Here is a 72,089-nt window from a genome sequence, read left to right on the forward strand (position 1 = left end):
ATCTCAGTTCTATACCTGTTTTTCTTACCTGTATGCAGGAGCAGCATGCACTAATTTTATTACAAGGCAGCATCAGTGGCTTAAATAAGAAAAGACTTTTACTGTACAAAGGAACAAGAGTTTAAATCCCAACCTATAATGCATAACTGTCACGAATATGCTACCATGCTGACTTTTTAAAAAATAAAAAATCATAGGAGTTTCAAATGACAAGAGGAGTTGGGGGTGATTTCTGAAAACCCACTCATAAACATGCACCTGAAAGGTCATAGATACAAATAATATCAAGGAAATTTGTATTTAAAGTCCACTGAGCTTATATAATCTCAGAGGCCCTTGAAATCTGGGCTAGGCCTATATTAAAAAAAATAGAGTAGGATTTACTTGAAAAAAAGCTAGGAAAAATTTTACACTTACACTTAAAAATAAAGGTGCTTTATGATGCCATAGAAGAACCTTTTTGTCTAAATGGTTCCATAAAGAACCTTTAACATCTGAAGAACCTTTCTGTTTCACAAAAGGTTCTTTGCGGTGAAAGAAGGTTCTTCAGGTTATAAAGAGGTAAGAAAGAGATGGTTCTTTAAAGAACCTTTGACTGAATGGTTCTTTGTGGAGTGGCATCGCTGTGAAGAAGCTTTTAAGCATGTTTATTTTTAAGAGTGTAGAAACTTCTAGTAAGTTTCACTGATATTTACAAAGAAATTATTTTTTCGTACAGTATTTATGTCCTAAATTGCACAAAACCAGAATAGTCTAAGATCATGGGTCATGGAAAAGGGTCTGATAAATCCTTCTGAAACATCTTCTAGTGAACACAGAGATGTTAAAGAGCTGACGTTTGCACAGTTAAACACCGATGTGCAACAAGCAGGACAGCTGCAACTGTCCCATTATTAAATGGGATCAAAATGATTTCTGTTCCCAACATGATCTTGCTGACACTGTTGTTTGCGCAGTCATGACTGGACACTTCAGTCAGACAGCTGAATCAGAAAAACATATTTCTTCATTCCTACTAACCGCTGATTGGAATAGCTTCAGGTGGAGTTTCTGTACGTTTTCCTCCATCCCTGATTCTGCCTGGAGTGTGCGCTGATCTGGAATTCCTCACACTTGGGAAATGGGGAATTCCACACAGTAATACTTCAAGTCTTGCCCCCCACACACCCTGTCTGCTGAGCTCACTTCCTGCTGTAGACTCTGACAACAGGAAGTAGGTAAGTATCAGCAGGCATAATGAAGGGGCGTCATCCAGGTGAGAAGCTGATTAATTGTCCCTTACAGTATAGAGGGAAGGAACGTTTCATAAATCAAAATACACTGTCATCATAAGCCATTATCGCCACCATGTGGCGAATGCATGAAGAATAATTTCCAAACTGAACTAGCAAAGCAACTTCAGGATAGTATTTAGAAGGAAGGTTCAAACAAAACCGCCAAAAAAGACATTAAGAATCATACAAGTAAAAAACAAATCTAGTAGAAGAAGCGCAAAGCAAATGAAGAAAATGCAACACCATGTTTCAGCTGACACTTTTATTCTTTCTGTTTTCAGACAATGACAGAACAGAAAACTCTTGTTACTTGAAAGAAGCCAATCAGGTGAACACCTCAGGTGGACAAACAGGTAGGAGACTTTCAGAACCAGGATAAATGATAGCTGAGGTCAAACAAAACAGTAAATTTGTGCTCTGTATGGTCTTTGCTGGCAAACGTTACAATAATTTAGAGCATCATTTAACATTTACTTCATCAGAGCTACTTTTGATTCAACATTCAGAGGTTATATAGGTGTAATAATCAATTAATTAAGAAATGATTATAGCTGGACACAAAAATGAAGATACCGCATGGCGCAACTGTGTGATGCAACATACATATGGATGAGGCATTGCACTGAACATTTTCAGATTAGAAAGGTGCACAATATACCTTTTGCGTAAGACTGGCCACATATCATATTTATTACACACATTAATTAAGCCTTCGATGTTAGCAGTCACAACAACACCTTATCAGTGCACTTGGTTACCTTCACCTAAAGGTGGAGTATAGGCAACTTCACAATGTTATGATTCACATTTATTTCACAGATTAACTAAAGCTGGTTTACTTCCATTTCCATCCAAGAAAGGAAACCAATTTAACACTGCAAGCGAGCAGAATGATGCAACAAAATTAAATTTCTCCTAATTAAATTGACATCAACAAACAAGCAGCACTGTGCGATTGCATTATAAACCATTTTGTTGATCATAATGGAACAATATACTTTTGTTGAAATGCACTGCTACTTTGCAGCATATACTTTGTGGGGGGAAAGAAATCACAAATTTCACAGAACAAAACTAATTAAAACAGCTCAAGGACTGATTCTTCTGCTTTCAAAAAACACCTACATATATTTAAGGGTTTTATCTATTAGCGCTAACAAATTAAAATGGCTTAGTGAAAATAAACTAAAAACAACTAATATGACAAAAACATAAAATTGCGAAAGCATGATTTTAAAGTTTCAAATCAACTAAACTTTTGTTTTTTAAATCATATTTAATGACCTAAACCATGGACTAACATTCATCTTTTTAACAAGGTATAATATTCTGGCCATGCTTCTCAAGAGGATTTTTATGGGAGAGCCTATAGCACTTAAGATAATTGAAAGTTTAAACGTTGAAGGTCTTTGGAATTGCTGCAAGGCAGAAACCTAAAGGCTGCACAGAATACTGTGAACTAGACGGACTCTTCAATCAGACGGAACTCTCAGAATGTGACTAAATCTTTAACATTATTACACTTCAGCTGCCATCTTCATATGAAGAAATTAAGGGGGCGCTTTACAGTGAATATGGTTTCAAATATACACAAGCAAATTGGTCTTGGGCTGGTAGTGAAAAACCATTTCACTCAAGATAACTTTCAAGTATTGTTGTTTCTTTTCTTTTTTTTAATGGCCTCACAAAAAAAGAAAATAAAATTATAATAAACCAGCACCGTTGGTTTTCTATTTAAGAGTGATGCTCACAAAAACACCCAGGATCAAATTTTACCCAAAAAGCAAAAGAAAACAAAGGAAATTATATTTTGCATTAAAAAACAAAGCCTATTTTGATGACAATTAACATTATTGCATTAATATCACTTTTTTCCCCACATTATTTTTAATGATGATTAATATAATTAAACTTATTTCATACTGTATATTTTTTATTACCATGATTACCATATGTTTTAATCACCATAAATTATAATCTCTAACACAAATCAATCCATTATGTATAAATACTTTACACCCCCCCTCCCCCCTTTTTTTTGCATTATGATAATTGGGGGAAATTGGTTCAAGTCAAATGAAAAACATTTGTTTAGTCCAAAACAGGCTTCATTTATTTCATGCAAAATATACTTTCTTTAGAATTTTGAGATGAAATATGACCTGCACAAGTCCTTGATAAGATTTAGAGAGATTCACCCTTAGTTTGCTTTTAAAATTATAACCTTAGCACAACATCTCATTAAATGTTCTTCTAAGAAACCACTGTGGACTTCACAAAAAAATCCATAATTAAAAAAAAAACATATATAAGACATGAAGCATGTTATCTCTGCCATTGCTGAGGTTCCTTCTGCTCTATCCATCTTTAAAGTGAGAGAAGAGCAGGCGGATCGTGTTAAGACAGGAAGAGGCCAGATTGCGCAGCTGAAGTGCCGTTACTGGCTCAGCCCAGACTTCTGCTGCACCGGGACGGGAAGGGAAGGGGAGCGCAGAGCAGCCATTACTTTTTTAGTGATTGTAAAAAGTTCCAAAGGTCTTTGATCACCTGCAAGAAAACAAATGGGGGGGGGGGGAGAGGAGGGGGAAAAGGATGAGTTGGTGAAGCTGGAACGGAGTTTCTCTGATGTAGCGACTCATTTGGATGCTTAATAATTAGAGCCGTGTGAGTCAGTTTGGATGAAAAGCTCCACATTAGCGGTGTGTCTGGGGTATAACTACAGCACCGAGTCCAGAGGAAGGGGGTGCAGTCGTTGTACATACCAGAGGGTATGACTAGTGCCTCTCTCTGACAAAGACATGTCTCACACCTCTTTGCCTGCTGTGCTCCCAAAGCCGTTTTGCTTGAAAACACACTCTCTCACACACACACACACACATGCTCCACCCGTTGTACATCTGAGAGGACACCTGCGCTGCTAAGTCTGACACGCTCCAGCCTTGTTTCTAGAACAGACTCACAGGGCGCAATGCATCAAATAGCTCATAACTCATTACCGACCAAACCACAAAAACATCTAAACTCTGTTCCAAATACATACTTTCGAAGGCAGCATCCAACTGAAATGGGACCTCAGAAGTGATCTGGAACCGTCTTCATAGGCAGCGTCACATATAAATAATGTTCCTCGAGTGAAGCGTACAGGAGACTCGACTCAATATGATGAGTATAAAAAATAAAATTGGATATAAAAAGTTTTAGGTATTCAATGAAATGTAAGTATATTTATAATCAACACGTTCAACATCGTTTGGAAAAGCTGTTTCTTCTGTCTTCCCATGTTTATGAATATTGGTTGATATATCGACTAGGTTTAATATTAGAGAGCAAACAAATGAAAATGGGAGAAAATGGGAGCTTCTGTGCTCCTGACACTCATCAGCCAAGCAGAAAAGCAAATGCTGATCATTTATAATAAGGGGAAACATTGGGCAATAAGGTTTTGTGCTTATAGGACAATAATAAGTGTTGGACAAGGGACTTCTACTTTGACAGTGCTGAGAACCATGTGCCTGAGTGCAGTCCTGTCTAATAATTCAAAGACAAATGCTAAAATTCTTATATACTGCAATATACTGCATTCAACAGACACATACTTTAATACTGAACACCGTTGATCTATCTAATAAACATTTAATGCCACAAACCCCGCAACAGAATCCAGCTGTTAGGTCTCCTTTATTCATGTTTTTCATCAGCTTCTTGATTTGTGGAAAATACTACAGTATAATAGGATTACAGAATCAAGAAGTTGCTATGTAAAGCACAAATCTGTCTATTTTACAGATGCATTCTTTATTACATTTTCAAACATATTTCTAATTACATTTGCTTCCCAATTAAAATAAATAAAGAAACTGTTATGCATATTTAAATTCAATAGTGTGATTTGCTATAGACCTATATCCGCTATGAAACTGATATTGGCTATCAAAAGAAATCCATATCAGTTGACAACTATCTACAATACTTTTTAAAATGCTGTCTAGATATGCAGCGCACTAAGTTTTGGAACAGCAGATACTGGGACCATAAAGCAGGAGAATGTAAATGCAAAAGAAAACCAATTTCCACTGCTTTAATGCCATAAAACAAATAATGACATGATGTAGTACTTGTATAACATATAAACTGATTGGTATGGCTAATGAAAAAAGTGTCATGTGTTTTAATGTGTGTTCCTGCAGCTCAAAAAGCAGACACAGACAAGTCGCTTTGGATAAAAGTGTCTGCCAAATGAATTAATTTTAATTTAAATTATGCTTAAATGCATAAAAATAAGATCACAAAGAAAAAATATTAGGGTACAATGAGACCTGGATGTGTTTTTGTAAGATCCACCCCGTTGGTACCACTAACACACACAGACATTTGGATTCTCTCGTGTGTAATTCATCCTGACAAAAGAGGAGCTTCAGCCGACATGATAGTGCACTTTAGTTAAGAGAGATTTTTCTCTTTTGAGCCAAACGTGGCCATTTGTGAGGGCTGCTTTAGACTACTGCAATATTTCAGGTCAACACCCAGCCTGACACATACGAATGCAAAAAAAAAAAAGCTCTAGACTAAAAGAGACAGCGAGAGAGGAATGAGTGAAGGAGGGAATTAAATCACAGCTAAAGATGTCAGGCATGACAGCTCCCTCCTGAGAGCGGCAGGAAGATCTCAGTATGCCACCCCCATCCGATCCACGAAAACAGAAGATGCTTAGGCCTAAAATATACACCTATATTGGCACAAATATTTCAAGGTAACCATATCATCCTCTTATAGTAGGGTTATTATAAGTAACTGATGGTATATTTACCTAACAATGATGTGTGAATTTTGTTTGCCTTTTTGAAAGGTTTCACATACAACACCCGTTCACACAGATCCACGGAACTGACTAAAAATGATGTATTATACATGCCAGGCCAGTAGTTGGCGATGTATAGGTATGCTTGCGCAGAAACACATAATATGCATGTACATAACCTCACCATTTTCACAAATTTGCAGTTTTGTAATTTACACAGAAACAATTACAGTATTGTTTTTAAAAACATGCACTTTGAAACCCATTTTGAAGAGTTCGCATTTTCAGGTCTACAGACCGCTGTTGTTGTCTAAATAAGCAGTCAAAACGATGAAAAAACAAAAGGTTCCCTTTTTAGTTTGTGTAAGTGGGCACTAAACCTAAACCATAAAAACTAAATTTTCATTACTTGAAATAATAAAGTAAAAAATTTAAAACTAAAATAATAATAAAATAAAACTTACTTGTATGGTTTATTTAGTTTGATGTACAAAAATTAATAAAACTGAAATAAAAATTAACAAAATATACTGACAATTTAAATTAATAAAAATGATAGAGACAACTAAATTACTAAAACTTTAACTAAAACTAAAATGAAAACAAAAAGCATAAAATATTAACTAATTCCTGAAATAAAATAAAAAATATATAAATATATATTTTTTATTTTAGCTAGTTGCCAAGTTAACATTTGCTATTTATCTTGAAGTATTCAAATAATTAACACTAAGAAAAAAAAAAAAAAAAAAAATATATATATATATATAAAATAAAAACTAGATTAGTATCTCAGTGATACTGAAACAACACTGCCTTGGGGTTTGTTACTTTCCAGCAATGCAAGAACACGTATAACTATGTTGAACTGGACATAGTAAAGTTTCCCTTTGCATAATAGAGTACATTTCAAGCCTGATGCTTTTGTATCTCTTCACCGGCTGAGGAATGTCTCATCTTCTGAGCTGAAGGGTCTTAATCTTTTAAGTGGACATTTCTTACATAAAAGACCTCTTAGAAGTGTTGATAAATTTTGTCAGGGCCATACAAGCTTTTTACGCAACCTGCGGACACTAGAAATACTCCAGCCTGAGGGTGACAGTGCTTTATGAAAGCAGCGATACTCACTTGTTTATCAGAGATCTTGAAAGAGCTTCTAGCGTAGTTCTCAAACTTCTGTTCCGTCTTTGGAAGTGGCTTCCCCTGTTTCAGAGAAACATATTTTTGCAGAAATGAAATGGCCTTTTTTCATCACTTGTGTCTCTCTCCTAAGTGTTGAGATCATCCTGACTTGAAGCCAGAGCACTGCTGCCGTGATGAACAGGGTGAGTCGTTGGGTGTTGGACGCACTTCAGTGAACTCACATTTTTTGTGGCCTTTACAGTAATTCTAGTTCCCCTTATCTACAGCAGACCGAATGAAATCACATGGACACAAATCATCATATCTGCTCAACACAATCTATCTGTCGTATCCTTCCAGTTTTAAACTAGGTATTACGGCAGAACATACTATTCATCTCGCTCTTCTGTTTCTGGCGTTTTTAAGAAGTGTACAACTAGCGTAGAGATGTCTATAAGGAATGTTTTATCAACCTGCTGTTGATTGTCACAGACAATAGTTGACTAGTCCCCAAGTATGTGCACTACAGTTCAAAAGCTGAAGGTCAGTAAGATTTTTTTTTTAAACAAATTAATACTTCCATTCAGCAAGGATACATTTAATTGACCAAAAGTGACAGTAAAGACATTTATAACCTTACCAAGATATCTTCACTAACAAAATTTTGGAATCAGATTCTAATGATTTTCAATGGAGTCTCTTGTGCTCATCACGGCTGTGTTTATTTGATCAAAAAACAAACAAACAAACAAACTTTTTATTTTGTGAAACATTTTTTGCAATTTCTAATATTGGTTTCCTCTTTTAATATACTTTAAAATATAATTTATTTCTGTGACACAGAGCTGAATTTCCAGTATCGTTACTCCAGTCTTCAGTGTCACATGATCCTTCAGAAATCATTCTAATATGCTAATTTATTATCAGTGTTGAGACTGTTGTGCTGCTTAATATTTTCTTTGAACCTGTGATAATTTTTCTTTGATTCTTTAATAAATAAAAAGTTAAAAAGAACAGCATTTATTCAAAATAATGATAATCAAAATAAAAAAAAGAAACAGCATTTATTCAAAAAACGATCACTTTACTATCACTTTTTATCCTTGCTGAATATAAGTATTAATTTCTTTACACACATACAAAAAAAGGAAGAAAACATTTACTTATTAACCTTTTATTTATCAAAGAAAAGCATCACAGGTCCCCAAAAAATTAAGCAGCACAACTTTCCAACATTGATAATAAATCAGCATATAAGAATAATTTCTGAAGGATCATGTGACACTGAAGACTGGAGTAATGATACTGAAAATTCAGCTTTGCTTCACAGAAATAACTTCTATTTTAAAGTATATATGTATATGTATATATATATATATATATATGCATATTTATGTGTGTGTATATATATATATATATATATATATATATATATATAAAACTTATTTAAATATATTTTTCCCCTACATTTTTGATCAAACAGATACAACCTTGATGAGTATTAGAAACTTCTTTAAAAAAATATATATATCTTACTGATCCCAAACGTTTAAACGTTAGTGTATTTCAAAAAAATGCTCTTCTTTCGATCTTCCTATTCATCAAAAATTCTGAAAAAAATTTAAAATAAAAATTTTAATTTTTCGTAATCAATAATAAGTCACAAAAAGATTAAGCAGCAAAACTGTTTTCAACATTGATAATAATAAAAAATGTTTCTGAGCAGAAATCAGCATATTAAAATGATTTCTGAAGGATCATGTGACACTGAAGACTGGAGTAATGATGCTGAAAATTCAGCTTTGCATCACAGGAATAAACTACATTTTAATATATATTCAAATATAAATACATTTTTTACATTTGAATAATTTCACAATATTACTTTTTACGGTATTTTGATCAAATAAATGCATCTTTGGTGAGCATCCTTGGTCTTTAAACACAAAATTTCTTTCAAAAACAAAAAATATTTGTACCAACCCCAAACTTTTGAACAATAATGTAGGTGCTGATGAGACAAGAGAGTTTTGCATATATTTATTATAGACTCATAGTTTATACAATGTGTAGTTTGTTTTGACAAACTGAACAGTGAATGACAGCATATCACACATGCAGGAAAATCACATTATGAAAAAAGCATCTCACTGCGTGCAGTGTTTGCATGCAGTCATTTAACATTTAAAGGATCAGTACTGGTTTCAAAAAATAGCAATGTAATGAGAGACTCACAAAGATCAGGAGGCTATTATGGATCTGAGGATGTGAGGATGAAGAGGGTTAGTGGTAAGGGGTGCATTTAGGAACTGATTGAGGAAGTGAGCAGGTGGACTCAGAAAGACTGGATAATCCTGCATATGATGATGTAATATGTCCCCCTCCGGCCTTTAACTCAGACACCTCATTAACATTTGACCACCTCATCATCTGCTAAGTCGGCGTACTTATTGCTGTTAACACACAGCATGTGTGTGTGTGTTTGTTTGTATGTATGTATGTATGTCAGGGCTAAAGCATGTGTGTGATTACAGAAAAGAAATGCATTCACATGTAGCAGAGAGACAAACATCAATGTGAAAGGGAATATGTACCTCTTTAGCTGCTGATGAAAGTTTGCTTTTGACCTCGCTCAGGTTGGGAGTGCTGGGAGACTTCCCAGAAGGCCCTGCTGCAGACTTGTCTTTTACTTTCTGTGGTGTCTGAAACAAGAAAAATGCAAATTCTTTGAATCTAGAAAAGTCCAAGTTAACCTTTATTTATATAGCGCTTTATACGATACAAGTAGTTTGACAGGAGTTCACATTAGTTAAGAGGAAACTTCATCAAATATGAGACAAATCCTAATTCTGCTGTTCAATTTTGATTCAGTTAAGTTCAATAACATTGCTGATGTATGAAAAATTAAATTCAGTACAAAGCACCTCAGCTCAAGTTCTGTTTTCATCTAATAGCATCAGATTTCACACATCATGCTAGATACTGACAACAAAAGGCCATGTACAGTCAAAAATGTTTATTCTCATTCATACACACCATCAGGCTCCTTGACCCATTTAGCCTTAATAACCAGCGACCTAGTCTGGCCCACAGACCTCTGCATTAATGACAACACCCTTTGACAAATTTGGAAGTGGTACAAATGATCCTTTTATTGCTTCCATGCAGGAGAAGACAAGCCCAAAGCTCTTATATGTGGCAGGGGGACGGGACGCTCAGCCAAGAGAAGGAATAAATGACTTGTTTTTCAGTGACAAGACTATCATTTCCAGAAACATTCATGTTAAACAGAGATCAATAACTTAATGTATCAGCACCATTAAAATGATTACACACTGTGGCCACAAAAACACTTTTAAACTATATTAATGACCATTAATATAACCAAGGAGGATAACCAATGAAGGACCCTGCAGGTTTTCAGACATAACTTCACTTTTCAGAGTCATGTTTGCATTTAACTAACTTTTTTGTAAGAAACTGGTTTCAGAACCCCACAACATCAAATTTAATGAATGACTACAAATCCAAGTGAGCTTTAGAGATAAGTGAATATTAACTGGCTACAGTGCTTATTTCTCAGTAAAAATTGAATCATAAAAGGAAAAAGAAAGGAAATGTGTCCAATGCCATTTTTATCTTTTCCATCACAGAAATCAGAATATTGGATGCATTCCTCCACCTTACAATGCACTCAAAAATGTTTAAGAAAATATGTATGAGTTGCATTTAAATTTTCATCCATTTGGATTACAGTTTTAAACTTTGTGATGCTTATTTGTAATCATACATAAATTAAACTGTTGAGAATCAGGTCAGATTTTTTTTTTTTTAATACATACACAATAACATGGTTTATACAATTAACCCCAATAAAAAAAAAAAAATAAAAAAAAAACTTTTTAATCTCATACATTTTAACTAAATCTCGCTTTTTCCATAAATACATTTTAGCCATATTTTAAGGATGCTAACTGTAAATGTAATTGCTTTTACAATTAAAGGGTTAGTTCACCCCAAAATGAAAATACATCCAATAACAACTCAAAATAATATAGTTCAGAACGGAGAAGGGAGGTCTTACAGGTTTGGAACAACATGAGGGTGAGTAATTAATGACAGAATTTTCATTTTGGGGTGAACTAACCCTTTAACAGATTAATGCTGATTCTGAGTTTAAATATGCTTATTTAAAGGTGCTGAATTTAAGTTTTTGACTCTACTAAAGCATAAAAATACCATAATATGTTTGCAGATATTTAAGAAACATGCTAAGTTAACATACTTGTTTATGTGAAAACAATGCTACAGTCAGTAATTCATCTTAAAAATGTGTGTTCCGGGCCAGAATGTCACCATCTCTCAGGACCTGAAGTGGGACAATCACATTGACTCCATTGTTAAAAAGGCCCAACAAAGGTTGTACTTCCTTCGCCAGCTGAGGAAGTTTAACCTGCCACAGGAGCTGCTGAAACAGTTCTACTCAGCCGTCATTGAGTCTGTCCTGTGTACTTCAATAACTGTGTGGTTTGGTTCAGCTACAAAATCAGACATCAGAAGACTACACAGAATGGTTCGGACTGCTGAAAGGATTATTGGTACTCCCCTGCCCACCCTTCAAGAACTGTATACATCCAGAGTGAGGAAAAGGGCTCAGAAAATCACTCTGGATCCCTCACACCCAAGTTACCCCATCTTTGAACTTTTGCCATCTGGCCGGCGCTTCAGAGCCGCAAATACCAGGACAGTCAGGCACAAGAACAGTTTCTTCCCCCAGGCAATCTACCTCATGAAACAGTTAAATGTTCCCCACTTATACAATAAAAATGTGCAATATCCTTATATTTATTTGTTACCCCTTCATCCTAGTACATCCCTGCATCTTACTCAATCCAATTCCATTATCATTTATAGCACAATTGTTTATACAGTTATTTATATCTGCAAAGGTTTTTTATTTGTTATTTTTTGACTGTGTGTTGTTGTCTTTTGTGTACTGGAAGCTTATGTCACTAAAAAAAAAACCTTATACTCTCAACAATACTTGCCAATTTAATTAAAAAACATAACAATTGTTTTGGTTTGTGAAACCTGCCCACTGCCAGATTACCCAATTGTATTCTGTCACCACGGGTTGCCAGTTGGCGGAAAACACAGCGTATTTCATTCATTCATCGTCAAGTGCGCTTGTTCCTGTTTGTGTCGTCAATCTGGCAACCTGCGTGTGCATCAAGTCTGAGGAGGAGAGCCCGGGTGAAAAAAACCCTCTCCAATATTTTGAATTTGGACTGCAATACCTAGTTCAACCACTCGGTGTTAATCCTACATACAGCACATTTAAATAAAATATATGCAAATTATTAATATAATGGAATAATTAATATAATAAACTATGCCATGAATTTTGCCTGTTTCTTACCCGTTTCATTTATGACTGATTGGCTAATATGCATCATATTAAGGTTATTTGTTTGTTCATGTCAATGCATTCCAAATGGATGGAAATTTTATGTGCAATTTATATATATATAACTAGATATTTAGTATCTTCTTTTAATAACTTTTTAAAAAAAGAATAGATATAGGCTGGTTATGAGTGAACCTAAAATTACCCTGTCAATGATTGTACACGTTTAGGATTTAAAACATAAATCTAAATTTAGGCTGGTTATGAGTGTCCCTGTGAATGCTTTTTCAGGTTTTGGACACAGTTCGTGTTTGAAGTCAGTTTACCTCAAGTACACACAGGTGCTGTAGCAGATGCTAGAAGCGTCTCCTGTGACCGCTTGTGATCATGTTTAGGAGGGCGGATCTCTGATTTCGTGACTACATCGGATGGTAATTTTCTTTCAAGGCCAGGAAAGTTTACCAGGTGTAAACAGTGTCTGCGTTGGTGCTTTGAAAGTAAAATGTTTACGTGCTCTCTGATACTCTGTCATAGTAAAGAAGGTCTGAGAGATTGTGAGGGCAAATGTCTGTATTATTACAGCTTCACTAAAGAATCTGGTGTCCACCCTCTAAAAGAGCGGGTCTGTTTCTGTGTGTGCTTATTGGGCACAGGTGTGTGTCCAGCTTTCAGCAGAGAGACACAATCCCTCTGCAGACTGATATAAGCTCTCTCTCTCTCTCTCAGACACAGACACACACACACTGGCCTGTCCATGCATGCACCCCAGCCAGGAATCCACACTGATTGTAGGGTTATACTGATGGACAGAGACTTGTTTTACACAGTAAGTGAAAAAAATGGAACTAGAAGGAAGAAATGGAGATGTAAAGCATGAAGACGTCTGGCATATGTGAATATATGACTGCTTCAAATGACCTCAGTGCCCTTTAAAGTGAACCCAACTGAGACCATCTTGAGACGTGGTGTGATTATTACGTTTATTATCTATTCTTTTTTTAAAAAGTTATTAAAAGAAGATACTAAATATCTAGTTATATATATATAAATATATATATATATATATATATATATATATATATATATATATATATATATATATATATATATATATATATATATATAAATACTTTTTATGGCCTCAGGAAGTGTAACAAATGGGAGCTGAATTAGCTGCATTCATTATCATAGACTAAAACAAACAAACAATAATATATATATATTATTATATAATAAAACTGAAATAAACCTAAAATATAAACATTAGATAAACAACTTGAATTTATAAATTAGAGTGAAAATTAGTTTATTGCCTTGGAAACTAATATTAATAAAACTGAAATAAACAAGAGCTATATATATATATATATATATATATATATATATATATATATAAATGAAAAGAAAAAATATAAAAATGAAAGCTAATTCTACAATTATATATGAACAAATATATGAACGAACACTACAATAGTATATAAATCATTCTAAAATAACACTATACACACCCACATACAAACATTTTAAACATTTAAAAAGTGCAGTGTGAAGACAAAAAGAACACAGAATTATATTTAAAAACCATTTCAAAAAAAAACAAAAACAAAAAAAAACAAAGCATCTCTAGATGTATCTTTGTGTACCAGTTCAGCTTCAAGGCGAACAGGTAAACATCCCTCAAGAATCCTCCAGAACATTTGGTCCTGCTAGATGAAAGAAGAACGTGGACATAACACAAGAGGAACATAAAGTAACGGACAATGTCTTCTAGTCTTTCTTTGTAAGAACAAAATAAATAATCCCCTTTTCCTCTGTAGTGATTGACGAGCATGCGATAGATCAAAAGGTATCAGATTAAAGGACAAATGCACTCACAACACACACATAAACACACACACACACACACACACACTGGCAGAAGGCCAGAGAGGCCCGGTGTGGTGCAGTCATTATATAGCAGGGCGTTTTTGTGTGTTGGGAGAGGACAGCTGTAGAGTCAAGACAGCTGACAGACAGAGAGTGCAGCGAGCTTTTTAATCTACGCCAGACACTGATTACAGATGCCAGGGGACGGCACTTAATCATTAGCACGCTAGCATTTGATGTAATCAGCTGTCCTCAATACACACAAACACAAACGCGACTCCACTGAGCCATAATCGAGCGTGTAACTTCAAAACTTTACTGACCTTTAACAACCAGGGACATTACGAATGATCGTTTCGCAGCTCTATTGCACTAATGCAGTTTTTATGTATGTTAGGACAGGTAACTGTCTCAGCTGCCTATTAGGAATTGATTTTACAAGTGTCCAGACAGCTGTCTTCTCAGGCTCTTCTCGGCATCTACTCTCAAATACTTGCATGCTCTGGCAGATTTTTGACTAAGTGCATAACTCAGTTAACAACCACTTCATTTTCTCATTCTGATTGAAATATAATGATTATATTTTATGGCATAGGGAATGAATTAACTGATAAAATGTATACCTTCAACTGGTGCTCAAAAGTCTGGAATTATTCATTTTTTTATATCTTTTTCAAAGAACTGTCTTTTTCTCACCAAGGCTGCATTTATTTGATTAAAAAATAAAAAAAAAATTATTAATATTATAAAAAACTATAACCATCATAAACAACATCCCACTATTCTAATACACATTAAAAAGTAATTTATTCCTGTGATGCAAAGCTAGAATTTTCAGCATCATTATTCCAGTCTTCTGTGTCACATGATCCTTCAGAAAAAAACAAAATATTCCTATTTGCTGCCTTTTTTTTTTTTTTGTTATCAATGTTAAAAACAGTTTCATATTTTTATGGAAACCATGATACAATTTTTAAGGATTTTTGGATTGATAAATTCTTACGAATAATTTATGTGAAACAGAGATCTTTTGTAACATTATAAACATTTTTACTGTCACTTTTAATCAATTTAATGCATCCTTGCTGAATAAAAGTTTTTTTGTTTTTTTTTTAACTACTAACTCCAAAATGTAGAACTCATTTTAAATGTCACAAATTTAATCAACATCTGTTCATAGACCACAATTCACTTTTTAACACAGGTGAATCTGAAATTAGACAAAGTGAATAATACAAATGTGCATAAAACGGCCAGAAATTAGCCATAAGAAAGATTCAGAGATTCTATTTGGAGGATGCCTTTATCACAAGATGCTCAGTGCGCAGTCTGTTTGCGTTGCAGCTGAGGCTGACTTACATAAAACTAACTGGACTTTAGGCATGAATTTTCTTGTATAGTTTATGACAGCGCACATGCCATTCACAGATGAAGGCATCTTACAGTTCCATACTATTGTACTTAACTTGTTTCTACACGCAAATACAGTCTTACAGAGCATTCCACAACTGCTAGTGCATGTCAGTGTGAAATGCAAGCAATTTTTCTTTATGCATTCATACAGATATACAGTTCTCTGTTGGGAGAATGCTAATTGTTAAGCAATGCAGCGTCTGCCATGCTCTAATGACAGAGCACTCTGTTTCCGCTCGCCTCATGGCCTGCAGGGACACCTAACACCAAGCCCTAATGATTTCTAATGGCAGAGGAGTGGCCACCGGAAACAAGGGTGCAGAGAAGGACAAGTAGGAGTGTCCCAACCGGAAGCAGAAGTGTAAAAAGTGCCAGAGTTTGTGAAAGATGGGAGGATGTCTACTTGACTGTCTAATCTCGTCAGATGTTTTAACAACCATGTCTTCCACCACAACATGGCCATTATGGAATTAGCCAAATGTGGGTGCACACACACACACACACACACAGCCCCAGGGGTGTTTCTATAAAAGTAGGTAATTAGTGCTCCTCACGTCAGGCATCTAAGATGCTAATAACATGCTTACTGAGTCTTACATTGTTAGGTCAAGTGAACTGCCAACGGGAACGATGGGAAACTCATTTTGACATTGTTAAAGGATGTTTCACACATTGTGTGGGTGCTTACGTGTTAAAGGTGGTCCGGGTTTGAATGCCAAGATCAAAGGTCACCCTGTAAAGGTTTAAACCTGTCCTACATGGGTGTGTTCCAGGGGTCAGAGGTCGGACAAATTTAAATTTAAAGTGGTGAAAGTTCAGTCTCGACTTTGTTTGTCACCTGCAAAAAAACTTGCCCACTTAGGTAATTGGTCATCTGGTTTGTGAAATTGCTTTGGGATGTGTGAAAGGCAATGCATGATGGACATTTTTGAGCATATTTAAATCCGGTAATTCCTCAAGCACTCAATAGAGCGCAACAGTGACTGCCCATTTTTTAATTGTCATTGGTTTGATTTTTTCCTACATTAATTCACTCCATAAAGACAACTGTTTTTAGAGCTCTGTGATGAATTACAACACAGAAACATTTCATTTGATGTAAAAAAGTATTTGACAAAGCTGTGTCCTTTTATAATGTCGTGGACTTCCCTCATGGAACACTGCGAACAATGTAATCAAATCAGAAATTGCAGTAAAAGTCACTTAAAAAAAAAAACTAAAATATCACATTGCATAAGTATTCAGACTTTAAACTTGGTCCTTACTGATATTTTAGTATCTCTGACATACTATATTTTTTTGATAATAATTTGAATAAAATTTTTATATTTTGTATTTTCACTTTTAAGTTAAAATTTTCATTTTTGTTAGTTACTTTTTAAATGTCTATTTACTATATATGCATTGTGTTAGTACTAAAACTAAAATTAAAAACTAATAAATAAAAATTATTTAAAACCATATAGATTTTTATTTATTAGTTTTAGTTATTTAAGTACTTAAAATTTATGCCTTGGAAACTAGAAAAAGTAAGTTTACTTTTTTTGTACTTTTATTTCAGTTAAATGGGTCATATGATGCAATTTAAATTTTTCCTTTCTCTTTGGAGTGTTACAAGCTCTTGGTGCATAAAGAAGATCTGTAAAGTTGCAAAGACTAAAGTCTCAAATCCAAAGAGATATTCTTTATGAAAGTTAAGACAATGTGGGAAGCTTTGCATAACGCCGCCCAAATGTTCACGCAAAGAAAGAAGGTGTAACTTTATTCTTGTTGTGGAGATGCTGTGTTTCATTGTGAAAGCGAAGCTACTTTGTTTTGCCTTTCAAAAGAGGACACAACTAGAAATCAATGGTTAAGTTGTATTTACAACACTGTTGTATTCAACCCAAATATTCAGGTGTGTGCAGTGCATTTTACAGAGGACGAGGACTGTTTCCTGGAAGAGTAGCCTACAATGCCAATGTCTGTTTCTATAAAGTGGGGCAGTTACAACTTTTCAAGGACAGCCTGGCACTTCTGACTCACAGTCTGTAAGTACGTTTTCATATTTAAATGAAACGGGACAAAATTAATCTTGACAAACTATATATCATTCTAAAGATCTAAGCCTCAACCATCGACGACAGATCACTGTTTTTCAATGGAAAGCTTATAAAGAATGTATTTGCTAAATTTGTGTAAGCAGTACACATCAAAACATGAAGAATAAAGAAGCAGTACATACCAGATTCATCGTAATAGCAAGTCATAAACGCATTCACAGGTTAGCGATTGGCTTTTTGCACAAATAATACTTTCTTTTTCAACATTTTTCATATATGTTTGTGTGTTTTGTGGGGAATGTGGCTGTATCTGCATGATTACCATCTGTTTGAGCGCACATCAGCATGTTATTACTGTGTAATCACAGCTATCAATGTGAACGCCTTGAATATGAATAGAGTGTGATTATTGACTTTATAGCGCATCTGTATGATTACCATCGCTATAACTGGCCATCAGCACGACTATATGAGCATCTATCAGTGTAAATGCTGTATTTCTAGCAATCTCAGGATGTACTGTAATTGGCATACATAGTTGATTATTTTTTATTTTTATTACTCAAATTATTCTTATTGTATTTTCCTAGTGCTCAAATAAATCACTTATATGATGTCTAAGATTCTGTCTACTGTTTTATAATTGAAAAACTATGCAGTGGTATGTTTAATGACTAAAATAGTTTGTAGAAGTAGTTCAGTACATGTGGTAAATATTTTTGTTCAAGCGGATACCATTTTTCATGGTATCTTCTTCAGATTTGAAATAGAAACTTACGATACATGTGGTTTCCAACCTATTACTTTTCTAGTTTGCTCCAGGACTGATTTCATTTATTTTTATACTTTTTCAAGGCACTTCAGTGTCTATAATTTTTTATCTTTTTGAGCATTATCAACTCTGTAAAGCCCAAAGTGGGGTGCTGGCTAACATGTTAAAGAATTTGCCACTGATGATTCAAACGAGAGTTTTTAGCAGTGCAGCGTTTGTTGTTTGTCGTTTCTCTGATCACAAATGCAGACATGGTTTTATGTTTACGCAGCGTGATACGCAATGCAACGTGTAAAAACACAGTATAAGTCATTATAATCAGTAATTATGTCCCCACTGGATGCAACAATGCCTTGTTTATAATGGGTTATATTGTTTTTGTCTTGTCAAGGCATCACAGTATGGTAAGTCAGCGTTTCCCAATCCTAGTCCTCTTATCATGTACAACGTTTGCTCTGTTTGAATGTAAGTGCCCTGCGAAGTGGACATCACTGGATATTCCAGTGTATACGAGTGTATATGTTCCATTCAAAGGGCATTAAAGTGTGCGAGATGTGAATTTAAATTGTATTTATTCACAGAGGTATGTCACACTCATGTGTGTGTGTGAAGACGCTGCAGGAAGCAGCGCAGCGGAAATCCATGAATGAATGTTCGGAAGTGAAGTAAACTTCAATGGATTTCCCCTGCTCAGGGAGAAGGAAGCAATGAACATGGTGCAGGGATCATATCAATCAGAACGCAGTTCATGCACGGAGCTCACGTCTAACGAGCTGGTTATATGAATCAGGTGTGTTAACTAAGATAGCCATGCAAAATATGCAGAGCTGGGGGGCACGAGGACTGGGATTGGGAACCGCTGTGGTAAAGGGCGTAACATTTCCGTCACATGCTTGAGGCATTCGGCCAATCACAACACACTGGATAGCTGGCCAGTCAGAGTACACCTCGCTTTTCAGACCAATGAGCTTTGTAAAAATCAACACGTTTTAGAAAGGCGGGGCATAGAGGAGAAAAAATATTGTACAGTATGTGGAAAATAAGACTCAAGATTTAAGTGTGTTTTTTGAACCTTAAACCGCATAAACACATTGCATTACACCAAATACACAACATAATGTTCTTTTTATCAACGTCATATGACCCCTTTAACATTTTGTTTCAAGTAACAAAAATGTTTTTATGCTTTAGTTAGTTAATGATGATAATGCTGTTTTGATAATTACAGCCTCAAGTCTTTTTGGTTCTGATGGGACAAGCATTGCACTCCTAGATTTGGGGATTTTCTTCTATTTTCTTTCTTCTCAAAGGCTCAGTTTGGATGAACTGCCAGCTGTAGAAAGACTCCTGGTTGTTCCTAACTTCTTCCATTTAATAATTATGGAAGCAACCCGTAATGCAATAGCCTTACCCAAATGTGTGTGTCAACACAATCCTGTCTGAGCTCTGCAGACAATTCTTTTGACCTCATGGCTTGATTTTTGCTCCGATATGCATTTTCAGCTGTTAGAACTTATATAGACAGCTGGGTGTTTTTCCAAATCGGGTCCAATCAATTGAATTTGCTACAGATTTACACCAATCAACATGTAGAAACATCTCAAAGAGGATCCAGAAAAATGGGATCCACCCAAGCAAAATTTCATTTGTCATAGTAAAGAGTATGATAGTTATATTGTAGTTTTTTTCTTTTTTCTTTTAAGCTATCACAAATTTAGCTTTTGCTTTGGCATTATGATGTAGGGAGTGTAGAAAAACAATAGAAAAAACATTTAAAGCACACACATAAATAAATAAAATGAATTTTTACTTCAGTAACCCAATTTGTGCACTCAACTTCTCTCTCAATTTCACACTGTTCTTGTGTTCTGTGTGCATGACTGCTATTTCTCTGGATATCTTTGAAGAACTCTTTCTGTGCGTAGCGTTCCTACTCCTGTATCTTTCTGATTCAGCGCTGCAATTACAGCAAAAGAAAAAAAATCTACATCAAAGAAAATTCAACCCCACACAACACCATGTGCACAATATGTGATTAGAAGAAAGTCTGGTGAATGCATTTCAGATTCCGAACATCGGTCACTCTGCCAGAAGGCCGTGGCTTTGTGAGTAGTTTGTTGTTTAAAGCAGACCACAAATGACCCTTCAAATTGGGCGTTTTGGGATTGTTGCCACCAGCAGCTAGTTAGGAGCGCTTCACTGTTTCCTTGCTTGGGAAAATACAATGGCCTTTTTCCATGACCTAAAAGACCTTTGAATGTCAAGATGTTTTTCTCTAAAATGCTTGATTATTAAAAGTGTATTAAGTGCATTGACTAAATTTTTTTTTTTAAAAAGATACAGAACTAATGGCTTCGGGATCGCCGTGTCCTCGCAAGACTGGGCGGTTTTCAGCTAATCACAGCTGGAGTTTTGAATGCCGTTACACACATTTATCTTTAGGGGTACTGCTGGTCTAATTCACATTTTGCTTTTGGCGGTGTTGGCTGATCGTAAACAAAGAGAGGCCGTCTCATTATCCTGTGGTTTTCTCTGTGAGGCTGCCATGTCGTCGGCGTCCTAAACTGCACCTGGACGTTTGGTAAGAATTACCTCTGGCATCCAATGGTAGACTTTGGCTTTTGGTTGGCACGGCTTGAAAATGGGACGTGGAATGAATACCAAAACCTGAAACCCATCTTGCCGTGACCCAAATAAACTTATCCTGAAGCAAACCTGATCAGTATATACTGTATGACTATAGAAAAACATTTCAATGTACATCAGAACTTGTTTGTTTTCTTTACCAAAGTGTTACATAACGTGAAGCTGTTATGCATTACTGCCAGACCTAATCTTATCTTTTGGTTTGCATCCATCAAATACCAAATAAGGTAAAATAGGTTTTACATTTCACTTACTTAATTATCCACATATAGGCATGGATATTTAATAAAAAAACATTTTACCAGCCAAAAATGGCTGTATTGTGATATTACATCATTACCATGAAGCAAAATTACTCATAACAAGATATTTTGTCATACCAGCAACATCTATTCTGAACTGCTGCTAACTTTGGAATTTTTTTTTTTTCTTCATAAATCATAACTTACCTGTGTTTGGGGCTTCCCTGATGTCCCGGCTTTCTTGTCTGGAGAGCCGTTCTGCTTATCTGCACTCTTCTTCTTTTCTGGGGTCTGGAAAAATGGACAGAGAGAAAGAAAAAGAGAGAGATGTTGCAATCCCAGGTTAAAATGTGCAGAGAAAATATTTAACACGTGTCAAAGACAGAGCCGCTCCAGTCACCTGTCATGCTCAGTGTTAGAATCATAACAGCGGATAATGTTTGTGAATTGAGTGATTGTGACGGCTTTGCTCTTCAGTGATGTAACACAATATGCTTCTCAGATGTTTATTTCAGTCAGCTGTCAGAGAGCCGTGATGAAAGAGAGCAGTAATTTGTAGAAAGCGCAGCCTGTCTAGTCAAGGCCTAATGGGACCACAGGGCACTGTCACTGCTCTATAACTCTATACCCCAAAGAGAAAAAAAAGACAGTGGAAGAAAGACAAAGAAAAAAGGTTGAAATAAAGAATTATGTATTGGGAGTAAGAAATGAATCCTATGAATCTATACACACACACAATATTAGGCTTTATAAACAACACTGATAAAGTAAATCACCATCTTATAACTAATTATATGGTTGCTATTTTTCTCAGGAACAAAGTTATTGTACATTATAAGACCTAATGTGTAATTTGAACACTGTAGCATACATTAATAATCATAAACAGACTTCATAGAAAGTGTTTCCAGCAAAACAACAGTGAATGTATCAACAAGTTAAAGACCTGTTGGTTCAAAGATAGATCTCGAGACGGCTAAAGAAAGAGAGAGTGAGAGACTGAAAAGCTGTGAGAAGAGAAGAAAGCATTTAGGATGGGTGGGGGGGGGTGAGAGAGCATGTGAAGCGTGTGACAGAAGTGCTCGTCTGTCGTCCCTCCTCAGGGCAGGAATCAGTCCTCACAGAGCAGGTATGTACCCGCTTTGATCTCTAAACACACATACAAACACACACTGTCACGCGCTCTCAAACATTTTAATACACACAGCAGGGTTATTAGGTTTTATTGTGGTTGTCAATTTCAGTGTATTTCCACTGAGTTTTAATGGTGCATAAATAGTTGCGTTTTTGCTACATTAATTTACATAAATTTTAGATCAAAGGTCTTCAACCCTGCTCCTGGGGACCCACTGTCCTGCAAAGTTTAGCTCCAACCCTAATCAAACACACCTGAAGCAGCTAATTATTCTTGAAAATACACATACAGGTGTGCTGATGAATAGACTACCCATCAAAAGTTTGGAATCTGTAAGATTTTTTTTTTTTTTTATGATTTTGGAAAAAAAAAATATAATAACCAAATCCCAATTTAATAAATCAAAAATAAATTAAATACAGTAATACAAATCCAAATTAAAATAACTATTTTCTATGTTAATATTTTAAAATGCAATTTATTCCTGTGATCCAAAGCTGAATTTTCAGCATCATTGCTCCAGTCTTCAGTGTCACATGATCCTTCAGAAATCATTCTAATATGCTGATTTACTGCTCAAGAAACATTTCTTAGTATCATCAATGTTAAAAACAGCTGTACTGCTTAATATTTTTTGTGGAAACCACAAAAAAATGTGGTCTTTGATGAAAAATGTTTTAAAAAAAAATGAATATTTGATCATTTATTTGAAAAAGAAATGTTTTTGTAACATTAGGGATGTCTTTACTGTCACTTTTGATTAATTTAATACATCCTTGCTGAATAAAAGTATTAATTTCTTATTCACATAAAATTTTTGACCCCAAACAAGTAAGTGATTGGTAGAGAGGTGAAGTCAGGCTGTCTGTGAATCTTACCAGTGTACATGTGATCATTACGATCCAGACAGAGCCAAAGTGTCTATGAATACAGACGGATGAAGAGAGGATGCAAACAAGACATGACAAAGATGTGAAGTCACTGAGGTGACATAAGGGAGGAAGAATATGTGTTATACGAAGAGACAGACAGAATGTAATGTGCTCTTAACGTTGATGAGATAATAACAAGCGGTGTTGAATATGTGATGCAAAAATCCTCTGTCTCAGGCAGAGACTGGCACCTGCTGGTCACTTGGCTTCATTCAGGACAACAGTGCTAGCGCAGCAATGTAACATAAAACTGTTCAAAAGTAAATTAATACTTTTATTTAGTAAGGATGCATTATATTGATCCAAAGTGACAGTAAAGACTTTTAGAATGTTATAAAAGGTTTCAGTATATTAAAAAAAATGCTGAAAATTTAATTTATCAAGGTTTCTACACAAATGTTAAGCAAACAGTTTTATCTGTGATAATAATATGAAAAGCTTCTTGAGATTTCTGAAGGATCATGTGACACTGAAAACTGAAGTAATGATGCTGAAAATTCAGTTTTGCATCAGGAATAAATTACATTTGAAAATATAACAAAACAGAAAACAGTTTATAATACAATAATGATAATTTCACAATATTACCGCTTTACTGTATTTTTGATTAAATAAATGCTGCTTTAGCAAACAAAACAAACTCCCAAAAAAAAAAAAAAAAAACAAACAAAAAACAAACAAAAAAAATGAAAATCACTCCCTCTTAATTGTTGTGTACCAGGAAAGAAACAGCAAGACTCACTTTTTGAGGGGTTTTGATGGGGCTCTTTCCAACAGCCTTTACCTCTTTGTCATCGTCACTAAAAAGTAAGAGAAAAATGCATTTGTCAAACAAACAAAAAAATATATATATATAAATGATCCTCTCCTTTCAACTGAGCATAAGTTCACACTGTTCTCTCACTCGTCATCATCATCATCTTCGTCATCATCTTCATCGCTATCCTCATCCTCGTCTTCTTCTGAGTCCATTTTCAACTTTTTCTGAAATGACAGAACACAATCATTGGAAACAGAACAAAGTACATTTTTATAAATCTGAGCGTTCCGGCAGTGAAATCTGAATGGAAGTGAGATGCTAGAGACATATAATCATGCTATATTTATTAATGCATTCATTTGTCTCTCATCTCGTCATTGCTGCTATTCTACGCCACTAAAAATTAGTATTACAGTGATTTTATCATGGGTAAATCACAACAACACCCCTTAACCCAAGTAAAAACACTGTGACAGCTTCTCATGGCTTTCTGTTTCAATAAGAATTCTGGGATCATTTCAACACTCTGACAAAAGATTTCAAACAGACTCTCTGTGTATCACATCGATGACAAGCTGTTGCTTGTCTCAGACACTTATCTAGAGGATTAAGTGTGTATTGAACAATGTGTCTCTTTATTGAGATTCCACAAAAGTCAACAGGGCAACCTCATAGTTTCTCTTTTAATGTTTCTGGACACCTAGTTAAACCCTTTTCATTTCTTATTTACAAAAGAAACAAAGCTCCACATTGACTGCAATAAATACACTACAAAATATAATCATCTTCCTTATTTTTTTTATCTCTTTTTTTACCAACACAAATATCCAAACATACTTAAATCAAGATACATTTACTTGATAAGCAAAATGATTTAAGATATAAGCTCTTGTTTTCTGAAAAATTCATCCAAATTAAGTAAGTTTATGCTTAAAACAGAAAATAATATCTGGTGCAGAAATAATATACTTCCTTAAAAGTGAAAACCAGATAATTTTTTCTTACCCCAATGATAGATTATTTTAACTCTCTTAATTTTTATACACTTTTTTAGAAAACAAGAATATCTTAAATCATTTTACTTCAAGTAACTGTATCTTGATATAAGAATATATTGTACTGAAAAACATGACAATAATTACAAGGTTTTTTTATTTTTTTGTTTTTTGCTGCATTACATCTCTGATTATCTTAAGGGAGTTGTATGTGTACTGCACCAAAAAACAGCCGTAATTTAGTAGTTTTTTAATGACTTTTATCTGTTGAGTGGTTTGAGGTGAGAGATTACCTGAGGCACTTTTGCAAGGGTCATGTTGGACGGTCTCTTCACTGGTGATGTATTATTCTCCTCCTCTTCCTCATCCTCATCATCTGATTCCTTCACACCTGAGCAAACCACAGAGATCTCAAGACATCAATAACTTTATTTTAAATAAAAGCAAAACAAGGTCCATGTAAACCAATCTGACATATACAAGTGGAAGCCTAAATGCTGCACTGAGAGCTGACATGTTGAAAGTGTCTGAACAGCATGCGCAAACATATGGAAGCAATTATATCAGAGAAAATGGTGTCACATGGTGCTGGTTAATTCATTTTGAGTCCGTATGGAGAGTGAAGGGCCCTTCCGGACGGCCGGATTACTCCTATGAATGTCGCAACAGGTTGAGAGGATCATTTCATCAGAGAGAAGAGGAGAGTAAACAAGAGAGGCAAAAGACACATCTGGGAAATGGTTTTCCTAAACTGGTCGTGTTCAGTCCTAAAAAATGAGAAAAGACAAAAGGTACTCACTGATGAAATGCTGACCGCTGATGTAGACCGGCCCCCCTCCGGACTGCAGGCGAAAGGACACAGGAGGCGTGACCTCAAAACCTCCCAGACTTAGCTAGAGGTAACACGCAGACACACATGTTGTTATCCAAACCAAGTGAGAATGATCAAACACAACGATAGCAAAACATCTTATTCATGGTCTACTTTTAGAAAAAAAAAAAAAAAAAACAAGTTTAGAACACAAAACATAGCTTATTAAACGAAAATCTTGAACTTGCCACAGTTTTTTTTCTTTTTTTGAAAGAAAGTTATACTTTTATTCAGCAAGGATGCATTAAATTGATCAAAAGTGACAGGACAGAAATGTATAATATTATAAAAGATTTCTATTTCAAACACATGCTATTTCAAATAAATAAATGAATGCTGTTTTTGCAAAAATGTATCCTGGTTTACAAAAAAATATAAAGCAGCACAATTGTTTTCAAAGCTGATAATAAGAAATGTTTTTGAGCGGCATATAAGAATGATTTCTGAAGCATCGTGTGACAGAAGACTGGGGTAATGAAGCTGAAAACTCTACTTTGCATCACAGGAATGAATTACATTTTAAAATATATTAAAATTAAAAAACAGCTATTCCATATTGTAATAATATTTAAAAATATTACCATTACTGTATTTTGGATCAAATAAATGCAGCTTTGTTAGAGCTGCACGATTCTGGATAAAATGAGAATCACAATTTATTTATTTATTTTTGTCTCAAATAGAGATCACGAATCTCCCATAATTCTGAACTAAACCAAATAATGTGACAAAATATTATTGCTAAAGTCTATTTAAAAGTTTTGAATTCATTTGAATGAATAATTACATTTTTGTTCACATATATGTATCTAAAATAATATATTTAATACACCAATTTTGCATATTAAAACCATGAAAAAGTAATAACAACTAAATATAAAAACAACCCTTTATAAAATAATAACTACTCCATATAATAACTACTTTGGCAAGCATTAAAGACTTCCTTCAAAACCACTAAAAACCCAAACTTTTGAACACTAGTATAAATTATTGAATATTAAAACATATACTACTAAGTGTGTATAATCAGACAATTTTGTGCTAAAATTAGATAATAAATGATTCCCAGCACAAACAACCAAACAAGATTGGTTTCTCAGAAAGAATTGACGACTGGGATCTGTCCGGATCATTTCCTGCCAGTACATCTGAGACAGGCCTTCAGCTATACATCAGCACAATTGCGCAACTTGCGAAATACAAGCCACAGCCAAAAATTCTGAATGAACATTCCACTGCGCCAGGCAACGGCACTTGCATCGATGGCAACCAGATGTAAACAGCTGAGGGCGCGATGGTCTGCTTAATGCTTTAAATGACAGCTATGTAACTGTTGTAATTACGTTGAATGACGAACAATCCCCCATGTCTAAAATCATCTCAGATGATCTGTTTCAACACAAATGCTGACTGATGAGTTGATTGTCTCCCGAGCAATCGAGACAAAACCTTGTAATTAAGGTACAATTATTGCTCGAGTCAGATATCCTGGGGCGTCTCATTTTGGGATTGAATAAACTGAATAAAATCCAAGATCTTACAGACAGGGTTGAAATAACAAAAAAAGGGGGCTTACAGATTTGGACAAACAGCAGCTATGTCCATAGAAAAGGTGACCTCCATTAAAAACTCCACCCACTGTGCTAATCAAACCAGCAGTTGGTATCTATCAGAACACAAAAAGAGCTGCAAAACATAGATTCCTCCCAGAGCTCTTTGGAAATGCTCACATTTTCCATAGCTGATATAAAACAGAGGCGAATACGTGCTGATGTCATGGAGAGTTTGTGCCGGCTGTCCTGGTGATGCAACGATGGCCCAGCCCCTTCCAAAAACAATCTGTCAATCACAACTTGACCAGCCTCGGCACAGCTGGAATTTTTATTAGACACATTCTTCCAATACCATAAAACACCCATAACAGGAATCCCTCCACAGTATAAATCAATATTCAAGATGTTATTGAGGGCATAATAACAACTGGCTGCTAGTAATCTCTAATTATTTTACAAAACGAATAAGAGTACACTTGTAGAATCATCTGCAATATTCATTTCTACCACACTACTTGATAACCTTTTCTATCGCAAAATTTGATTTGAAGTGAAAGTCTCTAAATCTGGGAAACCTAAAGATAAAAACATTGTTTTTCTTCAATGCACTGATCAGTTTTGCATTTTGCTCTATTTGGCTTCTTCTCATAACGTGTTTTTTTAATGAGAAAACAAAGAAAAGAATGTGTTGCCTTGAATACAGATTAATTATCAGTGTATACTTACAATAGATTTAGGATTAGGTTAAAAGTTTATTGCTTGTAATTATGCATTAATGGATTTTACTGTTGTGCAAAGTATACCAATACCAATTATTTAGACAAAACGTCTTTCGGAAAACATTCAGTAGAGAAAACTCCATAAAACAGCTTTGGAAGTTGTGAAGATTACATGATCTAGGAACTTTGTACAGTGCCTGCTATTGTAAAGAGCTTTACAGCCTTATTTCCATTTATGTTAAATTCAATATAACGTCTACAATGCATAACAAGGTCGGCGCCGATGGCGTTGTGGCCAACACTCCGACATGTAGTGCCGCTGTGCTTCGGGCATCCCGAGTTCAAATCCCGGCTCGCGGACCTTTCCTGATCCGATCCCCCCTCTCTCTCACCCACTTTGCTCCCTTACAACCTATTGTCCTATCTAAATAAAGGCATAAAACGGCAAACATATATATTAAAAAAAAAATGCATAACAAGGACACTATAAAATAAAGTTACTGAACCAAATGGAATCAAGTGAACAAAACCAGTCACTGCACTATTAATAAACAAAGCCTAGTAGAATAACTTACAAATGATATATTTATAATTAGGTAGACAGATACACAGTTTCTGTTCATGACACATAAAACTGTAAACCATGCAGACTAGAACACTTACAGAAGGCAGAACGGACGGCTTCAGTACAGCAAGAGTGATTTTGGTCGTTTTACCATCGTAAGTCAATCCCTCCATCTCCACGGTGTGGAATTTATCCTCCGCCTCAGCACCCAAACACACCTGAGAACACACATGAAGAGAGGAGACTGGTTTGTTAATGTAAGTTTATGTGCAATCAGAATGATTCATCTACAACATAGTTCATCAGCACAGTTATGATGAACACTGACAACAATATTCCTAATACAGAACTGAAAGCAATGTAATAGAATAGAATGTGATTAAACCAGTACTGAATTTTACACCGAATAGAACAGAATAGTCTGCTTCTATTAATTCTATTAATTTAAAGACAATAGGTAAGTGGATTTAATAAAATAGTTTATATATAAATATAGCGATTTACAGGAGTTTAAAAAAATCATTAATAACTTACTGCACGCACCGATTTTAGCAAACATGAAAATTGATCATATAATCGTGCTACAGAAAAGGAAAAATATACAGGACAAATAAAATAAAATAGATTAGGTAAGATTACAATCTTCATACATTGTATGACTGTACCTCACAAATAAGCGTTTATCTTTAAGGTAGGACTGATTAAACTGTTCCATGCAGAACTGAATATCTGTGATGGTGACAATTATTATTTCATCTTCCTCACCGCCTTGAGTGACAGCTGATGCTCAGCCTCATCATCATCCAACTCAACTTTGTGCTCTTTCTTATCAGCTTTCAATGAGCAACCTGTAGGAAGAAGTCGGAAATTATGTTTTATTTATTAATGTTGTATACGTGGATGTTTTTGCCCCTAAAATGTACATTTTTACAAACAACATCCACATACTATACAACATCCTTTATAAAGGCTGTAGACACGAGATCATAACAATGAAGAAATACTCCTACTCCTCTTGAAAAGGGAAAATTACAAGAAAATTACATTTGAGCTCACATCACCATTAGACTATAAACAAAGGCAAACTCGATGCATGAGGCTAGCTGCATTAGCCACAACTCTTTTATTGAACTGCACTACTGCAGCAGACGCACGTCATATGATTGCATAATACTGATTATTGCATATATATGATTATGCAATATGAGAGGTTTTTTTTTTTTTAGCTCACCAAATAAATACATCTGAGGTCGGCTGAGATCTTTAATGTTATCCTCCATTTTTGCGCCACAGAGGGTCCTGTTAATCGTAGTTCCGGCGTGTGGATTGACACTTGAATGGACGAATGAGAGTGCAGAGTGGGCGGGCTTTTGAACGAGTCGTCCAATAGCATTCAATCTTGGTGGTAAAGTTAACTGCCCTTTGTTTGCGTTTTCTTGCTTTCCTTGCAGTACCCAATTTATCCGCCAGAAGACGCCATATAATAACTATTCAGTACGCTTGCCTCTGTTCATCCATCAACGCTTGTCCTCTGTAATCTTTTTTACCAAAAACAATATGTAATATTAATATTTATATAATGAGCCGAATGCTTTATTGTGATGATTTAATGCAACTTGACATCTATCCCAATAAAAAAAGAAGAAAAAATATTATTATTATTATTATTATTATTATTATTATTATTATTATTATTATTATTATTATTATTATTATAATCATTGTTAAAATTTAAATAACAATAAAATTATTGTCTTCCCAATGTTGTTTGTTCAGCAAAATACTTTTTAGTATAAACTATATTAGCAATATATGATTAAAGATAAATTTGCCTTGAAAAACACTAACAAACAAAATGTTAAGACCTTTTCGAGATACATTTTTATGAACATACGTTCTAAAATTGGTCAGTTCCATTATTAATAGTAATTTGTTCATTTTTAGAACAGCTTGTAAACACTATAATAAACCGAATTTTACGACCTCAATACAAAATTCTACTAAATTTTTAATAACATAAATTATAAAGCTGATTTGAGGTCAGTTACAAACCGATGTTAATTTAGATTTCGCTATAGAATGGCTGAAATGACGTCACTTGGTGAGTTAAACGCGCTCCGAAGCATTGATTCGAATCATCAAAAGATTCAGTAAGTTTTCGAAGCTTCGTTTCGAAGCTGACGCTCTACTCTAGGCGCCTTGTAGTTTACTAGCCGTGTCGCTTCTCGACTATTTATTAAACTCTTCAGAGGATTTACTTGATTTCCCATTCACAATTACAATGCTTTTTGCTTTGTTAGAGGTGACAGCCATAAAAAAGGACGAAGATAATCGCTTCCACCCTTCATGCAGGCTCTTGGTGAAAACAGCCATCTTGAAAGAAAACAGTTCAAAACAGGCAGCACTTTAACGTGAGTGACCCGTATATACATACAGACATGCCGGTCTGATTACACACCCCAAAACACACGAATGCCTGTCGGATCGCAGGGTTTTACAGAGCTCTTCTATAGTCCTGGGCCCTGTCAACACTTTTCACATAAACAATTCTTCTCATAAATCCTCTAAAGGAGAGTGCAGACTTAATCAACATCTTTAGTAGCCTATGGGGTATTTACCAACAGAAAACTGGTTGTACTCTGACAAGATACAATTTAATGTAACATAATAACCTTAAGAGTTTGCATAAAACGGTATACATATATGATGTGCCATAACACAGATATATTAACATAAGGACTTAGGGTGATGTTGTGGTTGATCAACAAGGTTTTTTTTTTTAGTTTTAGTTTTTTTTTTAATGTTTACTGCTGATATCTAGTATGCAGAGACAGGATACACACTGAGATAACATAAATCTTTCTTTCATGCAGTATTTTTTATTTTTTTATTTTTTTTTTAACCAACCAGATAATGCCAATTTGCCATGCAAATAACAACATCTTCACCAAATTGCTAAATTTTGCTCGGTTTGGCCTCCGTATGAAATTGAGGAGTTTTTTTCTCTCTTCAGGTATGAGCTTCTTATTCTCATTTAAATGTTCCATTGCAAAAGATTAGACTATTCTGATTATTATTTCATATGGCAGGCTTTACAGAGTTCATAGGCCTGTCTTTCATACGTTATAGCAATGATGATTTCAGTTCTCAAACATTTTCCTAACTTCTCGCTTTCACAGAAATGTTTTCGCAGACCTGTATATCTCTCTGGAAGAGAACCAGCTTTCTGATTTTCACAAACGCAGATGAGCCATTTAGATGTTTCAGTAAAACTAAAGGTATATCAGATGCGCTGTGTGTTGCTTTGCTATGGTGACGCTCTTGATGGCCCGACATTTGGTAGAGATTGTTCCACAGATGCTATGAAATAGCCTTATTATGTTACATTAAATTGTATAGTGAGTGTCTCACTATACAGGCTAAAGCTTGTTGTATTTTGAGGACTGTGTTTATGTGTTTGTTTGTGTTTTTGAAAATGCAGTGCGGTTGAGCTTTGAACCGTCGGTAATCCAATGTAATCTGAAATCGCAGACTTATTGTAAAGAAGTAGAGGCCATATAGGTCATATTGGTTTGTAGCGTCTGTGAGATAAACAGGAGCCTGTCTAGGAACATTGAGTGAGATAGGAAGTGTGATACTTTAACCTCTCACTTCTTTCTCATCTTGTGTGGCAACATTTTATTGGCTGAGGTGGGGGCCCTCAGGTAGATAGGGCAAAAAAACATAAAGGCACATCGGCAGGAGAAAGAGAGGTAGGAGCACCTGTGGCCAAACACAATAGAGAGTTTTCGAAAACAGAGGCCAAGAGGAATTTCAGCAAAATGAGCCAAGTCACGTCGCAGTGGCAGAATAGACAGGAAGATGAAAGCCCTGGAAGACTGACAGAGGAAATGAGGGTAGGAGAGGCGTCACCGCAGCAACCGACTCACACTGACAGGATCTTAACCAGGCGAGATGGCATCAAACTTGGCTAAACAAACCAGGAGTGTGATGGCTAAAACAGACAGTTGTCAAATTGTTGTTTTGCTTATGGTAGAGGCTGGCAAATTTGACGACAGCTTTATAATAGAAGAGAATACATAAACAAAGAGAAGTTTGATCAACACTGTAAGAAAAGAAAAAAATCCATTAAAAAAAAATAAACAGTTAATGTCCTGCATGGCAGATAATTACCAGTACATTTTCTGTTAAATTACCCTCAAACCTAAAACAAAACGCAATGCAATGCGTTTTTCAAAATACGGGTAAAACACCTGTAAAAAAAAAATAATAATGCGAAACATTCTTTTATTTTAAAAGTACACTGGGCTGTGTTTTTATGGACTTTTTGAAGAGTTAGTATATTATACTTTATTTAAAATCCATTGAAATCACATATTTTAAGTATATAAATCTAACATTAAAACCAATAAAATTATAACAAAACATAACTCAAGTACCAATAAAAAGTATAACAGTAATATTATGCAATATTATGGCAATTTAATATAACACGTTTCTGTTTTACTACATTTTAAAGTATTTTTTAATTATTTTACTTTTATTTCTTTTACATAACTCAAGTCTTCAGTTTCAGAAGATCACTCTAATATGCTGATTTACTGCCTAATAATTATCAGTTATTGCTGGTTCTCAATTATTAATGATGATTCTTGTTATTATCATCAATGTGGAAAAGGTCTTTAAGGATGTCTTGATAAGTTTTAACAGCATGTATTTGAAATCTTTTTATAAATGGCTGTACTTTGATTTTTTTTTAATCTTTTTAATGTGTATTTTCTGAATAAATAAATTAAAATTAAAATGTATTTATTTGTTTAAAAAAACACCCAAAAGCTATATGTATATTTAAGAAGTTTAATCAAGATGTTATTTCTACTTCATTTGACTTTAGTTAGCAACCTGATTTGGTCAGATTCATTCAATCATATTAAATTATATTTTTGACTTAAATACAAGTAGTTCATTTGGTTGTCACAACACAAAATGCATCTTTAGGTTACCTGAAAAAAAAAAAAACGTTTTATTAAAAAAAAAAATCAATTAAAATTTTTTATTTGAATGTCTTCAGTCATTCAGAAACAGTTCGCAAAATGTTAATATGATTAATTTGCTTGCCTGAGAGCAAAATTGGAAAATGATTGCGTAATGAATTTTAAAACAGGCCAATCACCCAAATCCAACAGAATTATTGTTCCCATTGAAAGATGCTTGTTTTCCAGCTGTGGTTTGTGCAACTGCTGGTTCTTTTCTGTAAGCCACAGGCTGTAGAGCGCTGTAATCAGTTTAGCTCTTTAGCATTTCCTGGGAGATGCAGTCGTGTGTAGAACAGAATGTAAAGGCTCATTTACTGCGGATAAAACTGCTATGATTCCAAGTCCCCTCCCTGTGTTACGTAGATATCATTTTGCTTTGGTAACCAATGAGGAAACTGCTGTTTTGACTGCTGTCTTGGCTCACAGAGATCCCATCAGTTGTTTACGCCCTAACGGTGTCTGGGTGGACATGGGTGATGAATGCTTTCAAAATACTTGTCAAGGACTTGTTTTGTGTATACAAACTGTACTCACAGGTTCTCACCAGCAGGTTTTTACAAGTTGACAATGAATGATGATTTGGGATAAACATAGGAATAGTAAAATTCAAAGTGGCATGTTTTTATCAGTGTTAAAATAAGCCATTTGTTGTTTGATTTCCCCGAAAAATGGTGGTGGTATTATCAAAACGTTGTTCTGTTTTAGCATCCCAATCAGCCCAATATTGGCTCAAACAAATTGAATGAGTTTAAAACTCGGTTCAAACTGGGTGTTTTTACTGTAATGTCAAAGAAGAACCTTTCAATGAATGGTTATCAACAATCTAAGATCTAAAGAACCGTTTTCCACTATAAATGCAATGGGAAGATTTCAAAGATTTAAAGGTTCTCACATGGAACTATCAATGCCAATAAAGGAATAGCACTATTTCTGCTATTCTATATTCGGTAGTTGTGCAAAAATGGCACATTTCACCATTTATAGTATTCTAAATAAATTTTACACAGGATGAAACAGAAGTCTTAGAAGTCACAATTCTTTTTAATATAAAACACCTTTAAACGTCACGTCATGAAGAATCCATAGAGAGTGCCTCCATAATTGCTTCCAAAGTGCGTTTTAGGAAGGACTCCAGCTTGACAGAACTAACAGTTTTTAGTCCATCTCTTCATACAGGAAATGTAGAGAACATGCATCACAAACACATCTTACAAAGTCCAAAGAAAGAAAATAAAACACAAATAAAAAGAACAAGAATGAACGAGTCTGGGGTTGAGTCAGTCTCCTTGATGCCAAATGGCACGTAGACAAACAGCCGTCTTGATGGGGGAAATTCATCAGACAGCTTTGCAGTTTTGGGTTGGAAAGGACAAAGCCCCTCTCTCTCTTAGATGGGTAGCTGAAGAAAGAGGAACGAGAATGTAGCGTAAGGGACGAGCAAATGAGCAGTCAGATTCAGGTGGGAATGAAAATGTGAACTTGGTGTGCTTGTGTATGGTTTATTTTGATTCCACTTTAATTAGGGTTTTTGTTCCATGCCAAGACTTAAATATGCATGTTTCTGACAAATGATAAACAGATACAGAAAAGTACATGTTATTGGGTTTATCTGGCGGGTTTTTATCACAGGCTCAAAGCCAAAAATAATCAAAATTGAATAGACTCTTTCCATATAGTGGAAAAGATGTTTTTGCACAGCTAGATCTCTTCTACCATCTCACAGAAAAAAACGTATGGCTTGGTACAGATGCTCATGAAGTGAGTCCAAGTGAGAATGTCAGAGATCCGCCTAAATTAAGTTCTAATTGGTGTCCTATAAAATCCTTTCTCAATTAACTAGCACACATGAGAGTTGTGGGTCAGACCACAGATGCGACTGAGGTGACGGACGTCACCTTGTTGTCTTCTGCCCAAGGCTGTAAGTTCTGCAGGGCGTAAAGCGAGGAGTTGTGTAGGCAGAGAGGGTCTTGTTGGAGCGGCTGACTCAGGGTCTTCTGAAAGGCCTCCTGTTGAAGCTGCAGCATCAGACGGCTGGCTTGCTGTCGCTCAGCCTCTCTCTCCTCAGCGGTCTGCCTCCTGTCATCAGAGACGCATGATTGAAGTCAACATGATGTGCAGTGACAGAGACCCTTTTCAAATACAAAAGCAGATTATGTCAACTAACATGTTTATCTGGTGCAGGTCCTAGGCTGGTTTTAATTACTTTGAGAGATCTGAGCTCTCCGCATACACAAAAGACATGTCATGTCTTTGTGAAAAATAACAATGTGTGTGTTATGACTAAAGTCATTTTGAATGAAACGCATGAATGTTAATGGTTCTGTACACTTAATAATGTACACATGAGGAGCCTATTGGAGCTGTCAGCGTAAAGATGTGAGGATTATTATATAACAGTACATGACAAAACAATGAATAAATGCTATTTTATTGGTCCGGGGACCTGATGTACTTTGATAGATCAAATATGATTAATCCTTCTACCAGTTGCATTAACTTAAAGGGATAGTTCACTCAAAAATTAATATTTTTTCATCATTTATTCAACCTTGTGTCATTTGTCAGTGTGATTTTCATTGTATGGACAAAAAAACTGGTTGAAGACAAAGCAAAGATAGAATTTCAATTTTGGGGTGCACTTTCCCTTTGAATGAAAAAAAAATTGATTTGAATGAAAAAAAAAAAAAACGTTGATTTGTTATCCCCTTAACAATATAAGAAACCACATCATATACACAAAACAAATCATTTCGAAACACAAGAACAACAAACAGGCAAATTAAAACATATATGTCAGGTAACATGAATTAATTTATTTTAATTTTAGTTATTTTTTTTACTTTTTTCTCTTTTTTTTTTGGCACCATCAATAGAATATGTTCTTTCCCTGCATTTTTTGAGATGCTTATTAGGGTAATTTTTAATTCAAATGCAAATGTATATTCACTTATTTTTTATTGAAATAAATGAAAGAATAACCTTTTACTTATAATGCCCTATTTTAGTATTTTATCACATTTAAAATTATGGTTCACTGATCACTATAACAGCATGGAAAATGCATACAGAAACTGCATTTTACTCCAGGTTTTTCAGAATTGTTGTGAAGTAAAATATTTGACTAGTCTAGAGACACTTTGAGAATGAAGGATGTATTTGCGTGTCGATCGTACGGGTAACAAGCCTGTGATCAAATGAGCCAAGTGCAATCACATTACAGTGATGCATTTAGCTGTGATGTGTGGCTAATGGATGCCAGGCGGCAGATATGGAGACCCTCATGGCGGACAGATTTTGTCATGGAGGAAGATGTCATTAGGATGTATGATTTCATGCATTCATGACATCTGAATTCATTCTGAAATAAACTGTTTTCAGTGTTGCTATTGATATTCAGGTTTGGTTGGTATCCAATTGTGAGGTAAGATTTACCAGAATTTAATTCCTAAGAGGCCATCTAAAAGCAAAAGTGACCGCGCTAATGAATGTTTCCCAGCAGCTTTCAGCAGATACAGATAATTGCTGAATTAAGTTGAGCCCCATAAATATTGATGAGTAGGCATACTGAAACAACCATAATAAATTTTTATTTGTTAAAGGCCATGACTCAGCTTCATTATAAATAAATCACATTAAGCCAGCTCTCATCTGCACATTGCAGCCTGTTGGTAAAACCAAAGGTAAGTAAGCCTGCCCTTAATAAGACTGGGCACTTATTTGCTCCAAAAGAGCCAACAGCAAAAGGTTGAGTCGATTATGGGGAAAGGATGGACATGCTCTCAATTATTCAGAAGTATAGGTTCGTTACTGCATGGACAGCAAGTTTCCACACAGCCTTTTAAGAGCTTGAAGGTTTCTGCTTGGTCAAGGCAATTGGTGTCAAATGTTAAATAAATAAACAAATAAAACGCAAACCTCTGCAAATTTACAGTAGTATTTTTCCACTAGGACCTAAACGCCCTTTTCACTTCAGCTCAGTTCTGACTAAATTAGCTGCTTTAGGGAATTATATATAATCAGATATTGACAACAAAAAGAATTGAAAAGCCTTGGATTCAGATGTAATCGAAATAATATAAGTTACAACAGGATTTTAAAGCTGCACCGTGAACACAACTAGGCCTATATAGCCTAGCTATTATTTTCTATTCATGGACGAGAGCCCGTGTTTAGGCTAATCTATTCTAAATCGAATTTATTTTCACTCACCTCCATTTTGTTCTTCTGTTCTGAAACCAGGTTTTGACCTGAGCGTCTGTCATCTTCAAAGCCTTGGCGAGCGTGGCGCGCTCCGCGGACGCCAGGTACTTCTGCCGGTGGAAGCGTTTCTCCAGCTCGCAGATCTGCACGCGGCTGAACGACGTGCGGGGCTTTTTCCGTTTCGGTGGAGTTCGGTTCTGGTACGGATGACCGATCCGTCGTGTCACGGAGAAGGGTGAAAGAGCAGCTGAAGAAACAACAACAACAAAACAAGCAAAAAAAAAAAAAAAAACCCGGATTTAGGCGTGAGTATAGGTGGAAAAAATATTTGCGTTCAATAACACTGAAAAGAATAACATTCACAAAGAGCCATTAAATTTATGTAGAATGACATCATAGGCCAATTAGTAATGTCATGAAATTTTGATTCAAATAATTGTATATTAATATAATAATAATAATAATTTTATATTAGGACTATATAAATGCAAATCATTTTCTGGAAAATAAAAAAAAAAAGAAAAAAATAACGTCATTGCCAAGTTTTAATTTTCAATGTATTTAATGTGGAAATCTTAATGGCAATATACCGTCTTGACAGTGGAAGGAAAATCATGGTCATTAGGGCAGAAACAAACGAACGCCAGGAGGGTCTTTCTGAGCCTATTAACATAGGCTGTATTTAATTTGATAGGTAAAACATACATCAAAATGAATAATATTGATGGCGCGATATTTCGACGCTCACTTAGAACCTTAAATACGTTTCTAACAATACGCAAACGTTTTATGTGATTTGAATTTGCGACTAGTTTTCCTGAACTGAGCATAGCTTTCGCCTAGCGTACCTCTGCTATGGTTACCTCAGTTGAACGTGCATTTTGAGCGTGTTTTTAAAGGGCGGTCATGATGTCCGTCACCTTTAACTTCAGCACACATGGACAAACTGTAATTCAGGTTTATATCGCATAAAGTGCTAGCAGCAGTGAACTCAGGCTCATTTCTCATTCAGTCCTTCTGTATTGTGTATCCATTATTCATGGTTTTACAACAGAGGTCTTGATTGTTGTATTCAGAATTCTTTGTATGTATTTATTTGAATTTATTTCACCTTTCCCCTCCTTTCTGTTTTTCCCCCACCAAAGCTCCTAGTAGAAGCAGCTGTGAATATCCTATCTGATGTGAACAGTTTGGCACCTTTCCTAGATGCATGTGAGCCCAATTTGACACTAAATGTCACTTTATAAAATTATACATGCATTAAAGCAAATACTGTTTGCTATACATATATCAGAAACTGTATTTTTGAAGTATTTATGGGGACCACAAATGATTCCTAGACAGGGTGAGACCTTTTCACTAAAGGGTAACAAACTGGAACCCAGTCAAAGCCTCTAAATGGCGGTTAGGAGTCTAGCCAATATTATGTTTTGGTGACTGTGTATGCTGTCCTGATGTTTTAGCAGTGTTTGTGCACCTGAATGAAATACATAATACATAAATACATAACAGGTTGCACATTGCTGTTTGTAGTGCACAGGGATGTTCATTTGCACATTTCGAACAGCATCTGAATAATGATGCTACATTAGCAGCATGGAAAACTATCCTCACCATTTGATGAATACAAAAGGATGTACACATTCAAGAAGACTAAATGTAGTATAAGAATCAACCACTGGAAAAACTCATGTGTCAGCCACTAATATGAATTTTGCCCCTCACATATGCTCATTACATCCTGAATATAAATTTCCATGTTCACATATTAGTTATTAAAATATTTAAAGAATAATTGTTTTAAAAAAAATAATAATAACATATGATTTGTGTGTGATATGTTTTGAAAAACTATAAATGAAAATGCATTAAAAAAAAAATTAATTTTGGCTTCCACTGCACTGTATATATATTTTGTATGGAGAAGAAAAAATCTGTTTGATTCAACAGAAGCCAGAATTAATACTGAACATCTGAAGAAAATATTAACAAGGGCTGTATAGTGTAGATGCAATTCTGCATGTGAAAAATAAAATAAAGCACAAATATCACCAAAATATTATATTGCATCATTTATATAGACAAAAAAAAAAGTCAAATTAGACCAGAGCAACAAAATTATTGGAGAGCACTAACACTTCACTGTGCAACCTGTTTTTAATTGAGTAAACCAAGAGTGACCTTTGCTCAATGTGTTTTGTTAATTTTGTGGCTGAACTTGGGTCTTCAAATGGTTGGCTGGCCATGTGTGAAGACAGAGAGACAGTTTTCTCTTTGGCAGGTTGGAGTTCAGATAATACCATGTTGGAGATCTGTAAATGTCTGTTCTTGGCTACTCAACCACATTCATTCACGTTCTTGTGTAATTCAAGATTCGTCGGTGGCTCTCAGAAGAACTTTTCAAAAGTTCACACTAGTCCTCAAGGTCTGTCATGAGGTCAGTCTGACACTGAATCTGTTTTGGGCAACCTCAGAGATGCAACTTAATTTATCGTTATGACTGATAATAAAAAAACAATGTGTAGTGATTTTATTTAGTTAGGCTTGATATTTTGTTTTGATCGCAACATTCCTAATGCTGTGAGATCATTAGTTTATTTGTCATGTTTTATTAGACGAGCAAGTAAAAAGTCTTCTGATTGGATTAAGCGCATAGACTCTTTATTCCTTTGCATAATTAGATTTGATTGCTTTTAATTAAAGCGCTGATCTTGAGTGACAGGCGACACGCGTCATCACCACTTAAGCACACGGGTAATCAAAATGATCAAGAGAAATTAATTTATGTTTTTAAAATGTATTTTAGATGATGCACTCAGTTTATGTCTCCGTAGCTACAGTGGATTTTTTTTTCGACGTGGTCACAGCTTTACTTAATCGGTGTTATTTATTTCTTTTTGTCTTTTTCTTTTCTACTAGCCTATATGTAAGGTGTGCCGATTGCAGAACGAACTAATAACACATTTCCCAGAAACACTCCTCAGCTGATACATATGTGGGTCAAATGGAAACAAAAACAATCCCCGTATTCAGTCTCGACAGCAGAGGGAATTCTAAATGATTAGTCTGTGTAATAAAATTTATGGTGAGCACATCAAAAAATCAAAGCTTGCCTTAGAGAATATGCGGCCAGTAATAAAATCAGTTATACGTGATATCACCTTCATGCGACAGCGCCTGCCTTTCCCATCGCGCATATTACCTTTGTAGAAATCTAATAAATATACATGTAATGGATTCAAAGCGCGATATTGAAATATAACATGTGCATTTGTCGCTATTTACGCGCAGTGAGGCAAAACAGAATGTGCCTTTAAATTTCCTCTCATGCCGGGAATTGAAATATCGAATAAAATAAAATAATTGTCATGAAAAGCCATAAACCGTCAGCACGAGAGCCCCGTCTTCCCTTCAGACACTGTCACCATGGCTACGCAACCTCGTCTCAGTTTCATAATCATTTGTATTTATGGGTGGGAAAGATCATTATTGTCATTTCAGATAGAGGGGCATCCACATGCAATTTCATTTTCCAATTTCTCCAAGGCCAGTGATATCAGATTACGACCATCACCTGTCCCTTGTTGTGATGCAGCTGGACCCAACAGCCCCCACCAGCAGCGGTAATACAAATAAATTTACCTACTGATGAATATACTGTTATGCGAATGTACAAGCGACTGAGCCTTTTCAGAGCACGCGAGGAAACAAATGCAGACCGTTTGAATTAAGACACCAACACATGCGTTTTTCTCGTGTCAGTGCAGATTCTGGTATATTTGAAAATGGTCGATTATAGCATTTATTGTATTTCAAGAGTTATATTTATACCTCCTTGCACGCCGCAGTTATCACCAGTGCTGTTAACAGGAACAGAGAAGCCGTGCGTAAAGGCCGTTACCATCACCAGAGCGCCTGTGTTTATTGACCGGAGAGCGACTGATCTGTTTATGCATTTCTGGATTTTTATAAACTTGCAAACTGCCAAGGAGTCAATTAACAAAAAAACATGTGGTATAGCCTTTCATCGCCTCCCAATCCGGCATGATATGTCCGGCCTGCAGTGCATATCGAGTCTCAGGCCTGTCCGTTCAGCTTTACGCGCCGTGACACTTGTGGTGTAATGCAGACATGCAATTCAAGCTGACGGAGAAAATAGTTGGAAAAAGAGAAACCTATTTCAGACAGTCATCGTCAAAATAACATTATAAATAATAACTTATAAATGTAGTACAATGTAATGTAAATATCTTGAAAATGAAAAGACCGTCTTAGAGGTGTTTGATGCAAATGCATTACGTGGTTTGTATAGTATACAATTACATGTATATTCTGTTGTATATTCTGTCTTAACCTTGATATTCTGTACTTACTGCTTTATTGCACTTCTGGTTAGATGCTAACTGCATTTCGTTGCTTGTACCTTACATGTGCAGTGACAATAAAGTTGAATCTAATCTAATCTAATCTAATGTAATGTAAATATCTTGAAAATGAAAAGACCGTCTTAGAGGTGTTTGATGCAAATGCATTACGTGGTTTAAATTATTTTATGTGTGTGTGTGTGTGTGTGTGTGTGTGTGTGTGTGTGTGTGTGTGTGTGTGTGTGTGTGTGTATTAAACATACATATAATTTAGTTTAAAAATCTGAAATATGTCCTGCGTTACCTTGTATCCAGCGCAATTCAAAGGCACGGAAGAGATAAAATATAATAAACGAGTGGCCCAAAGTGACTATGAGTAAAATTGATAAGCATATTTACAAAAGAGCTTTTGCAGTTGACATATCATTTTCTCATTTGAATAATTAATGAAAATAGAGCGGAATTCTGAATATTTAATGCGCAGAAATCCATATTCTTCTTCATCTTCATCTCACTATGAGTGACGTCATTTGAAGACGCAAACTGACCAAATGGAAAGCAGAGGAGGATGTTACGACTACAGACGATACACAAATAACGTGATGCATATTTTCTTATTCATTTATTTACTAAAATATGCATTAAATGTATATATTAAATTATGTATATTAAAGCGTATATATTAAAAGAGCATTCATATAATAATATAATTGTTTCATTTTCTGTAGCTAATCAAGCACAGGCAAGGCTATTTTTTCAGAAACACTTTTTTTTTCGTCCCACTTGGAAATGTTATCCAGAATCGTCCTCTGTTGGGTCTCTATTGGTATTACGTTTGCGTAGATTAAAACGATTTGTCAACATGCCATTACGCATTACTACTGGCTGTGGCAACATTTAGCTCCCTGCAACCAACCACTGTATCATGATTCATTTGTCGTAAAGGCCCAGAGAGACAGTAGCTCAAGAATATAGACGTGACTTGGTGTCATAAAACCATTCCACAAGAAACTGTGATTTTGAAAGCCACTGTGTTTTTATGAGCAATACACACGTATAATATAGATAATGTTGGTTCTACTGTGCGCTAAGAGTTCAATGAAACATCATGGCCTCTTTCAAATAAAACTAATTATTGTGCTGATTTAAAAGATTGTCTAGTGTTACTCCTCAAAATCTACGTGGCTCTATAAAAAAAGAAAAACTAATCTTAAATTATATGGGCCTATTAAATATATTTCTACGTTTACAAAAATTATTTCTACGTATATGTTATATTCCTTATGTTTAAGTTGCTTTGAATAAAAGCTTCTACTAAATAAATAAATGTAAATGCAAAAGACCATTGTACATCAAAATACTATTTCTTTAAGAAACGACACTGAGTCAAAAAAAAAAAATTTTAGTAGAAATTGAGCCTGAAAATATAGCTTTATAATACAACATTTATTCTTGTAATCTTGAGACGTATTTTTCTATTATAAACGTAACAGTGCAAGTCATTTCAGTAGGCTATACAAAACATACCGTAGCAGTTCATTTTATATAGGCCTATTTTTTGTTTGTTTTTATTAATTGGACTGCTGCTGCTTTTACACCGTCTGCAATTTTTTGTAATTTATTGTCTTAATTTAGCCTATAAGAAAATCACAAATCTGCAATTTACATTTAATCTGCAAAAAAAAAAAAAAAAAAAAACCTTTAAGCTACGTAAAATAAATAAATAAATAAATAAATAATAATAAAAAAAAAACTTCCAAGCTAATAAAGCAATTTTCTCATTGTTAGCAGATAACATTGACCTTAAAAGTCAGCAACAAAATGAATCGTCCGTTTTTGTTAATGTTGGTCATAAGCATGCCCTTTTTTTCTAACATAAGCAAGACTTAGCCTACTTTTGGCAGTGCTGTAAATATTTTCAAGTCTTACCGGTCAGCCGATCTTTGGCAAATCTTCTGCTGCTCTCCATCCAGGGGAACGTGAAGCTGGCGGGGCTGCCCATGCTGGGTATCCCCGCCGCGATGCCCGGTGGATGGGCAGAAGTCGGAGGGTGAGGTGCGGGTGGCATGGGTCTGTGGGCCGGGACGCGGATGACACCACCTGCGTTCCCTGAGTTCACGTTAACGTTCATATTCATGCTCACGTTCATGTTCATGTTTACGTTGTAGGAACCTGCCAGTCCAGCCGCCATCGAACAGGCCGGATTGTACACGCTGTTGTAGCCGTTGGCATAGACGTTCGGCGCAAGCGCGTAGTCCGGGTCGCAGGTTCTGCTCGGCAGCATGCAACTACTCGGTTGGTCCGAGCCATTGAGAATCTGATCTATTCCAAAGCTGATGGGTTCGTGCTGCTGGTGCGTCTGGTTCACCTCTTCGATCCCCGTGTGCTCCATCGTCGCGGTTCTTTCTGTTGCGCACAGCTTGGAAGGTTTCGATGTTTAATTCCTAAAACTTCAACGCAACACGATTTATTCCCAAAGGTACAGAATTTATTTTTAACAAACAAATATTCTTCCTTGAAGTGCTCAGAGCCCATGCAATTTTATAACGCTGCCATCTGATGTACAAAAACAGTGAAGAACAGCAATCACATTGATTCCTTCACGATTAATTCAGCGTTATCCAGCACTTTCTTGCATTGCGTCTGGTTCTTTTTCAGTTCCATGATGATGCCTAAAAAGCAGCTCGACAGTAGAAAGGGCTCCGCGCTCACTGTTAAATCCCGACGTGTTGAGTTGCCAAGTTGTAGCAAACAAACCGGACGCGTTTCTGGAGTGGTGCCGTACCTCAGAAAGGCGCACGGCCCAGACTTGAGCTCATCACTGTTATCTAAAGTGAAGTGTTAACTGTCCGATACGTGCATATTAATTGTCGTGAGCTGAAAATGTCCTGTTCACGCTCCTCTTGAAGTGATTTCGAGCAGGTGAGACAAACCCCTTCTGCCCAAACTCTGTCACGCGCTTCTCCATTGGTTCACGCGCACTTCTGTAGAGACAATGCCTCGCGCCCGCACCCCTCTCTTAAAGAAGCCGCTTCTGTTTTTCACCAGGGCTGTTGTGTTGTCGTTCACGTTGAAAAATAAAAGGTTTCACGTTCCTAGAAAACAGAGCAGTGTAGTCGAATTATTAAAAAGTGTAAGTAGATATGACATAAGTCGTTTGAAATAAAATAATCTTTTTTCTCTCTTAAAAAAAAAAAAAAAAATAAGCAGTGAAGTTTTTTTTTCGTGTTTTAAAAACATTAATATTTTGGAGAAATATTAATGTGGTGTAACCAACTTGCAGGAAGCTATTTGTTGTCGTGACAGGAAAAACAACTGTCATGACTGTGAGCCAAGGTCAGTTTTATCACATACAATATCACGTTTTGACCTTTTTATGAAAAGTCATATTGACTAAGAAATCGTATTGATAATCATGATATCTATTTAGTACCTTTATTTTGGTATTATTTTCAAAATATTTTTTTTTTTTGTATTATACAGTTTACATTTTTAAAGGTGAAAGTTATTTTATTGTTTTACTTCATGCTTACGCCACTTTTTGTACTCAGTAATAATAATAATTATATATTATATATATATATATTTTTTTTATTATTATTATTATATTATTTTTTTTACATCCAAACTTTTATAGGATATGGTATGGGGACAGTTCAGCTGCCAATTCACCTCACATTTACTCTTGTAATAAAGTGAATTGTCAAGTTAAAATACTCTGAATTTGAGCAGGAATGCTACTGACGTTGGCTTATAATAATAATTAAAAGCAGGTTTGTGAAAGATAACACATCAAAATAGCTTGTAAACCACAGGGTTGATGCTGTTAATTATCCCAAGGAATAAAGGCCAAAATATTTAGGTCAATTCAGGAAAAAAAAAAAACATGCAGCTTTACACATGGCAATAAACATGGGTACAGAATACATGCTAATCGCTTTACACATACGGCAATCGTACGTTTTTACGAGCACATTTAATCAATTACCTACACCAAACCCCGAAACCTACCCGTCACTGGGGTCTAGGCAAATCTGAAATTTCATTCGTACGAATTAGCCACCTCGTAAAATACTTGCGAATTGGTCGTGAGAGATAGCGTTGGCTTTGGCAATGCCTAAAATAAAGGGAGAAGCCAGAGAAGCATCAGTTGCCTTTAGTGATGCAGAAGCCAGTGTGATTGGCGCAAATAATTTAACCTTTTTTCGCCCGAAGCTACAGTGGAAGATTCTCCGCTTTCAATTCAATAAAAATGAAAAATGGCGCATAATAAAACCTGAAAGCAAGGAAAACGAATTTAATATATCATCGTTTTATTACGTACTTATTTCAGCTTTCGCACGAATAAAAATATTTCTCCGCAGCACAAAGTGGCTAGAGGGAAGCATAAAAATCAATTTTCTGAATACGAAGCTGTATCAATAATAAGCGCTCGTGTGTGTGTCTCAATAGCAGGAAAACATGTTGTTGGTTCTCAGTGTATCGAATAAAGCAACCCCGAGTCGTGGCTTTTTAACAGCACGAGGTCGTCTCATCGTTAGGCTACAGGCCTAACAAAACATGAAAAGATGATCGTATAGGCTTGCGTTGTATTTCTAATCCTTGATTGAAGACGTTTTTCAGAAATGATGATTAGGTTTCGTTGCTTGGGCAGAGAGATGATGGCGCTCAGAGCATCACGGTCTTAGAGGCGCATCTGAGGTCATAATGATCAGACACGACCGAGTCTGGCTCCATCACGAGGCAGTTAAGAAATTAAGAACGAGCTCAATCATAATTAACAGTCAGGATTAACTAGCCTATTATTCCCTGGTTTTCATTTCATGATTTCGCCCTAATGCCATTTTGTGTTCTATATGCACATATGCAATTGTGGATCTAATTTCTTGCACATTCATATTCCTCCAGCAGTTATTTTCCCGAAGATTGCTTTATTTTAACCACAGTTATTATCGGACTAAATGAACTGTGCTGAAAATATTTTAATTGCGTTTCTCTCTTGCTGTTATTGAGTTGAATTAAATTCCAGAAGCAAACGGTGCCCCGCGTTCTCGAGTTGTTTTCGTCAGCACTGAATGTTAAATACAATTACATTTTGGCGCGGAGGCAAAATATTATCTAATGGTTACTAATTGGTTTAAGTTGTAATTATTTTTAACACTAAGAAGCGCTCAAATTATTAAACCTGACAAACCGCGCCTACCCAACTCTTGTTTCATTTCATTAGGTGCAATGGAGTGTTTATTCTAAAATCCGTCCAATTAATATCCTGTTAAAACATTGCGATGTAGAATCAAGGCTCAAATCGCTATTTTCAGATGAGAAAATCTGAAATGCATGCTGGGATGTTGTGAAAGCCAATGAAAACAAACTTCTTAGAGTCACCAAGTTCCAAATCTTTCTAAAACGGCCTTCCTGCCGTGGTCTCCGGGTTGAAAGCCTAATATAAAAGCCCTTATAGCTGGTTTCCCGCAGGCGATGTCTTGGCAAGGCTGTTGGGTGTATATAGGGTCATTGATAAATCGGAATCTCCAGGCGGTGCTGATAATAAAGTATAAAGACAAAGCGAAGACAAAAAGAATTTGTCACAGTTCGCCTTTCCACAGACTCGGTGACCCGCCGCCCTCCCGGGTGGCCGGGTGTAACCTGTTTCAGTGCGCTTTTGGAGATTTGCAAACAACTGCGATAGTGTTTGCTCAATATGGTGCCACAGGGATTGGAAGGCGATACCAAGCAGCACAGCTCATGACAAATGGCGATTACAACGCTACATAAAGAATGAGATGAGCCAGTAGCAAAGCAACTACTCACAGCCTCTTTTTTGACAGTTATTTACACGGGCTGTTAGTCTATGCAAATTGATGTCGAGATATTTTTTTTTTTAGATTTTAAAAGAGAAATAATCAAATAAAAAATAAAAAACAACGTGACAAACAGCAATTTAAATATCTGAACACCTGCCGGCAGTGTTCAATATGAACCCGGCACGTGGGTTTGAAAGGAAAATCCCACCCATCACAGCTGCATCCACCTATAGATTATGAGGATTGACTGTGTAATGCATGTGCTTTTTCACTTTAAAAGCAAGGCGATCTTTTACACTTTACTGCTACTGTTAGTTTGTTTGTTTTTTTGCCCTTTTTTTGCCTTTTTTAAATAAACACTGCAATCTATTGCAAAACAAGCCATATATGTTATTAATATAATTCAGTCATATATATAAAAATGTATTATATATATAATTTATAATTAAGTGTAAAAATAGTGTTGTTGATATTATTATTATTTTATTAGTATTAGTAGCCTATTATTGGTATTTTATAAACAATTTGTATTGATATATATTATACATTATATTTGTAATTATAAATATAATGCTATTAATAATAATAATAACAATAATAATAATAATAATAATAATAGTGTTTTTATCACTACTATTAATAAAGGATATCATTTTATAGTATTAAATAATGTATTTTATGTTTTATTATTATACAATTATTATTATTGAAATTTGAAAACTATTAGGCTACAAATATATTATAATATAAATGATAAAATAATGCTATTTGCATTATTAGTCCTATAAAAATAATTGTATTGTTTATACTACTACTACTATTATATTATTTATTATTAATAATTAATATTATTTATATTTGATTGTATTTTTATATTTAGAATTTTACATTTATTATGTAGGCTATTATTTTAATTTAGAAATTGTAAATGTATATTATTATTATTATTATTATTTCTTTTTTATGAAGTGCATTGCTCTTAATGTAATTATGTTACAAGCTGTAACTGGACACTTCAGGTCTTGAGCTGATGGTGTCTTTCAACAGAGAAATGGCGGAACAGCTCTGGCTGATCCCAGTGCCTCTTAGTGTCAGTACATCCTGTTTTACCCTCAGCATTTCCTCGTGTGCATCTTGGCCTTGTGCCCCTTAAATGCATGTGTGCGCGCCCTCGTGTGTGTGTTTGCTTATGTGTATGCGCGCGCGCCGATGAGCCTGTCAAAGTGGGGATTCGCATCCATTGCACTATTCTCATTCTCCATCCCTTCCATGACTGTTGTGCTTTCTGCTGTAATTAGGTTGAATTCAGAGAAGATTGAATTACGTTATTCTGCATCTCGAGCTGCAGTCCTTGACTTTCTCTCTCCCCCGGGAGAACCTGGCGCCTCCTTGCCCGATCAGACGGCTTCAGCTGGACGGACCGCCAAAAGGGAAAAGCGCTAGGAGCGCACCGGGATCTCCGATACGTCATCTGGTAATGTGGGCTAAATGAGAGGTGTGAGGGCAGGGGAGCAGGATAACATCGCAAGGTCTTGTGTGACCTGAAACAGATAAAGTGTTGGAATAATGAATTGTTTTATTCGCTTTGTCGATATGAATTTTGCGCGCAGAGGGCGTTGGGGGGAAAAGAGATGGTGAAGGAAGAAGAAGAATTTTGTTTCGTTTTTGGATGTAGCCAGTTTATTTCGAGCAGTAGCTTTCACGTTCTGATTATTATTATTATTATTATTATTATTATTATTATTATTATTATTGCCGAATGAGTGAATGGGATAAATAAGACAAAATATAGCCTACTTGATATTAAAACGGAATTCTATTTCTACTATCTTTTTATTTTATTTTTTGTTGTTGTTGTATATTGATTAACTTTACATATTATCAGAATTTTTATTTTATCCATTTAAATAAAGTTTTTCGTTTTGTTCGATAAATAAACTATTTAGGAGAGATACACGTGTTTTAAAAAATAAAATAAAATAAAATACAGTTTAAAAAAACGTTAAACGAATGTACTTTTTTGTAATCACTCTACATTTCATTCCAACAGTTCAGGATATTTCTGGCAGTAAATTTGCTCATCTTGTAGAGGTCGTGTAAACAAATTAAAACATGTCTCACTAAAATATATGTATTTGTGAAATTATTTGTGTGTTTGTATTTTGGTTTATTAATTAAATTAATTGTCAAATGTGTTCTTATGCAATGATCTATTTGCACAGACATGAATCCTATTTCCAACATATTTAAACGTGCCATGCATTCTTTAGTTCACGTGTTATATATTCATGATTGCATATTTAGATAAACCCACATTTAACGTTTTCAGTATGAAAATGTTGAAATGTTAGGAAATACAGGACACAATTCCTATATAAGAGTGATTGTTGCTTCATTTTAATTGGGTTAAGTTTCTTCTTTGTGGAAATAGGCTATGCATTGAACACGAAACCAAAGTTTAAAAGGGCTTTAATTAGTTTACTTATTGATAACGAAATTAATCTTTTGATATGGTTCTCTGAAAGCATGGTAAATAGAACCTAATGCCTACCCTAATGTTACAGATAGATAGATAGATAGATAGACAGATAGATAGATAGATAGATAGATAGATCTTGTCGCTCTTTTTCCTGAAGAGTTGCAAAACAATGAAACATGTTTAATTTAAACGCATCTGCTTCAGCCATTATTGTGTGTCTTGTGTTCCACCTTGTGTGTCTTTCGTTCCGATCGCGTTTCTACACGCGTCTCCTTGAAGTGTCAAAAGCGTAATTAAGCGTATCATTGGCTTTGTGTTGTTTACAAACCTCGAGCAGTAATTTAATTTCGTCCACCAGCCGCCCCCGGCACGGACTCAGCGCTGATGCCCGCGGGCTCCGCGCGGAGAGGGACCTTCTGCCAGCCACCTGCGGGGGTGGTAACCCGGGGGAGGGGTGGCATGGGCCAGTTTAATCAAAACAGACGGGAAATGTTCACATGTATGTAACAATAACAAGTTTGTTCACTCTCTTTTGTTCCTGCTGCAAGAATCGTGTCCTAAGCATTCTGTGTCTCTGTTGTCTCTGTTACTATTCAAAGGGCACATGATATCCAGTTTAGAACACCATGAGTGCAAATGAAATATTTATGCTCTACCTGAACTACAAAAATCGTTGAGCCATTATGTTTTTCGATAATAAAAATATATTCAGACATTTTAAAAAAAAGAGTATAAATTGGTATAAAATACGATTTAAAAAAAAATCGTAAATAATAATAAGAATTTATTATTGTTAATAATAATAATAATTGATGACTTGTATTTATTATTATATTTGTATTAATTATCTTGATAGATTAAGTTTATTGTGTATATGAGAGAGATACACACACAACATGTATTCACTGACTTCATTTCAAACATTATATATATATATATATATATATATATATATATATATATATATATATATATATATAACTATATATAAGTATATAATATAATTTACATTTGGTATAACTAAGTATAAAATAGAATTTACATTTTTTTATTATTAATGAATAATAACAATTAAATCAAACTGTTCTTATTATTAATGATTTACTTTTCTTAATAATAAATCAAACCTGTATACTTATAGTTATTAGTTCTTATTTGATTATTTTCAAAATAGTTATTATATATATATATATATATATATATATATATTGTATTTTTTTTACAAGAGAGAAACAGAGAGAAAATACAGATAAATACATGGTGGAACAGGAGTGAAAAAAAAAAAAGAAAAGAAAAAAGAGATTTGTTAATAAAAAAATAACCTAACCCCAAGCTCAGTCCATCATATAACACACCCCCTCTTCTTGCACTCTCACTCTCTCTTTCTCTCTTTCTCCATCCCTGCACAGTCTCAGCACAGACAGGCCTGTTGTATTAGATGGGGGAGGACCCAGCGTCTGGGCCAAAACACAGGGAGCACCCGCCTCCTAATTGATGACTCCCTTTGAGTGAGGAAAAACACTAGCTGAGATTGATGGCCTTGCAATTTATAGCTTTTGGAATGAGTCCTAGCAGCATTAACTCAATAAGGTGTCTATCAAACTTGCCTTATAGCCCATCCTATGACAGCACTGAATGACTTTAATTACAAGGCATTTGCATGAAATATTGGGAAGACATTGCATATATCTCAGGGTAAAATAGGGGTTTAGAATAATACATCATCATTTGCACTTCATCTTGATCAGAAAAATGTCACAAGTAATGCACACCACATCAATTAGTCCACCAATTAATGTCTTGTGAAGTAAAAAACTGCATGTTTGTAATAAATCCACGCTTAAGAGATTTTAAGTCACCAGTCCATAATCCATAACAGTGTTTCCTCCAGTGAAAAGTTTGTATCTTGTTGTCCTCTCACATTAAAAACAAGATTGTTTAGAACTGGTTTGGACTGTTTGGATTTGTAAATACTGCTTGATCTGTACATATTTCTCTCCTGATTCAGACGAGACAACCTTTTCACTGGAGAAAGCAATATTATGGATATAGGACTCTTATTTTTGCCGGAAGCAATGGTTTGTACATAAATGTTTCTTACAAACACACAGCTTTATGTTTCAAAGACATTAATTGATGGGCTGGAGTGGTGTGGATTACTTGTGGATTATTGTGATGTTTTTTTATCAGATGTTTGAATTCTCATTCTGACGGCACCCATTCACTGCAGAGGATCCATTGCTGAGCAAGTGATGTAATGCTAAATTTCTCCAAATCTGTTCCAATGAAGAAACAAACTCATCTACATCCTGAATGGCCCAAATTTAAATATTTCATTTCACAGGACCATGCTTTGATAACTTCACTTTTAACTGTGTTACCATGGGTCATTATGCAGAATCCTGTATCATCCTCATGAACGTAATTAGGTCACACTATATAGGCAATTGTTTTTTGGGGTTGCTTTTATTGCACATTGTTATTTTTAATACTATAATCATTTATTAATGCAACATGCTTTACATGTTCAGCATGTAAAGCGTTACCCAACATTATTGTAGACTCCCACTGTAATGGTTATTTGTAAAGTCTACACTGGACTTCAGTAATCTGGCCCTGTTGTCTGAGGGTCCTACGCAGTTTAATTTCGTGCCATTTTATCTCGCTGTTTCCAATAGTTACAGTCAGTCTTTGGCGAGTCCTGTTTTCCCAGCCATCTCAAACAAGTAATTGCATTTTCCATTTTCTCTCACGACAATGGAGCATCCACAGCGCACGTTATTAATCATAATGAGCTGGCGCAAATAAGCCCTCATGCATCATGAGAGAGAGAGGCAGTGGAAGAGTTTACAACTTGCAAGCACAAGCATTTTTCCTCCGTTTTAATGGATTTAAAGTAAATGAATGCATGTGGAAGAATGTTCCACATGCCCTACCTGCATTTTAAGCATGTAACGGGTATTAGTTATACTATAATGAAATGCGCTGCAGTCTTGTTGCATGATGTTGATGCAACAAATTCATTTTAAATATAATTCATTTAGCTCTGAAATAGTTTAAAAATGCTGTTATTTGATGTAATGGTTTGGGATAATGCATAGTTATTTGGCAGAAAAGGAACTACATTGTAAAAAATATATTTTTTTAACTTTTACAGTAAAAAAGGTTATTGTAGTGTATTTTACAAGAAAATACTATTTCAGTTTTTCTACTTTCTAAGTAATTTTTAACAGTGTGTTACTTGCCATTTCTTTTAGTTAAAACTCTTTTCACACCATTTTTTTCTCTGTGATTTAATTCAATTCATATATACATACACACATACATATATAGATATATAGATTTTAGTTTGGGATTTATTTTTCTTGTGGTCTTAAAAACCTTAGAGAGGATAAAGTCAGCAAGTGTCCATCATACTACTTCATAACAGTTTAAAAGCATGCCAGAATGCACTGCATGATGTTCTGAGATGTGATCATTACAAGGAAGAAGCTCAAATGTAAGAGGGTTTTAATTCCGTTTGTGTTATAAACTCTTAGAAAGAAAAAAAAAGGTAAAAAAGCTGTCACCTTTTCAAAAGGTACAAGTATGTACTAATATTTACCTTTGAGGTACTAATAAAAAAGGTACAAAGGTGAACCTTTTGAAAAGCTACCACACCAGTGACAGCTTTTGTAACTTTTATTTCTGAAAGTATGGTTTTAATGACTTGAATATCAAAAGTAATAATGAAGTATGAGCAGGTGTGTCCAAATGTTTGAGTGGTATATATACAACCAGAGAAGTTGGGATGTTTTGTAAAATGCAGTAAAATCAAGAATCTCTGATTTGTTAATTCTCTTTAACTTTTATTTAACTGACAAAAGTACAAAGAAAAGATTTCCAAAGTTTTCACTAACCAACGTAAATGTATTTTATAAATATAAACAAATTTTGTTTTTGACAGCTGCAACACACTTCAAAAGAGTTGGGACAGAGGCTAGATAAAAGTGAAAAGGTTATAGAATATCCACGTTAAACTGTTTTGAAACAGTTCACCGTAAGCAGGTGAATTGGTAATAGGTCAAGGTATCATATTTGGGTATAAAAGGAGCATCTCAGTCTTTGCAAGCAAAGCTGGAACATGGCTCATTACTTTGTGCCAAATTTCACAAGAGAAGGGTCAAACAAATTAAAAATCACATTTTGCAATGGAAAATTGCAAAGAATTTAGGTATTTCTCCAAGTACCATACATAAAATTATGAAAAGATTCAGGGAATCCAGAGAAATCACAGTACATGTAGGGCAAGGCAGGAAACCTCAGTTGAATGTGCTTGACCTTTGAGCCCTCAGATCGCATTGAATAAGAAACCGTCATGCTGTGGTGTTAAATATAGCCACATGGGCTCAGGAGTACTTCAGAAAAAATGCTGTCATTTACCATAATCTGCTGCTGCATCAAGAAATGCAACTTGAATATCTGTTACTCTAGGAAAAGCTATATATAAATTCTATGCAGCAATGCAGCCGGGTTCTCTGGGCCAGAGCTCATCGTAGATAGTCAAAAAGACAGATGTGTGCTGAAAATGTGTGCTGTACTCAGATAAGTCCACAACTTGTTACCAGGAAAAATGGATCTCAAGTTCTCAGTCCCAACGACCAAAGGGACCATCCAGACTTTCATTAGCGACAAAAGCAAAAGCAAATGTCTGTCATGGTATGGGGGTGCAGAAGAGCAAACGACATGGGTGACTGGCTTATGTGAGAAGGTACTATTGATATGGAAGCATATATTGGGATTGTACAGAGACATATACTGCCATCAAGATGATGTCTTTCATGTGAAGTCCATGGTTATTAGATCAAGTCAATGCCAGGTCTCATTCTGCATGTGATACAACAGTTTGGTTTCGTAGACAGAGTGAATGTGTTAGACTGGCCCGCAGATCTGGTCTGTCTCCTATTGAAAGTGTATGGCTCATCAAGAAAAGGAGAATCAGACAACCACTATCACTGACTGCTGAGCATCTGAAGACTTGTATCAAGCGAGATTGGACAAAAGTTTTGCTTGCAGAACTTTAATAATTAGTATCCTCAATTCCTAAACAATGAAACATTGTAATTAAAAGGATCGTTGATGTGACACAGTGTTAAAAGTGCCTCTGTCCCAACTTTTTTATTAAAAACTCTGCTTAACTTTTCATCAGATAAAAGAAGGGTCATTTGAGGAGACGTTTTTCATGCAGACCATCATTGCCGTTCATTTGCATCCCGTTTTAGAACAGGCCCAAAGGTGTGTTAGCAAATTCTTGATCAGTCCATTTCATGTTTGATTAAAAAGGTGCAAAGATCAATAATATATATTATCCTGGAGATCCCGAGGTGAAACTTTAGCTGATAATGTAGTTATCTAGAAATACAGCCGCTTTGATATCATTTATTACGGTTCACTGTAGGACCTCCAGGCTGAGTCTAATAAATCTGAGAGTAACAGCTAGTCTGCTAGTGGCCTTCTGCCCTGCTTAACTCTATAAGAACACACCGTCTGAGGACTTCATTATGTCTTCACAAACACCGCCAAATCGATCCGGTCACCCTTTCAGTGGCAGAATCAGTCGTGGTGGAAGCAAAAGGACAAATCTAATGAACAGTATTTGTGTTTAAGCTTGCTTTGCTGCCCTGTAGGAGTGTCTGGCAAGGAATATTTTGTCCCCTCTCTAATTAAGAGGGTTAAAATGAACTCAGCTTGAGCCCTGCAGTGTGACGGGGGAAAGGAATGCATTAACGCCTAACGAGGAAATGATTGCAGCTCAGAAGAGGGAAAAGACTGAACTGGTGTAGTCCGAGACAACACATCTTGCTCACTATATGTGACCCTGGACCACAAAACATAAGTACATACAGTACAGGTCAAAAGTTTGGAAACATTACTATTTTTAATGTTTTTGAAAGAAGTTTCTTCTGCTCATCAAGCCTGCATTTATTTGATCAAAAATACAGAAAAAAATGTAATATTGTGATATATTATTACAATTTAAAATAATTGTTTTTAAATTTATTATACTTTAAATTATCATTTATTTCTGTGATGCAAAGCTGAATTTTTAGGATCATTATCACATGATCCTTTAGAAATCATTCTAATATGATGATTCATTATCAAAGTTGGAAACAGTTCTGCTGCTTAATATTTTTTCAGAACATGTGATACTTTTTTAGGATACTTTGATGAATAAAAAGTAAAAAATAAAAAATAAAAAAAAGCTATGTTTTTAAAATATAAATATTTTGTAATAACAATATACACTACTGGTCAGTAATTTGGGGTCAGTAATTTTTTTCTTTCTTTTTTTTTAAAATAAAATCAATACTTTTATTCAGCAAGGATGTGTTAAATTGATAAAAAAGTGATAGTAAAGAAAATATATTATTAGAATATATATTATTAGATTTTTTTTTTTTTATTTTGTATAAATGCAGTTCTTTTTAACCTTTTATTCATCAAATATATTAGACAGCAGAACTGTTTCCAACACTCATAATAAATCAGAATATTAGAATGATTTCTAAATGATCATGTGATAGACTGGATGTTACATGTGACACTGAAGGCTGGAGTAATGATGCTGAAAATTCAGCTTTGCATCAGAGGAATAAATTATTTTTTTTAAGTATATTCAAATAGAAAACTATTATTTTAAGTTGTAATAAAAATTTCACTATATTACTGTTTTTTCTAAAACCAATATCAAATAAATGCAGGCTTGATGAGCAGAAGAAACTTCTTTCAAAAACATTAAAAATAGTAATGTTTCCAAACTTTTGACCTGTACTGTATGTTGCACGGGTATATTTGTAGCAATAACCAACAATATATTGTATGGGTCAAAATTATTAATTTATTTTTATGCCAAAAATCATTAGGATATTAAGTAAAGATCATGTTCCATGAAGATATTTTGTACATTTCCTACCATAAATATATCAAAACTTAATTTTTGATTAATAGTATGCATCGCTAAGAACTTCATTTGGACAACTTTAAATGCAATTTTCTCAGTATTTTGATTTTTTTTTATTTACATTTTTTTTTTTTTTGCAACCTCAGATTTCAGATTTTCAAATAGTTATATCTTGGCCGAATATTGTCCTATCCTAACAAACCATACATAAATGGAAAGCTTATTTATTCAATATCGATCTCAGTTTCAAAAAATGTACCCTTATGACTGATTTTGTGGTCCATGGTCACACACACACACACACACACACACACACACACACACACACACACACACACACACACACACACATATATATAAATAAGAATATAAAAAAGTAACATTAACATTAAGTAACATTATAACTAGGGCTGTCAAATGATTAATCACGATTAATCACATCCAAAATAAAAGTTTTGTTTACATAATATATGTGTGTATACTGTGTATATTTATTATGTATATATAAATACACACACATGCATGTATATATTTAAGAAGAATATGTTATGTTTATATATTAAATATATTTATATATATTATAAAATATGAGAATATAAATATATAAATGTATATACATGTAAATATTTTCTAAATATATAATTTATGTGTGTGTATTTATATATACATAATAAATATACCCTGTACACATACATATATTATGTAAACAAAACTTTTATTTTGGATGTGATTAATCGTGATTAATCATTTGACAGCCCTAATTATAACATAGACTTATAACATATATTGTTGTGATTTTATTTATTTATCTGACTACAGTCTAACAATCCTTTAAGTAAATTACAGAATAACCACAGTACAGAAAGTGAAAATTTAATTGCATGCTAGATTTAAGGATAAACTGTTTACATGTCAGGGGTCAAATGAAACCATCTCACACACCGAATGTGACCTGTGGGTGTTAGGACCCTTCTTTTTTTTTCTTAAAAAAATGTACAGCATAGAGATTTCTGGGTTGTTGAAAGCACCAGCACATTAAGGCTTTTTTTTGTAAAAAAACAAAAATGCTCTCCGATGACATCAGGCTGTAAAACTCTTCTTTGCGTGTGCAAGTATGTGCTTGTTTGCCTGTAACTGAATTTTTTATGTTTGTATTTTAGGTGCGTGAGATTATATGTTTGTGTTTGTGGGTTTGTGAATGTGTGTACAAGCCTCTATGTGTTTGCACATGTGTGAGAGATCAGTCAGGTAATTCATGTCAATAGAAGTTTCTCACTGCAGGTGAACCCTGTAGAACTGTACCGCTGTTGCAAACTTTGATGAGTGATGACACAGCAGTGTATTGACAGCAGTTAAAGGTTGAGTCTGCTCTTTTGCTCCATGCTTCACCTCACCACACAAATTAAACGGACCTGAAGCTGCCAGAATATCTCAGCACATCAACAGGTCTGATCGGCCTCAGAAAGAACCGAGTCGAAAGAATCTGATGAATGCCAAACACTCTCAAGAAGGGGAATCACAACCGTTTTACTTTTACCGTATGTCTGTCATTGCCATTTTTCTTTTTGATTTTTAATACATGTTGTTCATTGATGCAAAACCACACAGTAATGTCGGTGATGAAGTCGATGAAAAGAAATAACATGATTTGGACCTCGTATTACCTCGGTTATGAGTGATGAGGGATAGGGAGGTCAAAGTTCATTCAAAGGTACACAACAAATTAAGTACATGTGAGCACTTTTTCTTTTTTAATGTGAACTTATTTGCAAGACTAAATTATAGTAGTGCAAAGGTCATTGGATATAAAGTGTAAAGTAATAAATGGCCACATTGTGAGAAAAAGCTGCAATTGTGAGATTTTTAAAATGTGGGATACAAAGTCATATTGTGAGATTTATGTGTGTGTGTGTATTTATGCATGTTCTCATGATGGCACTAATTTCTTGTTTTAGTGTTTATTTTTGATTTTTTGGACTGTTAACTTGACTTTTGCTGACATATTTCTTTTAGGTTATCATGAAAATGTAATAAAGTTGTGCTTCTAAATTGACATGCCCCTTGCAGAATATGCAAAATGTTAATAATTTTAACAAAATGAGAGGGATCATGAAAATTGCATGTTATTGTTTATTTAATACTGTCCTGAATAAGATATTTCACGTAACAGATGTTTATAAAAAAATGTATGAAAATGACCCTCACAATTGTGACTTTAGTTCTTGTAATTTTTTTTATTAGAGCTGACAAAGGTATATTGTAAAATATATATAGTAAAATGTGTTTGTGTGTGTGTATGTATATTACAAATTCTACCGTTTTTACTATATATATATATATATATATTATATATATATATATATATATATATATATATATATATATATAAACTGCTATTTTTACTATATATATCAGTCATAGATCAATAAAAAAGATAAAATTAAAAATCTATCTATCAATTGTTCCATTGTTCTATCATTCTATCTATCGTTCTGTCCATTGTTCTACCTACCATTCTTTAACCATAGTTGTAAACATGTTGTTTTACATTTTCAGGCAAGACATTCAACATTCAAAGTATCTTCTCTTTCCTGAGAGGGTAGAGATTTGTTGGAGTGCTCAGGTCTCTGCTCATGCACTCAGCAGATACGTGACGGCTGACACACCCTTTGAGGCGACCGCGGTGAAAGGCTTTGACTGGTGAGATGAAAGTTTGTGGATTCTAGAGAGCTGCTCTTTCTCATGTTACAGAAATGAGGTCAATCCACTTGTCCCGTCTACACTGGAGCACTGAGGCCCAGGCCGCCATGATCTCACGCTGGCCGAAGGGCATTTTCATCTGTGTCTGGGCTTACATTTAGCAGCCATGTTTGTGTTGAGAGTCTGAAGATTAATCCTCTGAATCCATTGTTGCTCTACAACTTGCTTAGCTATCAGCGCTACTACTGTTACAGGCCGACGGATCCCATTTGTGGAAACTTTAAGCTTTTCTCACCTCTGGTGTTTGTGGAGACATGCAGTTTCTTCGCAGGCGCTTCCAGCCTCACCTGAAATCCGATCTCGCACATCTGCGCTTGCTCTCCGAGCCCAGATTGTTGGCTACTGTAGCTAAAGGCTTGTTTTGTTCCAGTGTAATGCAACTTCAATACTCTTCTGCTTGGACCTTCCATAAAAATGTCAAGGAAGAAATATCTGGATTAAGCCCAAGTGAAGTAGTGTTCATTTTCAACACATTGATGTGAAGTTGTCCAGTTGTGCAGGCCTCGCTTGGTCCAGGAGGAAAATGCATTAGTTGCAAAGGCAGAGAGAGAGCAGCAGAACACGCCTCGGTAACCAGATACAGAATAAAGGAAGTACCTTCGATATAAAACCAGCAGATTTATTAGAGGGTTTAAATATGGCAAGCTGATTAGCTTGATTCGTCTGTCTCATGTTGTTAAAAGAGAGGTCAGTGATCTGTGCAGGTGTTTCAAGACACTACCAGCATTCTTTGACTAAGCCCAGTTCTCACACAGCTGCATGAGTGCTGCACTGAGGGAGCTGTGCTGTGGTTTGCTTAAAACCATGTAGAATATGACTTTCTTTTAACAGGAAACATTTTTGCTGTTTAGTACTCTCGAGTTGGTTCATTGCATACTGAAGAATTCTTGATGTGACATTGCAGAATCCTTAGAAAAGGTAGCTACCTGAAAATAGCTGCTTTATTAGTGATGATTATTATTATGATGGAGTTTTGTGTTTTGTGTTTTTGTGTTATATATATATATAATATATATATATATATATATATATAGATATATATATATATATATATATATATAAATATAATATATGTAAAAACAAACTAAATCAAATCAGAGATTGTTTTTACTGTATCTGTTCTTATTTGTATTGCAGTTATGATCCAATGTATTTGTCAATGTAAATGCTCCTTAAGGCCAAAACAAATTTCTCTCTGGGGACAATAAACTGTATTTCAGTTAAATAATAAAAGAATTCAATGATAGCAAATAAATAAAATAATTCGATAATAACAGAGATCCATTATATTGATAAAAACTGAAAGTACGCACATTTAAAATGTTACATTAGAGTTCTGTTTAAAATGAATGCTGTTCTTTTGAACTTTATACTTTTTTATTTGAACTTTCTAAATATATATATAAAACTTTCACAAAAATATTTAGCAACACAACAATTTTCAACATTGATAATAATAAGAAATGTTTCTTGAGCAGCAAATCAGCATATTAAAATGATGCATCAGGAACAAATTACATTTTAAAATATATATTCTCTCTCTCTCTTAAATAGTGTATTTTCTATATATAGTTAATTTTTTGTATCCAACTTTTAAGAGTACACTAGCTTCTTTTAAGAGTACACTTCAGAGTTGAAAGATGTAGACTATAGCCACAAAAATCTAAACCACCAATAAATCCTGATTTAATTGCATAATCATAAAAAATCTTTTTGTATAGCATCAGACATCAGAACCACTATTTTAAAAGGCATTTTAGATATAGACTCACTGTATACTCAACTATATTAGCATTTGGTTTAATATCTATCTTTAATGTAACTTTTCATCTTCTTTTTCTTTGCTTATAGCATCTCTGCCTCATAAGCAACCAGCCATGGCTCATTCTGTTTTTGCATGCAGAGGTGGGTTTATCTGCAGTAGATTGTAATAAAATAACAGTGGAATAAACTAGCATAAAATGTATAAAAGCAAGTTTATGACCTGTCATTTCGTAGCAGCTTAAAGTCTGTAACTCAACCTTTTTTGCTCTTAAAATTCACACGTCTTCAAGTTCATATAAAATGAAAGACACTGAGTGGATTCAATATAGAAATCAGAGACACTATATGCAAACCTCTCTCTGTTACTCTTTCATCCTCCGTCACGTTGACAGGTCTGTTGAGAGCTGTAGAGGAGGGCCGCTCAGATTCGGTATGAGAGCTTCTGCTGTCTTACCCTGTCAGCTGTCTCACCTCTCCAGTTGTTTCGTCGCCTGTCGGTCCCACTACTGACAATTTAATTCTAAAGCACCCCCCTGCACCTCTCTCCATATCTTCTTCCACTCGTCAGCCCTCGAACCCATGCAGACCCTGTGCTGACAGCTGAGGATGCTGTGTGCTCTTCAGTCAGTGTGTGTGTGTGTGTGTGTGTGTGTGTGTGTGTGTGTGTTTGTGTGTGTGTACGTGTGCATGTATGTACATGTGCCCTTGTGTGTAAGCAAGTGAAACTTAAGGAAGCTGCTTGTCTTTTGTAGTGTCAGAGATCAGAGGAAAGTAATGAATGACTAATAGAGGCAAGATCTGTTTCATACACCCTCATCGTGGCTCCGTAAATATGTCATAGTGAAATGACTTTAGTGTGTTTGATAGAAGCTTGGAAGGATATTTATATTTTGCTTCATCTTGAAATGACCTAGATTTTTAGAATAGAAGGTTTGAATTAATGAGTAAAATAATGTCTGTTCACAATATTTAAATAGACTTTTATGTTTTGTTCTACAGTACATTAATTATAAACAGTAAGATTTCTGGGATGCATTTTGGAAATTAATAATAATAATAAATTATCACACTGGCAGATTTTTCACTTAAATTATAAACAAGTTATCTCCTGCATTTTAAGGATTTTTTTTTCTAGAAAACAAGGGGAAATAATTAATTTTAATAATACTTAAAACTCACTAAGATGTAATTTTTGAAGTAAAGAAAGCAAACAATTTGATGCAAATGTGAGGTTCAGAGAGTGAAAAAAAACATTATGACTAATGATTATGACTAAATTAGATTACATTTGGCAAATAAACCAGGAAAAAAATAAAGCAATTTACCAATGTATAGTTATTTAAATAAGCACCAAATTGTAAGTGAATAAATCTTACAGGTGAAATATTAGAGTAAAAAAAAATCCAGATTTTTTTTGAAAATAGTTTTTTTTTTTTTTTTTGTATTTTAATTTGAGTTAAGTTGATTTCTTTTTCTTTCTTTTGTGACATTCATCTTCATGATCACGTAGTTGGAGTACTATGTAAATACCATGATATATAAATTAAGTACCTTGGTAATCATTCAGTATCATAGTACGTATCTGCCATTATATTACAATGTCTTTGATACCAACACTGTACCATGGTACCTCTATACAGTTGCTTCCAGTAAGTGTAATGCCAACACACCCTCATCACACACACACCTTAAAATCATTAAAGCACTTAAGAAAAGCCAGAGAAGGAATGTAAACATCACTTCATTCATAAAGCCTTTGGATTTGTCATTCTTCCTTCTTTTCACTCGCATTATAAAGGGATGATTAGAGAAGGTTGGGGTTGTGGTCTTTTTGTGTAAGAATGGGAACCTCAGTTTCTGGAAGCAGCACCCACATATGCTGGTTTCCTGTAATCATCCGCACTTGTATTTTCTGAAATTTAAGCTGATGCTTGTCTCTAAAGTGTAATTGGAGAAATACCTCATCATATTAACAATATGAAAAGAAGACTTGAAAGAAATTGTTATGCAAAGTGAATCTTTGATTGGCATATTTACAATTATATCATGACAAATTTCAGAGGGTTTGGCATGGTAATGTACGTGACAATGTTAAAGGGTTAGTTCACCCATAAAGTGAGTGAAAACTGTTTATAATGCTTAAAATGGTGAACTAACCCTTTAAAGGCACAATATGTAAGAGGATTTTATTAAAATATCCAAAAACCACTAGAACAGTGTTATATATTTTGCTGACTTGTGTACGTACACTATCCCAAATGTTTTGAAGAATGTTTAAATTCAGAGAAATAAGCAATTTACACAGACCGTGTCCATAGTGTCTTTGTGCGCATGCCAATGATATCATAACCCCTAGATTTCCGGTTTTGTTTTGTAGAAAACATAAAAAAACACCAAAGACACTTTGATATGTTGTGCATTTTAATAGACCAGTGACGAGCGCACAGAGTAGCATTATAACAGAACTCTAAAAAGTATCTAGTGTGATAAAACAGCGCTGCTTTTTCCCCACATACGCATGACCGGAAGAAGCAGAAGTGGTCGACTGTGTCATAATAAAAGATCCACTGCTTTCAAGCTATGTGTCGCGCTCGTTCAGAGGCCTTATCATGCTTCAATGGCTTTCAGCCTCACACTGCTGCTGCTGTGGCAGAATAAGTACCGAGTCTCGCTACTGCCAGTGCATCCACAGACATGCTGCTGCACATATTACATATGTGAATAACCCACATATATATAGCATACATGAATCACCCTGTAGCAGATCTATACAGGTGGAGCTGGGGAAGGTGGAGGGTTTCTGAAGTGCTCTGCAACTGCTACAGCAAACACTAGCTGAGTATTTGAATGTTGAGCAGCAACCTCATTGGCTGCTGATAAGAAAAGAACCATTCAGCTGCGCCATGTGATGATGTCCTTATGTCAGAGTTCTATCAGACTGTGCCATCTAGAGTTTCATGCCAGAACTTTAGATTTGACTAAACCAGTAGACTGACTTCAAATGTATTAAAAAAAGACAAAACTTGCCTAGGTGTTTGTTTACAGGTCCAAATCAAAAGAGCCCGACCTCAAGTTTCTGTGATATTCTGGTCTCTATTTGACTCGACTCCCTTCTTTGATGTACGTCTGAGGTATTTTGTTTATGTCTGTTTTATCATTGCACAATAATAATTTAGTAAATTAAAAGCACAAGTTTTGAGGGCAAATGTATATCTGTCGCACAAACATGTGCAGTCTGTATATGCATGATTGTGGCCTTTAACCTGAATTAAGGAGATGTTGTTCTGTACGTTGACGGATTGATCAGCTCCAGCCGTTAACTACCGAGCCGTAAAGCTGTTTTTCCACACATTTGGCTTCTCACACTCACAACCATTAGGTCCTAATGAATTAAAAGACATCTCAGCACCCGGGAGGCTTTGCCATGATCAGTGTAGCGCAGATCCGCAAAACCAGTCGTCTTTTGTAGCACCCTCATTTGTTACTTGGGAAACGGGAAGATTCTGATCTCCGGATGAACGCTCAGGATGTGAGGAACCCCGATGTTTTGCGATGGTTTGATTGATAGATGAGGCCCAGGGTTTTTAACTTCACGCCCGGCCCCGAAGGGCCCAGGCTGGGGGCGTTTGCAGAAATCCAAGCAGCACCACCATGGTTTTGTTTCACCGTGCTGGTCTTTAGCCACTCTGGTGTCAGCGTATCATGCAAACAATCTTCTGCAGTTTGGTAAATCTGAGTAAGAGAGCCTTCACATGCTTCTGATGGTGTGTTAAAGATGAGTCTGAAAGTGTCCATTACAATCCCATCTCCTATTTGTTAATCCTCTGTAACATTTAGAGTAAATGCTTGGATGAAATGGTAAATGCTGTTTGACACACAGGTTTGAAAGAGCATAAAACAGCAAGGAATAAAAAATGAGAGAATTAAATCCAGCAGAGCGATGACTAAATGATGCATATGCTGATAATTACAACTCATTAGAGTCCTGATGATGTGAGACTCCTGTGAGGAAATTAACTAAATGGTGCATTTGGTGAAAAACTTAAAATCTTTGTGTTTGAGTGACAACCTTTTTGTTTTCGAATTATTTGCTGAAACATATTGTTTGTGCACGTGTGTGTGTGTGTGTGTGTGTGTGTGTGTGTGTGTGTGTGTGTGTGTGTGTGTGTGTGTGTGTGTGTGTGTGTGTGTGTGTGTGTGTGTGAACAGGGGGAAAAATGTGTGTTTGGTCCAACACTGAGGCAATCAAGAGTCAATCTGTTCTGATTATGTCTGAAACATGATATTCCTGCAGCTGTGTTGTACCATCCACATCCCACACACCTACCAACATTGAGTGCACTCACAATCATGCACACATACAGTCACACATTTAATATTACACACAATCTATTCTTCACCATGGCACATGGTTTAATCCATATTGTAGCGTATTATAGCCAAAAGACCACTTAGACTGGAAGAGACCATCTATGCATTGTTTTTGTGTTTTTTTTTTTACTGTAAAAAAAGAAAGATCAAAAAGAAAACTGTACCTCATAAAATTAATGTAACGAATTTCAACTATTTGCGAGACTCAACTTGATTGTTTTTAAGTCAGCAGAAAAGAAATAATGAAATGTTATATAGCCAATTTGATTATACTTAAAAAATAAAATATCTATTTATTTTACAGATAAACCAACCTAATTGACAAATAATATTATGCTAGTATAATTGTTTTTATTATTTGCATTTTTTAAATCCCATCCAAATCGGTATTCTTTGACTTCTACTTTCCCTGTATGGACAAAACAATCTTCAAAATATATTTCTTTGATTGAACTGTCCCTTCACATGTATTTTTTAATTAAATAAAATCACAAATAAATAAATAGATTTTAAATAGATTTTAAATCGACTTTGTGTAGCACTTTAGCTTGCAAATGTTTTGAATGTGGTCTATACATAAATGGATGAATAAATGACTACGTTACAAACAAAACTGAGTAACTGAGATTTGATGTTATTAACTTTGTAAATTCAATAATCATTTCATCCTCAAAAGCAGTTGTATCAACCTAATATCTTTTAAACGTCTATTTTCAGGTGGTCAGGTTATCATCCAGGCAAATTAGAGGCGGGTTAGGTAAGTGCTCTCCTTTAGTTCTGTATGTCCTGTGATGTGTCATACGGTCAGAGATGGTGGGCGGCCCATGTGTGTGTCGTCTGACGTTCAGATTAATCTCCACTTGATGAAATGTGTCAATATAATGTAAAGATGAAATCGCCCAGAGCTCGTCTACGTTTCATATTTAGAGCTTATTCGTGGTGTTTATGTGCGTATTAATCTAATTTCTTTTCAAAGATATAAAGGTTTTCTTTCAGAATAAGGCCTCATCTTTATAAAACCCATTAGATGCTGCTGTTAGTGAATAAATCCCATTGTGTGATTAAAGACATGTTTCAGCATGATCTTCAGGTTCTCCATTACTTACCCAAACCCCAACCTCTTGGCCTCATTTTTAGCTATTAATGTTTGTTTGTGAAAGTTGCACAACACAAATGATTCGTTTTCTTTCCTGATTTATATGAGATTAAATTAAGACTGTTGATGAAATCTTCTTCTCAGATGTTTTTCGTGAGAAAAATACCTTCACTAGAGTTTCAGAGGAGATCTGCTCAGATTTCACAGTATCAAAACTTTACTATACACTACAGTTCAAACATTTGTGGTCGGTAAGTTTTTTTTTTTTTTTATGTTATGTTTCTGTTTTGATGGTTAAATTAAAAATATTAATCAAAAAGCATGTCTAATTCACTGAAATCATGAAACTTAAAAAAAAAATTATTTCATTAAATTTAAATAATCAAAAGCATCTGTAATTAATTGATTTTTCTAAAAAAAAAAATACATTTATTATTATTTTATGTATGTATTTATTTATTAATTTATTTCAGAAATACTCTGTTTTGTGCTATTTACATTTTTATGTTAATTAAAGTATAGGAAATATTTATTTTTTTCTGGTAAATATTCCTTTAAAAATAATGTTTTAATACAAATTTTATTATTAGTAGTAGTATCATTACATAAGCAATAGCCTATATTTCTGTCACAGTTTCTTCAAGTTAAACTAAACCTTTTTTGACAGGTCTTCTGAAGACCTTTAAGTTTCTGTTTGTATATGATATGATGATAGTTTTTTTTTTAAAAGAAATTGTAAAATGCTCATGAAGTGACTCTCAGAGCGGTTCTAGAGATTTTATTTATGTGTTCATGTCACACCCGAGTGACACGCGCTTCTGTATAGTAAATGAATCAGCGTGTCTGCATTATTCATTCATATAGAGACATGCAGAACATGCAGGATTCATATAGTATTTTTGCAGTTTAATATTAACAAACACTAGTCCATATCGTGTTTTGGTTTAAGTGTACTGACCTTCTTTTGATTTAGTCATCCAGAATTTGGCAAATTGCACGACGTTCCGAGTTTTAGAGTAAATTCCATTTTTATGTCTGGATTACACAATTCCGTCCACGTTTTCTGCATCACGGAAATCTAAGGCCCTAGTAATATCATAATGTATTATTACAATTTAAAATAACTGTTTTCTATTTGAATATATTTTAAAATGTAATTTAATCATGTGATTTAAAGCTGAATTTCCACCATCATTAGCCTACTCCCATCTTCATTGTCACATGATCATTCAGAAATCATCCTAATATGCTGATTTGCTACTCAAAACCATTTCTTATTATTATAAATGCTGAAAAGAGTTGTGCTGCTTAATAATTTTTGTTGAAACTTTTTACAATTTCTTTACTTTCAATTTTGATCCATTTAATGCAATCTAACTGAGTTAAAGTATAAATTGCTCTACAATTTTCTGACCCAAAACCTCGACGATTATTAGAAACCATATTATAGATAGGCTAGCCTACTGTCTGCATTAACTTTCTATACACTTCAATGAGAGATCCAACTGAAACATAAATGAAAGTGCTGAAAGAGCAACCTGTGAGAGATGGCATCTCCTGTGCAGCTCTTTTTAGTTCTTTAACACCAGGGTCGTCATCTTTGTTTGTTTGTCATGATAATGTGGTGTTATGAGCGGCTGCTGTGTGCATGGCTGTACATCACAGGGCCATGTTCAGTATGAACACCTCTAATCCCTTCTCCTTCTTTCTCTGTCTCTCTCTCGCTCTCTCATACACTCTTCCTGGCCTCTGTTCATTAAAAGCTGTCAGTCATCTCTCTCACACTGGGGTTTTGATCGCGGCTCGGCTGTCAGAAATGAAACACCTCGGCTAAGCGCTAAACGCTTCATCTCACGGTGCTGCAGCCAGAGTGACAGAGCTCCAATAGCATTAAGCTATTCTCTCCAACGCAAACACATTTATGGGCAAGTTAAGATGCCTCTCATGTTATGGCAGAAACTGTCAGATCTTTTGTCTTCTCTTCTGACACCGAATTTTTTCTGTTTTATCACCTGGATACGGTCAGAGAAAACCAGCGCTGCAGAAAGAGACACATTTGTAAGTGACATATTAAGTGTAATGGATTCGAGGGCACTTGGCGTCTTAGAGGTCATGTACACAGTTTTGGGAGTGACATTTACCGCATCTGAATGGAATAGTAAATCCCCTAAATAATAGCTTTGGTAACACTGCAGTGATTGATATCATAGCCAGTAATCAGATTTGTAATTCTGGTCTCTCTAGCGACATCTGTGGTTGAAATATAAAATTGCAAGTTACTTCTGGGAAAATATTTTTCAGAATTTAAGAGCGAAGTCGATAGTTCTATTAATTCTGTCATTTACTCACCTTCACGTCGTTCCAAAACTGTATGCATTTCTTTCTTCTGTAGAAGACAAAAGATACATGAAAACATTTTCTGTTCCTATTGACTTACGTTATGTTTCTCTGTTCAGAAGTCCATGGGGACCAAACATTTTCAGATGGAACTATGCCTTTAATGAGTGTGAATCCGAATAGAATCAGCCACATTACAAAAAAAAAAAAATCAGCATAGTCACAAACACAAAGAACACAATTTTGTTAGTCTAAAAAGCGTCACAAATTAATATTTGTTCTCTGATATGTAGAATCCAATATTTCTAAAAAATAAAAAAAAGGCTTAATGCGTAACAGTTTAATGCTGTTGAAAAAGCCACCATAGCTTTACTGTAATTTTTTTGTTCACCATCAAATGTAAATTTTTTAGCTATATAAATATTGGTATTATTTTATACAGTGTTATGATGTAAAAAAATAAATATGAATAAACATAAATGATAATATTAGATAATACATTTTAGTTCTAATAATTAATTTTTACATTATTATTTGTATTATTTATTATTTTATAAGAATGTTATTCTATTATTTAATACGAATATTATAAATATTAAACATTATTTGTGTGGCTAAAACCTTTGTAGTCTGAAAAATAAATAAATAAATTAATAAACAAATAAACAAATAATATTATTTAATCAAGAATATTTTATTGTTTAATTCAAATGTTTAATTTGGAAAACACAAATATTGATGTGTATCATATATATATATATATACACACAAACACACACACAAAAAAAACACACACACACATACCATATATATACACACACACACACACATACACAACACATAATACATATATACATATATATATACATATTATACATATATCATATTATTTGTGTGGTTATAACCAAAAAAGTATGCATAGCATGCATCAGAAGAGGGCTGTGAATGTTTTGCAGTCTATTTTAATTGCACCTCCTTAAAACCTACATCTTGTTTGTTGCCTCAGTTTAAAATCAGGAATTAAATGGAAATTCATTTCATTTCTGAATGGTGCACAATCCATTTTGTCACTTGTTATTGTTATAAATAACTGAACTCTGCGTGTACAGAACAGGATTCAGCAGAAGCGAAGTAACAGCCGTATTGAGCTGCACTGTGTGAATGTTCGATATATCTATTCCACCAAAGCACACCTGATAGAACAAAACATTTAAACTGAAGCCTGAGAACAAAATATTCCAAGCCAATAACGTGTAGCTTCTAATTTGCAGCAGGTGTGTTTGTAACATGTAGCCAACCGTTTGCACGGTTTTCAATATGTTTAAATAATGCTGTGTAATTTGTAAGTGCATCTACAGCATGCATTGTAAGCCTGCACGGTGCAGGGAGAGCTAATCAGTCAGCAGGTATGTGCAGCGGGAGCTAACGTGATTTAGTCTGCACGCCCAATGGATCCTAATCCTATTAATCGTAAGTGACTGATAAGCATGACCACACACACACACACACACACAAACACACAAAGCCTAGAACCCAGAGCAAGGCCCGTCAGAGCGGTGCCGACCCCGGTGTGACATCACCCAGCACGAGAGCATGTTTCTGTTGGCCTGTAAGTGCTATTGCTTCTCCTCCATCAATAATGCAGCGACTTGAGTTGTTGTTCCTCAGCAGTAAAGCTCACATGAGTGCAGCAATTAAGGCAGCATGACCTCCGATCGTCTCAGGCTTCATCCCAGCCCTGGGCGATGGATCGGAGAGGATCTGTCCTCTAAAGGGCAGAGGAGGATAGTTTTAAACAGGACCAGAGGCCATATGGCAGG

General features: G+C 35.0%; 2 protein-coding genes across 3 annotated transcripts; both read right to left on the reverse strand.

Moving 5' to 3' along the window:
* Nucleotides 1–1,517: 1,517 nt before the first annotated feature.
* On the reverse strand, nucleotides 1,518–30,482 carry npm1b (nucleophosmin 1b). The gene is made up of 11 exons (XM_042738001.1): nucleotides 30,347–30,482; nucleotides 29,881–29,963; nucleotides 29,214–29,333; nucleotides 26,204–26,297; nucleotides 25,698–25,795; nucleotides 24,554–24,633; nucleotides 24,392–24,449; nucleotides 21,790–21,873; nucleotides 9,789–9,896; nucleotides 7,201–7,275; nucleotides 1,518–3,821 (listed from the first exon to the last, which is right to left on the reverse strand). Exons 1-11 carry the CDS (start codon nucleotides 30,393–30,395, stop codon nucleotides 3,777–3,779), a joined length of 894 nt encoding a protein of 297 aa, XP_042593935.1. The 5' UTR covers nucleotides 30,396–30,482; the 3' UTR covers nucleotides 1,518–3,776.
* Nucleotides 30,483–35,152: 4,670 nt separating this feature from the next.
* On the reverse strand, nucleotides 35,153–45,706 carry LOC109062355 (T-cell leukemia homeobox protein 3-like). 2 transcript variants are annotated; one of them, XM_042738003.1, is made up of 4 exons: nucleotides 44,645–45,703; nucleotides 38,361–38,598; nucleotides 36,047–36,227; nucleotides 35,160–35,550 (listed from the first exon to the last, which is right to left on the reverse strand). In XM_042738003.1, the coding sequence occupies exons 1-4, from the start codon at nucleotides 45,105–45,107 to the stop codon at nucleotides 35,539–35,541; spliced, it is 894 nt and encodes a 297-aa protein (XP_042593937.1). In that variant the 5' UTR covers nucleotides 45,108–45,703; the 3' UTR covers nucleotides 35,160–35,538. The 2 variants fall into 2 exon arrangements, with proteins under 2 accessions (XP_042593936.1, XP_042593937.1); XM_042738002.1 differs by having other exon boundaries at nucleotides 35,153–36,227; nucleotides 44,645–45,706.
* Between the last annotated feature and the right edge of the window lie 26,383 nt (nucleotides 45,707–72,089).

The sequence above is a fragment of the Cyprinus carpio genome, chromosome B14 (assembly GCF_018340385.1).
Source record: "Cyprinus carpio isolate SPL01 chromosome B14, ASM1834038v1, whole genome shotgun sequence".
NCBI classification, from domain to species: domain Eukaryota; kingdom Metazoa; phylum Chordata; class Actinopteri; order Cypriniformes; family Cyprinidae; genus Cyprinus; species Cyprinus carpio.

What these genes read in the sequence shown, in the direction of transcription:
- npm1b (XM_042738001.1), bottom strand. Translation starts at nt 30,395, where the DNA reads ATGGAGGATAACATTAAAGATCTCAGCCGACCTCAGATGTATTTATTT. An exon ending in ACCTCAGATGTATTTATTTG is followed by an intron (nt 29,964 to 30,346) that starts GTGAGCTAAAAA and finishes TTCTTCCTACAG; the next exon opens with GTTGCTCATTGAAAGCTGAT. An exon ending in ATCAGCTGTCACTCAAGGCG is followed by an intron (nt 29,334 to 29,880) that starts GTGAGGAAGATG and finishes GTGTGTTCTCAG; the next exon opens with GTGTGTTTGGGTGCTGAGGC.
- LOC109062355 (XM_042738002.1), bottom strand. Translation starts at nt 45,107, where the DNA reads ATGGAGCACACGGGGATCGAAGAGGTGAACCAGACGCACCAGCAGCAC. An exon ending in TGCCAAAGATCGGCTGACCG is followed by an intron (nt 38,599 to 44,644) that starts GTAAGACTTGAA and finishes TTGTTTCTTCAG; the next exon opens with CTGCTCTTTCACCCTTCTCC. An exon ending in AACAGAAGAACAAAATGGAG is followed by an intron (nt 36,228 to 38,360) that starts GTGAGTGAAAAT and finishes CTCTGATGACAG; the next exon opens with GAGGCAGACCGCTGAGGAGA.